Below are 72,089 nucleotides of genomic sequence, written 5' to 3'. Positions count from 1 at the left end.
TTAAACTTGTCAAGGACATGACCCTGGAGCTCTAAATTTCTCTCAGCTGCCCACATTTTGGCCCTTCTTATTGGCGAGCTCACAAAGACCTCACCCAATGCTGTCCAATCACCAAACGCATCCATTTGGCTGTCCAGCAGTGGGCAGAGTCTGGTGAGGATCTGTCCTGTCTCAAACCTAACAGCAGAATGGCTGTGTGGTCTGTGTGCCAGCCTTCAGAGGGCCTCTACTCCCACAAGTGCCATATGGGCAGCCCAATCCTGTTCCATTAGCACAGGAGAGATGGGGATGAGGGCCCTGGCCTTCACAGCCTTCGTGCAGCACTGCCACAGGGCATGCCCTGCCCAACGCCAGCTGTCAGTACCAGGCGTATGGACATCCAGGCCTTGTCTGACCCAGCAGTGCTGAAAAAGTTTGAAAAAACAATATCATCATATTGAGAATACAGTGGCACGCCAATGGAACCAATGGCTTACTCTGAACTTGAAGACCCGAAAATGTATTCTCCTAAGTTGGCACAGACATGATATGCATTTCAAATCACCAGGATGCTCTGAAAGTTTTGAAGAAAAAGTACAAAAAAAAAGAAGAATCTTACTGTCACAAATGTACTGAAATGCACCCCACTGGAGGGATGGAAGCAACCCTGCACCTGGCCTGAAGGAAAGATAGAGCGAGAAAGCAGAAGCAGAAAGAAAGAGGGGAGAAAGTTCAGATGTTCTGTGGCTCGCAGGGGAATGTCAGTATGTGTTTCAGGCTATACCTGCCACAGGACCTGGGGCCTTTTTTTAATTAATCATCACACAGCTATGAATTATTAATCCATTATCACCATGCATACATACGATTACTCATTTGTCTCCTCTGCTTTTTTTTTTAGCGCACTTAAGTTTCCATTTCTTTTAATGAGGCCCAATTCTGTAGAGAAATAAAAGTAGATTAACCCAAGTGCACACTTAAATGAAATGTGCTACAGCCAGTGGCAATCTGCACCATCTACTTCAGGGAATTATGTACCCAGCAGGCTCCAGTCAAGTTTTTCCCAGTCAAATGTCGCACATACAATATTACCTAGAATATCCTCCAGGTTCAAGCGACTCGCTGATTTTGATATCAAAGTCGAAGATGCTGTAATAGCATTGATATTGAATGTAAGAAAGACATTTTTAGGTTTTTAACATGTTTTAAAAAATTTATCTCTTGACAGTAATTCCAGCATGGTTGATATACTGGTTGATATAACCTTCGTTCGGAAAAGTTTCTCTATGCATGCTGAATAATACTGTACTTGGAAAACGTTGCCTTGTGGGTGATGTGCTACACACTGATCAGAAATCATCAGGCTCTCAATTAGGAGAGATTTGGCTGCTCAGAACGGCCATGAGGACGCCTCGGCCTAGAGCGGCCCAGAGCGGCCCCGAGGACGCCTCGGCTCAGGAGGAGACAGAGGATCTGAGAGAGAGCAACACCTGTCAGGTAAGCCTTCGCAGTTGACAGCACACGAAGCATGCAAAGCCGTCAGCTCTGACGGCTAATCTCCGGCGCCCCGTCCTGCCGGGCACGGCCAGACTCCATAAGGAGACACAGGGGGCCAGAACACAACAAATTTCCCTTTCCTGCCTGAGACAGCACCGGCACCCACGACTTCCTCTTCAAATAGAGATGGTGGGGGGTTGAAAAAGGAGGAAGAGCGTGAGCGAGCGAGCGAAAGACATGCTCTAAATACATTTCATTATCATCATTATAATTATATCAGTGATTGTGTGTTTTGGGTAATGCGCTGCAGCACCTCTCCCCGGGGGTTCACCCAGCTGAATGATTAAAGCACATGCAATGAACCATCCGTCACTGCGTCCCTGTAGGACTCGGGCAGGATGTGTTCAAAGAGCTCTGCTGAGTAGAAGTGCTGGAAATGAAACAGTAAATCTACAACGCCAGAACTAATAGCAAGGATCTCAAAAATGTTCCGAAAGATTCAAAAGTTAGATTGTCGCTGTTATGTTGTGTAATTATTTGCATAAGGAGCATTCGTTGTAAATCCTGTTCATGCTGGGGAAAAAAAAAACCTAGGATAAGACCAATAATAATCAAAATCATGGATCTCGTATGCTATTATACAGAATATTTATTTTTTCAAAAATAGTCTTATACATATAAGATATTAGAACGAGTGTGGGCAAATCCAAAGCACCTCAGTCAATTACCCAGGTACAAATAGGATATGAATAGCGAAGAGCGCTTCGACTAAGGTTTGTAACACATAATCCGATAAGCCATGCGGTCCTGTAGGACTAGGCCTGCTCAGACACAGGAAGAGAATCTAAGAGACAAGGATTGATGAATGTTTAATCCGACAATCCGCACATGTCTAGGAGAGATCATCCTGAGTCAAACCCCACAAACACGCTGCAGCAGGTCTCTGAAATATTCATACCATACACGCTTCATTAAGATTATAATACACCAAGGTCTCTATTTACTTATTTATCTGATTATTGAAACAAATGACAGAAATGGGGGAGATTAAAATATTTGTGTCACCGCTACGTATTTGTCTCGCAGATTTGTAACAATTTGTTTCATTACTACAGAAACCCCGGGATTGCTAAATACTTTTGACAACACAGCCCCTTCTACTGAGTGAAGCAGTGCAGTGGCTGTGACTGGATGCAGAGAGGTTTAATGAAAGTCGGTTCTTCTATGGACTGTCCTGAGCAGACGATCCTTGCTTTTGCACAAATGTGAGCTCCTCTCATCTCATCTCATTATCTCTAGCCGCTTTATCCTGTTCTACAGGGTCACAGGCAAGCCGGAGCCCATCCCAGCTGACTACGGGCGAAAGGCGGCGTACACCCTGGACAAGTCGCCAGGTCATCACAGGGCTGACACATAGACACAGACAACCATTCACACTCACATTCACACCTACGGTCAATTTAGAGTCACCAGTTAACCTAACCTGCATGTCTTTGGACTGTGGAGGAAACCGGAGCACCCGGAGGAAGCCCACGCGGACACGGGGCTCAAACCCGGACCTTCTTGCTGTGAGGCGACAGCGCTAACCACTACACCACCGTGCCGCCCCAATGTGAGCTCAAGAGTATCCGATATCAATTAGCAGCATCTACATTCTTTCCGAATCCCAGCCCTTCAGTTCTCTGTTTTAGTGTTTCCCTGCTCTAACACACTCATTTTAACCTGAAGTTCTTGATCAGAAGTTAAACGTATCTGGCGACCACTAGTGATACAGCAATGCACCATGGGATAAATTGGGTTCTTGAAAATTGTGTGTTGTGTTCATCAGGGATACACAGCACATAGGGTGAAGCAGAACACATTTACAAAAAGAAAAGGGAGTCGGGTTCTTAATTACATTACATTAAAGCTAGCCGGCCTTTCGATTTCATAAAATCTGTGAAATTTAGTTCCCTCTGAAATTTGATCATTGTGATGTATGTTTATTTCTGTAATATCTCACAAAATATCAGGCTGTTCTGTGGCTGGGAAGTTATTTAATTTGAGGGGATTCCTGAGCAAATAATGTGCATGAAATTGCGCAGTCAAGCAGACAGAGGAAGTCCGTGTGTGTGTGTGTGTGTGTGTGTGTGTATACACGCGCGCAGGTTTACCTTTGAGCGTGCACTGACAGTTCCATCATTCTGTCGCTAAACGAACAGCTGATCACACCGAGGTGCTCGCTGAGCGCCGATATTTATTAGTTTGGTCCTGCGTTTCCTTTCCTTCGTATATAACATAACGTCTTTTCTTCTCACGTTCTTTCCGTTACTGTAGTCGGTCTTTCACATTTCATTCGCACACTCACGTCCTCCATTTTTCTCTCTTGTTTCAAATTTGTATCCCACAATGCCTTGTGTGAACAGGGAAAGCCCACCACTACGTGATGCATGATGTAGTATCTTGAATTGGGTCATGGTGAAGCAGGAAAAAATAGCAGAGAATTTAGGGCCACGTGGAGATAAATTCATTAATTGTTCTATTAAAAAAAAACTAATAAAATTGGATGTCTGTGATTCGAATTCAGTAGCTTTTGGTCCACTAAACAAAAACAATTGGGTGTTGGGGAAAATTCATTTTACGACCTACACTTGAAAAATATGAAAGGCAGTCTAGCTTTAATGCTATTTAGCAGACGCTCTTATATAGAGTGACGTAAAACATGTCTAGAGCAGCCTGGGTTGCAGTTGGGGATTAGGTGCTTTGTTCAAGGGCACTTCAGCCATTCCTGCTGGTCCAGGGACTCAAACGAACAACCTTTCAGTCCCAAAGCTTCTTCTCTAACCATTATGCCATGGCTTCCCTCTGATTAAGCCTGACATATAAATAAAAAGCTTGTCAGCTTGTCTAGGAACCCTATGAATTTCACTTTCATTAAGAAAAAGTTCCCAGAACTCCTTTAGAAAGCTGGGACCTTTCTATTTAAGAGTTCCTCATGCATTCTTTGGATGGTCCAAGGTCCTATCATTCTAAGGACGTTTTTTTCTCAGCACTCTAAAGAGAACTTTTCACTATAGAGGAACAAAGTTGGGCGGCACGGTGGTGTAGTGGTTAGCGCTGTCGCCTCACAGCAAGAAGGTCCGGGTTCGAGCCCCGTGGCCGGCGAGGGCCTTTCTGTGCGGAGTTTGCATGTTCTCCCCATGTCCGCGTGGGTTTCCTCCGGATGCTCCGGTTTCCCCCACAGTCCAAAGACATGCAGGTTAGGTTAACTGGTGACTCTAAATTGACCGTAGGTGTGAATGTGAGTGTGAATGGTTGTCTGTGTCTATGTGTCAGCCCTGTGATGACCTGGCGACTTGTCCAGGGTGTACCCCGCCTTTCGCCCGTAGTCAGCTGGGATAGGCTCCAGCTTGTCTGCGACCCTGTAGAACAGGATAAAGCGGCTACAGATAATGAGATGAGATGAGGAACAAAGTTCAATATAAATCTCTATGGTCTCTCTTGCAGAAAAGGTTCCAAAAAGACCCCCCCCCCCCCTTGTTTTTTTTTGTCTCAAAGGGTTTTCATATGTTCTTCGGATGCTTAATGTTCCTATTTTTTAAAAGAAGGTTTCCTTGAAAGTCGTAGATGTTGTATTAGGATAGTTCTTTGGTAATGGAATTACATTTACAGCAAAATGTGGTAACTTAGTTGCAGTGCTCAAGATTTCATCTCATCTCATTATCTGTAGCCGCTTTATCCTTCTACAGGGTCGCAGGCAAGCTGGAGTCTATCCCAGCTGACTACGGGCGAAAGGCGGGGTACACCCTGGACAAGTCGCCAGGTCATCACAGGGCTGACACATAGACACAGACAACCATTCACACTCACATTCACACCTACGGTCAATTTAGAGTCACCAGTTAACCTAACCTGCATGTCTTTGGACTGTGGGGGAAACCGGAGCACCCGGAGAAAACCCACGCGGACACGGGGAGAACATGCAAACTCCGTGCAGAAAGGCTCTCGCCGGCCACGGGGCTCGAACCTGGACCTTCTTGCTGTGAGGCGACAGTGCTAACCACTACACCACCATGCCACCCAGTGCTCAAGATAATGGTATTAAATAAAATTTCATACTGTATGGGGTATCGTTTGACCCTAAAAAAAAAAAAAGCATAGAAAAAAATGGCTATATTTAACTCTGAACGCAAAATCTTTTATGAAAAAAGAAAAGTCAGTAACGGAATCCTGTCAGAAAAAAATGAACTTTCATTTCTTAAAATTCAAACCAATATTTCTCTGACGCGACATTGCTATAATTGGGGTGATGATTTTTAAATATGGTTTTCAGTCCATTTCACCTTGGATTCCATATTTTAGCAATCTCACTGAGCTGACAAGTTAAGGCAATCTTAATAATTTCATAATTTTGGCCTTTCTGCTGAAGAATTACCCCTATAAAACCCTATGACCGACGGGTTTTTCTTTCAAAAAAGATTCCAAGAAGATCCCTTTTAGAAAGACTGGACTATTTACTAGTTAAAGAACGTATGATGAACCCTTTATTATCACTAGGGTTTCTGTTTCGGACAAAGGTTCCAAAAAGAACCCCTTTAGAAAGCAAGGCATTGTGATAAAACGCCAAATCAAAATGGCGGGTGGAGCCAAACATACCATAAAGACGATAACAAGCTGGGTCATTGATGCAGGTTTTTAAAATATTCCAGAAAAGCATATATTTGATTGTAAAGATTGTGTGTCAGAAATACAATATGTAGCGCATGGGGAACTGGAAAAAGGGTTCCAGTTTAAAAATGTGCAGGACAGATAATTTATAAATCATGCTGCTTTTCAAACTGTCACAGGTGTGACACCCTGAAATCCCTCTGCCAAGCCTCCTGATAGGCATCATATGCTTTCAACAATGAATGATCTCTCAAGCTGTCTCTCTGACGTGAGATAAATGATGTCATGGGTCCAATAAATTAAATCCCACACGTGACAAATATTCACATCAAACTGATCTTTACACCAGTGCTTTTTTACTTTAGAAATGATGGGCCCTACAACTGTGTGGTATAAACAATTTTTGTTGCTGTTGTTATTTTTGTGGGTTTTTTTTTCTTTTTAAATAAATACTGGACCCAAAAATCAAATGCAGACAATAACGTCAAAAGTAATCAATCACCAAAAACATGTTAGGTGTCAGAAATTTTCCTCATTAGTTTGGCACTAGAACTATGAAGCTCTTGTGGCTAACATAAATCATTATATACCTCAAAATGTGTTTAAAATGTCCAGGCTATCAAACAGACTTGCTTATGTGGTGTCTAACACTGTATGTCTCTCATCATGGACTCTGAATTATTTGGTGACTCTACCAAGTATCACATTCAGGTATGGTGTGGCTTAGTCCCCCTCCCCTTTGCTGCTATAAAAAGCTACACTCGTCTGGGAAGGCTTTCCACTAGATTTTGGAGTGTGGCTGTGGGAAGTTTCCCATTAGTGAGGTCAGGCACTGATGATGGGCGAGGAGGCCTGGTACTACATAGACCTCAGGTTCGAGTTTCAGGTTTGAAGCTCAAGTTCTTCCATGCCAACCTTGGCAAACCATGTCTTCATGGAGCTTGCTTTGTGCACAAGGGCATTGTCATGCTGAAACCCTTTAATTTGGACCCTTTAAGTCCAGTGAAGGGAAATTGTCATGGTACAGCATACAGTTTGGTTAAGGCCCACATATGAGTGTGACAGTGAGGTGTCCATAAACCTTTGTATAGATAGTTTTCACTGACGTCACGGCATTCCGGGGAACGCCCTCCAGCCGCCATCTTGTGGGGCAAACAAAACGGGTCATCGCCATTACCGGCTACGTTATCTCGGACGAATTTATGAAGTTATATAGTCAGTTTTCTAAAATAAAGATCAATGCCGGCAAAATCAAGCAAACGGCAATTACTTAATTAATAATTACAGTAATTATCAATCACTTGGCACACTCGTGTACTGTTTTTTCTCATCCTTATACTTCCTGTTTCATGGACTGTAATGGATTTGTTTATTTAGTAATTTTAATACAGAATTTACTTTGAAATTGTAATCAGACACTCCAATGCCCCCCCTAAAAAAAAAATCGGATCTGCGCGATTCAGCCGTGAAAAAGGGCATCCGCCAAAAGGCGCGCTGTTTGCATCCCAAACACAAATTAAATCATACAGAATAGACCTAAAATGTTTTTCAAAAATGACCCTTGCGTGAGTGAAATGACAAGTTTCAAATAGAAACGTGACAACCGAGCGATATTAAGTGTACATTACAATGTAAACGTACACTCAGCGGTTCCAGTTAGGCATTCTCCAGAGATTGTTCACATGATGTTTTGGTTTCCAAAAACAAACTTAAACACAATTGATTGTTTATTTAAACAACTTACCACTTATAAAATGATCAGAGCAGACTTTGCTGTGTTTGGAAGGCTGATAATCCTTGTGGTTGATTCTCGCAAGTCATAGATTTCTCCTTTGTATGCTGAGTTTCTTTGTTTGCTCGCCTTCGTGCTCCCATACAGTGGGAATTCCATAAAAGCTCCGCTTGACGTCATCATTTGACCTATTACGACAGCCGTGAATACAACAGGTGTGCACCATTGCTAGCTTTAAATAGCCTGCTTGGGTTCTTTTGAAGACTTTGTACTCGCGCGTTACAATGTGTGCTCAGTCACCCGTACGGTAAGCTTGACCCGCAAGATGGCCGCCACTAGGGAATCCCTGACTCTGTGACGTCATGTGAAAACTATCTATATAGTGTAGTTCCATTTTGATTTTTCAGCTGATATTTTATGAAACTTTGTATGTACAACAATTATTACGTGGCCAAACGATTTTATCTTTTGAGCTGAATGTGTACTTTAACCTGCAGCTTTATGATTTTAAACCAATATAAACTTTCATTACTTGCTAGAAAGTGAGCTTAAATATAAAGACGCAAACAAAGCATGTTGATGCGATACTTTTGGTACAGGGAATGATTAGCAAAATTTATTATGGTTTACCATGGTTTTAGTGTGATACGTTATGGTAACTATGGCACTACTGTTATTTTACTGCAGTACAACATGATAACCATGACTGTGCCAAGGTTTTAATATGATACTTCATGATAACCATTACACTACAATAGACCTGCGATACTACCTTAGTTTTACAGTGGTATAAAACACCATGGTTTTTCTATGGTACTTCATGGTAACATAACACTATACTATACTATATTATATCCCTCATCAAAAAAGATTCCCATGTAGGGATTTGCCCAGGAGGCTCATGTGACATAAAATAGTTCCACCACTGATTAAGCAATGGATCTCATGATGTCAAAAAAAAAATGGATATGGTGGGAGTCAGTCTTGGTATATCCTGGATATACTTTGAACTGATGTCACAATTTCAAGCTGCAAGGCCAACTTGAGTCACAACTGTGGCTCCGTCAGCATTTCTGTTTGTGTAGATCTACGTATCATGATCATACCTAACGAGGCAGGTGATAGCATGGTATATTGCACATGCACAGGTCAAAGGTCGCTACGACGTAAACAACAAACATGGCCTCCTCCAGTGAGTTCATGCCGAGATTCAATCTTAACACTTTTATAAATCTAATATACCATGCATTGAGAGACACTAGTAATTATGGATTCTCTTTGGTGGCTGGCATAGTACTATTTTCTGAGGGGCACATGTACTCTTAGTGCATGTTATATTTGATTACTATACTATACTACATCCTCATGCTGGTTCACTAGGTCACAGACTAAGAATACAACCAGTCTAAACACCCTGTAGTACTAGTACAGTACTTTATGGTAACCATGGCACTACTACGTTTCTTATGTTTGGTGTGTTATTGCCTGACCATGACATTACTATAATACTTTATGGTAACCGTGCCAAGACACTACCATGGTTTAATTGTGATACTTCTTGGTAATCATGACACTTCTTTCATTTTACTTAATGTAATCATAACACTACCATGGAACACTACTACCCTTTCGAGGTCACCACAGCAGATCAATGTATGATCCGTATATTTGATTTGGCATACGTTTTTACACCGGATGCCCTTCCTGACGCAATCCTCCCCAATCTATCCAGGCTTGGGACCGGCACTAAGTATACACTGGCTTGTGTAACCCCAGTGGCTGGGTATTTTACCTAATCTGCATGTATTTGAACTGTGGAACGAAACCCATGCAGACATGGGGAACACATGCAAACTCCACACATAAAGGCCCGTGTCGGTTGTGAGGGTCGAACCCGGAACCTTCTTGCTGTGAGGTGACAGTGCTAACCACTACACCATGACACTAGCGTTGTAGTTTATGCATACTACATTACTTCATGGTAACCATGTCACTACCATAGAGTTGTATTTCATGGTAATCGTAATGGTTTTACTATGTGTATGCCTGGGTGACGGGGGAAGTGCGAGTTGAGACAGGAAGTGCGAGCCAGTATCTCACTGGGCTGCGACAGCCTGCGACTAGTTGGAGACACAACTTCTTCTTCTTTTGGCTGCTCCCGATTAGGGGTTGCCACAGCGGATCTTTCGTCTCCATTGCTCCCTGTCTTCCGCATCCTCCTCTACCACACCTGCCACTTTCATGTCCTCTCTCACCACATCCATGTATCTCCTCTTTGGCCTTCCTCATTTTTGTTTGCCTCAACATTCTCCTTCCCACATTCTCTGCATCTCTTCTCAGGATGTGCCCATACCATCTCAGTCTCATCTCTCTTAGCTTAATTCCCAAGCTCTCCACATGTGCTGTCCCTCTGATGTGCTCATTCCTTATCCTGTCCAACCTCCCATCACAAACCTTAACATCCTCAACTCTACATACTGTATCTCCATATGCTTTGGGAGTGTTCTAATGTTCACCCATTTTGGTGCAAAATCCTAGGAATATTAGAAGAATGGTTGGGTTTCCCATTGCCTGCTGGACCCAGACTTTGCTTACTTGAAGACAAGTCAGTGGTACCAAGTATAACAAAACATGCATTCACTGTTGTAAAACTCTCCTGTATTACGGAGGCAAGAATTATTCTACGTAATTGGAAGTGTGTTAGAACTTTAGATTTAAAAGACTGGGTCAATGGAGTAATTGAAGCAGCTTCTTATGAGAGTATGCTGGAAAGGCTGAATGATGATAAACGAATGATTTCGGACGATTTCTGGGTACGCATGAAAAGGATATAAGATGCATCTAATGACAGCTGTTGTATTCCCATGTATTATTACTGTTATTTTCTTAAACATATTTTCTGTTGGAGATGTCAAGGTGGCGTATAGGGAAACTATGTATAATAGGACATTGTGATGTACTGTGTGGACCTTTTTGTGTGTGTTTAAGGTTTGAACAATAAAAAGTTGAATTACAAAAAAAAACATCCTCAACTCTGCCACCTCCAACTTTGCCTCCTGTCTCTTCGTTAAGGGTACGGGCTCCAGTCCATACATCACACCCATCACAGCCACTGAGGGTGCATAAGCGTACTCTTGGTACGGGTCCCAAGCCCGGATAAACAGAGGCTCCAACTTGGGAAATTGCAAAGAGGGAGATTCTCCCTCTCTGCAAGTAGCTCAGAGGGAGACAAGTTTGAGCGCCGTAGACGCGAAGGCGAGTTTTATACACACACACACACACACACACACATATATATTAGTGCTGTCAAGTGATTAAAATATTTAATCGCAATTAATGTCGCGACTGTCATAGTTAACTCGCGATTAATCGCAATTTAATCGCACATTTTTGTCATATGAAAAAACATTGTAATTCTCTTATCAGCATAAAAACGTGAATGGGCTTGCTTTGTATTGCAAAGCATAACACGTCTTGACACAGCCACTGCAAAGTGAAACCTAAGCCGAACACCGGGGCTAGCAAAAGAACCATGAGTGAAGTGATCTACTGCTTGAGTTAGTCTACAACTCAGAGAGACAGGTTACACAGTGACGGTAGGCTTGACATGCTTGATTATAATATAAAGTACACTATTATATTAACTTTAAGTTGTTCGTTGATAAATATTGCATTGAATCTGATCTTTACTGTTTCAGCTCACTTAACACATTTTGTACTTTTACACTTTCTGCCTGTTGATGCGTCGCGCTGTCCAATCAGAGCAACCAAATTTGCATATTACAGGAAGGATTTCTGGGATAGCATTGAGTTTACAGTTCAGAGGGATCTGGCTTCTTTAGACGCTGTCTTCTTAAAACTGAATAAATATTTAAAAAGAGCCAAATGAGCCAGTCTTTTGAACGGCTCTTTTCAAAGAACGGATCACAAAGATGCGGATCCCATCAAAGAGCCATAAATCCCATCTCTACTAGTGCGCCCTGCCCGCGCTGGTTCTTTGGGAGGAGGACAGAGGACTCTGGCTGTGCGGGGCATTACAGTGTAGCTGCTATCGTTTGTCTCTGTTGCAAGTTCCTGGCAGTTTCAAAAGCTTATGAAAAACCTACATCATGTCACAGAGCGTTAATCTCGCGATAACAAAATTATCGCCGTTAAAATTGAGTCAAGTTAACGCGACATTTTTGACAGCACTAATATATATATATATATATATATATATATATATATATATATATATATATGGGTGGCATGGTGGTGTAGTGGTTAGCGCTGTCGCCTCACAGCAAGAAGGTCCTGGGTTCGAGCCCCATGGCCGGCGAGGGCCTTTCTGTGTGGAGTTTGCATGTTCTCCCCGTGTCCGCGTGGGTTTCCTCCGGGTGCTCCGGTTTCCCCCACAGTCCAAAGACATGCAGGTTAGGTTAACTGGTGACTCTAAATTGACCGTAGGTGTGAATGTGAGTGTGAATGGTTGTCTGTGTCTATGTGTCAGCCCTGTGATGACCTGGCGACTTGTCCAGGGTGTACCCCGCCTTTCGCCCGTAGTCAGCTGGGATAGGCTCCAGCTTGCCTGTGACCCTGTAGAACAGGATAAAGCGGCTAGAGATAATGAGATGAGATGAGATGAGATGAGATGAGATGAGATGTTGTGTCGCAGCCCAGTGAGATATGTTTTCCTGAAGGACAGACCCAAACCAAAATGTTCTAAACTGTGTAGAAATTTTATCTTGATAGGTTTTAAATAAATATTGACAATGAATCGTAAATGTGTCAAAAGAACTCTTTTACTCATGTTAATAAAGTCGGTTAATTATTATTTGGCACAACATACTGGATGTGTGAACAAGAGTGATTAGAGTAAACATGGCAACCAGGACTGGAAGGCGCTCAAGAGGTCCCGCCTCTTCCGGTATCGCTACTTCCTGGAGACGGAAGTGTTTATTTTCAGATGGAAAATGGCGTCTTCTGAGCCGAGCCGTGTTGTGGATGTGGGTGAGGCCGTGTCTGTGGAGAAACAGGGGCCGGATGTTGATTTCTGGGCCGGATTCGGGCCCATAGTGAAGCGAGAGCCGGTGGTGAAGCTCCTGAGTCCGGTGAGCGGGTTGGAGGCTTTGACGTGGTCGGAGGATCATCGGCTCGCCGTGTCCACTGTGAGCAGTGTGTCCCTCATGGAGCTGCTGTGCGAGCAGCACACACACAGCCAGGGTTTAGTGCTTCACCGCACTCACATCCCTCTACCGGAGTCCGTGTGTGAACTCAAGGCATGTACACACACACACACACACACCAAGCTGCAACAATAACATGGACAATGTGAAGTGAATCAGATCTAAAGATTAAACTGTGAAGGAAAAAACAATACATCATGCAATCATCTTTTTGCTTTGAAGAGCACTTGCAAAAACTCATATGCAAATTGTTCAGGAGACCACAGTTTGCTCATTTCTCACTTCATCATCAAGTGATGGCAGGAAAATGTCCTACTAACCAGAGGTGGACAAAGTACCCAACTTTATTACTTAAAGTGCATATCCTGGACCAATTTCAGTTTTTTTTTTATATATGAAAGTATGTCCCTTTTACACACTCATCCAGAAGCGTAATTTTGCACAAGGCCATCTGTCTACAGCAGAAAAAAATATAATGACAAAACACGTCTGGAAAAATCCCAAGGGAGTCTGGAGCCAGATTCGTGACGTCACCTGCGGAAGCGCCAGCAGGCTGCGCGAGCTTTGCACGGTTTCAGTGCACAGCCTGTGTAGACCAAGCGCTCCCGTTTCTCTCTCATTGTCCGGTCTTTTGGGAAACGATGAGTACTAATCCCATCAAGATTGGTGTTGCTACACCCTCCTACGATACATCTGTTAACCATTTTAATAATTACATGATAACGTTGAAGAAATTTGCAGAAAACCACCAGGTCGTTTTCTCAAACAAACCAGCGCTGATGTAGGATTCAGAAGGAGGCGTCCCGCACGCGACGTCACGAAAATCAACATTTGCCGGGAAATCCAAATGCCGAGTTTTTTCAGAGGTGGATGAATTTGCCTCAAATTCAGTTGAAATCAAGCCATTTTTCTGGTATTGTGCAAGGTAAAAAAAAATGCGCAAAATGTGACAGATATTTGACCAGAGTTTAACATTGATCTTGCTCCTGAATTTATCTGTGATGTGCCCTTTAAAGTGCATGTTCTGGACCAATTTCAGGTTTGTTTTTTTTTATATATATGAGAGTATGTCCCTTTACACACTCATCCAGAAGGGTAATTTTGCACAAGGCCATCTGTCTAAAGCAGAAAAAAATAAATTAACAAAACACGTCTGGAAAAATCCCAAGGGAGTCTGGAGCCAGATTCGTGACGTTACCTGCACGGTTTCAGTGCACAGCCTGTGTAGACCAAGCGCTCCCGTTTCTCTCTCATCGTCCGGTCTTTTGGGAAACGATGAGTACTAATCCCATCAAGATTGGTGTTGCTACTGTACACCCTCCTACGATACATCTGTTAACCATTTTAATAATTACGCGATAACGTTGAAGAAATTTGCAGAAAACCACCAGGTCGTTTTCTCATAAACAAACCAGCGCTGACGTAGGATTCAGAAGGAGGCGTCCCGCACGCGACGTCACGAAAATCAATGTTTGCCGGGAAATCCAAATGCCAAGTTTTTTCAGAGGTGGACCAATTCACCTCAAATGGCTTGATTTCAATTGAATTTTTCTGGTATTGCGCAAGGTAAAAAAAATTGTGCAAAATGTGACAGATATTTGACCAAAGTTTAACATTGATCTTCCTCCTGAATTTACCCGTGATGTGCCCTTTAAAGTGCATGTTCTGGACCAATTTCAGGTTGTTTTTTTTTATATGAAAGAATGTCCCTTTACACACTCATCCAGAAGGGTAATTTTGCACAAGGCCATCTGTCTACAGCAGAAAAAAATATGATGACAAAACACGTCTGGAAAAATCCCAAGGGAGTCTGGAGCCAGATTCGTGACGTCACCTGCGGAAGCGCCAGCAGGCTGCGCGAGCTTTGCACGGTTTCAGTGCACAGCCTGTGTAGACCAAGCGCTCCCATTTCTCTCTCATTGTCCGGTCTTTTGGGAAACGATGAGTACTAATCCCATCAAGATTGGTGTTGCTACACCCTCCTATGATACATCTGTTAACCATTTTAATAATTACATGATAACGTTGAAGAAATTTGCAGAAAACCACCAGGTCGTTTTCTCAAACAAACCAGCGCTGACGTAGGATTCAGAAGGAGGCGTCCCGCACGCGACGTCACGAAAATCAGTGTTTGCCGGGAAATCCAAATGCCGAGTTTTTTCAAAGGTGGATGAATTTGCCTCAAATTCAGTTGAAATCAAGCCATTTTTCTGGTATTGCGCAAGGTAAAAAAAAAATGCGCAAAATGTGACAGATATTTCACCAAAGTTTAACATTGATCTTGCTCCTGAATTTACCCGTGATGTGCCCTTTAAAGTGCATGTTCTGGACCAATTTCAGGGTTTTTTTTATATATGAAAGTATGTCCCTTTACTGTACACACTCATCCAGAAGGGTAATTTTGCACAAGGCCATCTGTCTAAAGCAGAAAATAATAAATTAACAAAACACGTCTGGAAAAATCCCAAGGGAGTCTGGAGCCAAATTTGTGACGTTACCTGCACGGTTTCAGTGCACAGCCTGTGTAGACCAAGCGCTCCCGTTTCTCTCTCATCGTCCGGCCTTTTGGAAAACGATGAGTACTAATCCCATCAAGATTGGTGTTGCTACACCCTCCTACGATACATCTGTTAACCATTTTAATAGTTACATGATAACGTTGAAGAAATTTGTAGAAAACCACCAGGTCGTTTTCTCAAACAAACCAGCGCTGACGTAGGATTCAGAAGGAGGCGTCCCGCACGCGAAGTCACGAAAATCAGTGTTTGCCAGGAAATCCAAATGCCGAGTTTTTTCAGAGGCGGACCAATTCACCTCAAATGGCTTGATTTCAACTGAATTTTTCTGGTATTGCGCAAGGTAAAAAAATTGCACAGAATGCAAAATGTGACAGATATTTAACCAAAGTTTAACATGAAATAGGAGAATTACATTGATCTTGCTCCTGAATTTACCCGTGATATGCACTTTAAGTCAAAGTACAGATCCCACTGGTCAAATGTTACGCCAATACAAATGAAAGTTGTCCAGTCAAATTTTTACTTAAGTCAAAGTACTGAAGTACTTGCTTTTAAAAATACTTAAAGCTCGTAGGCAACGGTTTTAATTTTATGCACATTTGAAACTTTATGTTAAAAAACCCTCTGGAATTTTCTTCTGGTCCCAAGAAGTATTGTTAGTAAGTAATAATTAAAACAAGTTAGCGCGGATCGCGGCGAATTTCTGTTCTGTTTTCGTGACCACTTGGCGCGTGACGTCATTTAAGCCAAACAAACCGCTTGAGTTGAGTCCACTTCCGTTTACTTACATTGCCGTTCGGCTTGAGTGCAGACGTGCGTTCAGGAATTTCCAAAGAAAACCCCCCATGCCTTATTGTTGTGCAGTGAACTGTAACAACGGGACCAGTTCAGGCAGAAGTTTTTACCTTTTACCGAGAGAGGAGAAGAGGCGGAGCGAACGGGTTGGCTTTTCCCGAAAGAGGAGAAGAGCCGGAGCGAGCGGGTTGGCTTTTTCCGAAAGAGGAGAAGAGGCGGAGCGAGAGGGTTGTGCGCGTGAAGCCAAAGGGTTGGCTTTTTCCGGAAGAGGAGACGAAGCGGAGAGTGTGGATTGTGCGCGTGAAACAAAATCAAGCAGTCCAATAAGAAACGGAGCAGCAACGCTCAAGAAAAAAGAAGATTGGAGGTAAACATTTTTACTTTTGCTTGCAATTGACAAGTCAAGAATCCTGAGGGATCCTGTACAATCTTTGTGGAAATGAGACAAAGGGATATTTCCTCGCTTGGAGTCGGCTATAAATAGTATAATGCCGCGGATGGCAGGCTAATGTGGCTTACCGGCGCACTGTCCAGTAATCGTTCCCTATATCCACTAGGGAGGGCGGTTTAATTATTCTTCAAAAGGGCTCTTATTTAGTATTACGACGAAAGTAGGAATTTATCATAACTACCAGGATAAATCGTTTGGGCGCGAGTCTTGTTGAGGTCCGGGGTCACCGCGATCAGAGTCGGCTGAGTCGCTGTCCGATTCCGAGGCCGCACGGTCAAACCAGTGAGCCACATTCTTCGCAACGGCCAGAGGTTCATACATATACGGTTTCACCTCTCGATATTCAATTTGGAGAGTTCCTACTTCAAAATCGCTATCAGACATTTTACACAACCTCTCACGACCAAAGTCCGTACACGTGTGCTCGGTTCGCAAGTGTAAACAGGACTGCTCCCGGTCTGTTTGGCTTAAATGACGCCACAACGACGGCCCCCTGGCGGTGAAAGTGCGCATAAGTGAGATGTAAACAAACCTTCCGAAATTGGGCAAAACAGTATATTTTAACCGTTTTATTCAATTTTAGGGTGCAAATTAGACACCAGGAAGATTGAGTTCGCTTTTTGGGTCGTTCTTCTAGACAAAGTTGATATTCTACGTTTCACCTCCGACCATTGCCTATGACCTTTTTAAGTATTAAGAGTACATTTTCTGTCAATGCTTACAATACCTAATTGCCTCTGAAGCAACCTAATGGGTTTACTGACGAGCTTGTAGAACCTGTAGAGTTGAAGCTCCACCTGACATGCTAGCAAGCTCTTTTCAAACTCGAAATCATATTGGGTAGCTAACGTTACGCGAAAAGAAATGTCTACATTCTATTTATTTGGCAAGATTATGCTAAAACAAATTTCTGAAACGGCTTCAGAAAAGTTAAAGTTGTTCATGTTAGCGTGTAAAAATGGAGTTACGCTAATAGTGTCCAAGTTAACTAGCTATGTGTTAACGTTAGCCGTGGACAAGGCTACGGCAACTTGGCGGGCAAATCCATAGAAAGTCATTCGACTAACCAGACTGCATAGCTATTGCAACGTTATCGCTAGCTCTAAAAGCACAGACAGCTTCATTGCAAGCTTTCTCTTGGAATAAAACGTTTACAGACCTCAATCTTGTTTGAATGGTGAGTTATTGTAGGCCGTGATGTGCTCCGTTTTAGGCGAGCGTTTAAAATGAAACAAATCTTTCATCCTTTCAGAAAACTGAAACATGGCTTCTAGGTATGGCCATGGGTGTGTGCATTCTCCAGAAGAACCGCCTCCTTCCATCAACTGATCGTGTTCAAATAAAGCTGCTGAGAAATCATTGAACTTGATTTTATACCGTCTATGGACGTGACGTGACCCTAGTGATTTACTGATTGGCTGTCTCAGTCACTACGTTTACATGCACATAGAGAGAATCGAATTTCTGCCGTTGCTCGACTGAAATCGAAGTTCAAAATGCCATGTATACACCTTAATTCGGCTGAAATTGAACCGAACTTGATTTCTCGGAATCGAGCTACATGACTTAGTTTATGCGATTTCTGCCGAGCTACTTTGTGCATGTATACCCTATCGAGCTAGTTGTCGAGCTACTTCCGGGAATGACGAGACCACAAGCGGGAAACACAACAGCCTCGGTCGGCATGACAACAGTAGTAGCGAGCAGCAGAAGAGGTCAGGAGGAACAAACGAAGAAGAGAAAATGGCGATGTAGAGCTCTCTGAAGTGTGGGTGGAGCACAGAGGACGGCAGGACAAAGCTTCTGGTACTAATAGGCTTTTTATTGTCAGACTTTTCAGTTTAACAGCCTACTTTTATTCTTGAGAGAAAAACAAACGCGCGCGCGCTGTGTTCTAGTCCCGGGATGAGCTGTCCCCTCTGCTCTCCCTCTGCCTCCTTAAATAGGGCGCGGTTACTGGGAAGACACACAAACACAGGTTAATTACCGTCAGGTGTAGTTATTCTGACACTCACCTTCCCTGGCTCCGCCCTCCTGTCACAGACCGGCGCTTGACCACGCCCCCACTGCCACAGGCAAGTAGAAACGTGCACTTCTGGAGCAATGAGGAGACAGAGTTCATGCTCATTCAGCTTAAGGAGTTGAATATATTAAAATTCATGGACGGGAGAAAAACGCGCAATGGAGAACACGGAACTGATAACTTTGTTTACACTCTTGAATAGCTCTTCTTCATGACGACAACCGGAAGTGTACCAACACGATCGGGCGTGTTGCGCCACCTGTGGCTCGGGTGCACAATGCACCTCACACAATAGCCCGATTTCAGTTGTGTGCATGTAGGATTGGATTTCTCTGGCACCCTGCTGGGACCTTCAGCTCGATTACTGACAGCAGCTCGATTTGGATGTGCATGTAAACGTAGTCATAGTCACCAGCAAAAAAAAAAACAATCACGTTTTAGAAAAGAAAAGAAAAAAACATCCACTTTCAGATTTGCTTCATGGTAACGAGTAACAAGGACCTTGATGGAAATGTAGTGGCGTGAAAAGTACAATATTTGTTTTTCAAATGTAGTGAAGTTAGTCATAAGTTTCCAACAAAAATAATACTCAAAGTACAGGTACTCAAAATGCATATTAAGTACAGTACTCAAGTAAGTGTACTTTGTTACTGTCCACCTCTGCTACTAACTAATCATAAATGGAAGCTGATTTATCAAATATCTCCTGTCTCTCTTGTCTAGTTCATTAAAATCAACTTTTGATTTTGATTGACTTCATTATTAAAATGACATTTGTATAAAAACAATACAATGATATCATAGCACAATAAAGTGCAAACACTTATTTCCATCGTGGTCCAAAAGGAGTTATGTGATCAACATGGGAGCAAAAGTTAAAGGATACAATAACAAGTAAATGTTTTAATACTGAATAAAAGCTGAAGACTCCTGAGAACAATAACTAGAGCGGCGGCTACAGTTATCGACACCTTAACGATCTTTTGGCCAGTGCAAAAGTAGAAAAGACTTTCAATACGTAAATTGTGCATGAATAATTACTCACTTCCGCTGGAAAAAAATGAGCTGATTCCTGATTATTTATAGCGTATCAGATCACGTGACACCTTTGTCCACAGTTATCGACACCCAGATGATTTGATTTTTTTTTTATAATAGGTATGTGGTATTAAGCTAACAAAACAGTTTTTTATTTAAAATTTGTTTTACATAGACTTTTATATTTAGTAAAAAATATATCTTAAATATAGAAGCTATTTCTTCTTTTTTTTCCACGGTCCAGTTTCCATCAAACCCTGCGCTCTGATTGGCTGGCGAGCAGGTCCATATCCTACGGTACGGACCCCAGTTACGGACCTCTGGCGACTCGCTCGTTCACAACAGCAGCAAACATGCAGGGATGTGATTTTTCCGCGAATTCGCGGAATTCCGCTTTTTTCACCTCAAAACTTGAAAAAAAAATGCTTCCGATTTTTCCCTCAAATCCACATTCGTATCCTATTCGTTCCGACTTTGTTTGAAAGATGGCAGCCTCGGATTTGCATCTTTACGCCTCGATCACGGAGGCTGCCATCTTTCAATTCTTTGTTTGAAGCGAGCGCATTCATTGGTTGTTACAGAGCGATGGGCCAATCATGTACCTCGTTTCATCTCATTGATGTAATTACGTCATTTACGCAATTCCGTCATTGAGATGAAACGAGGTACGTGATTGGCCCATCGCTCTGTAACAACCAATGAACGCGCTTGTTAGATAGCTGTAAGATGGCAGCCTCCGTGATCGAGCGTAAAGATGCAAAGCGAGTGCGAGTGAGAGTGAGAGTGCGAGTGAGAGTGCGCGAGAGAGAGAGCGTGTGCGCGCGCGAGTGAGAGAGAGCGCACGAGAGAGCGCGAGCGAGAGAGTGTGTGCGCGTGCGAGTGAGAGAGAGAGTGAGCGAGAGTGTGTGTGTGTCAGAGTTGCATGTTGACCATTAAATTGGCTTGAATTTGTTAATCATGACAAGTTTTTTCTTGTGTGTTTGCTTGCCATTTTAGTACAATTTTTAAGTCAGAAAACCCCAAAACCCAGGAGCTTCGGGGGGCTTTCCCCCTTGTCCCCCCACCAGGGTGCTGCCCTGGACCAGCTGGGGGCCTGCGGCCCCCAGACCCCCGGCTAAAATTTTCAGATAATTTCACCAGCCCCAAATCACATCCCTGAACATGGTAGCAATTTTTGTCAACGTTTATTTTCGCATTTCTCAGGAGAATAGCATTAATTTTACATCATGGATAGCCATAACGACAGTGTTCACAGCGAAAGCGAGTTTTACTCCCCTGAGGAAGAAGAAATAAAAGAAAACATTTCAGGAGAAAGCTAAAAACCTCTAACTTGCTAACGCCGAGCAAAAACATGGCTGAATCCTGAATGACTCAATTTTGTATAAATAGGGGACTACATAGGCGGCAAAATGTAGTTTTTTTTCCTGCCATGGAAGTGCACTTGTATACTGAGGAGGAAGCCATTTGCATTACAGCCGTGAATGAGGATTCAAAATGGTGGCTCGGCTCGGTTTTCCCTTTCGGGCGCTCTCGTTTTCTGTTAGAATTTGGTAAAGAAAAAAATAAATATATTATTTACCAGCTTAAGGTCGGTCCATATGGTGAAATACCGTGACCTCGGCCTTGAATGCCCAGAGGGCCTCGCTCAGTACTTTCAAGACCTTGGTCACGGTATTTCACGATACGGACCTCCCAGCTGGTAAATGGCATACATTGATAGAAATGTAGAAGATATTTCGTTGTTTATGTAAATGAGGAAGTAATTTGAATGTCTGTAAACAAATGAACTGATAATGTTTAACCTGTGTCAGAAAATCTTTTTGTTCCATTTTCTACCCGCTTTCTAAGTATTTTCGTAGATCACATTTTGTTCATCATTCGTTCTTGTTTGTATTAATTTCAAGTTTTGTAGTTTACCAATATGTCAACAGGCAATTGACATTATAACCACATGAAACTCCAGGTCAAGGGTTGATTTTTATTTATTTATTTATTTATTTATTTATTTTTTAAATTGAGATTTTAAATTTACATTTAAAAATATAAAATGTCTACTGATTGTAATATGTGGTAGATATTTACAACAAACTGCAAAAAAAAGTTTCTGAATGGAATAGAAAAATCTGAATATTTTAAGCATGTAATTTTTTTTTATATGCTCGGAATTTAATTCTGGTCTAATTCTATTTATTGCAATCGGAGTCCAAATACTCTATAAACATTCCATTCTGTTATGAATAAGAAAAAATTATAAATCACAGCACTTTTTTTATTTTTTTTAAAGTACTTCATCTACTTCAACAATGTTACACAAAGATCGATCCATCACAGTTGTAATTCCACAGCGTGTCGATAATGGTGGACGCCGGTGAAAGTGATCACTATTATCGACACCTCACGTGACTTCTCAAACGTGCGTTTAGATACAAAATGGCGACTGTCAAATGAAAGAGTAAGAAACAAAGTAGGTTTCGACAAGATCATGAAATATCGGTAAATTTGATCAGTAAAAACATGTCCGTGATCTTTCCACCATGCTTACCTGCGATGATAACATCTGGGTTTTCCTCAAATTGCTGATCGTGCTAAAAAAAATTCCATCTCGGGTAACGAGCTGTATCATCAGACGACAAGATCAAAGCGTGAGGCGGGTCTTCCGGCTGATTAATTGACCAATAATAGCTGTTGTAACCAAAATTCGCCTTTGCAAATTTGTTTATTGGTAAATCTGAAAAGGTGTCTAATTATGGACTGTCAATAATTGTAGCCGCCGGTCTATTGATTAAAAATTCTTTAACCTGAGACTTAAACTGGGGTTTGTACCTACCTGAGGTTCTGTAATATGACGAGGTAGGCTATTCCATAACAAGATACTGGTGTAACAAAACTTCACATGTCTAACTGGTACCATATTGCAATTTAAATGTGCAGACAAGTAGGCCTACATTGTGTACCATATGTAAAACAAGTACATCGGCAATTCCCAGGACGGCCTTGTGTGCAAAAATAAGTCTAATTGCTTACAGATGGCCAACCCACTTTATAAGAAAGTGATAAGTCGCCATTCTGTCATGTGTCATAAATTGCAGCACATTGCCAGATAATGAATTGAAAAGTTTCAGTGTTGAGTGACCTCGTCATAAATAATGAGATTTTTCTCGACAGTTTTAACGCTGCCATAGTGAATACGATGCTGAAACAATGTATTTGCACAATCCTCACTGCATAACATATAATTAACGTATTTTGTTATCAGGTGGGCCCGGAGAACAAAGTGCAATCAGTGAAACGAAAGTTTGAAAACTCTGATGAGCCTTCAGTGAAGCAGGTTTTTCTGCTGGATAGAATTATGAATCCTCAAGCCGGGGCTCCGCGTGGCATAAAGTACACCAGCTGGTCGCCGCTCGGCTGCGACATGAACGGGCGGTGCGTTCTGGCTTGCCTTACGCTAGACTGCCGCTTGACCGTTCACAGCAGCCACAAGCACCTGCAATGGACTCAGCTCCTGGACCTCACTGAGCTTTATGGTGACATGCTAAAATCGAGAAACTACTCAAGTAGCAATGCTTCTGAACCCTCGCCGGGAGACCTGGCGGATTTTGAGGAGTTTCAGAGAAGGTATCGGATGCAGATGCCTGTGCGGATGGAATGGTCCAGCTTGTGCAACACGCATCAGATCCAGAGCAACAACGAGTGCAAGGATGTGGGGACCGTCCTCCTGGCCGTGCTTATGGAAAACGGGGACTTGGTGGTATGGCAGTTCCGCCTGCCCATAGAAGGAAAGGAATCCGTTGTCTCTTGCAACACGATCAAATCGGACGTGTCGTCACCAAGCGTGTTAGCCTGGTGGGAGTACGAGCATGGTGGACGCAAGATGAGCGGCCTGATCGTGGGCAGCATGTTGGGACCTGTTAAAATATTGCCTGTGAATTTGAAGGCCGTGAAAGGATACTTTACCCTCAGACAGCCGGTGGTGCTGTGGCAAGACACGGATAACATCCCAGTGAGCAACATCAAGTGCATCACACTCTTCCACCCTCAGCAGAAGTGTAACTGTAGTTTGGTTGTCGCAGCACGAGGCCCATATATCTTCTGGTGCTTGTTGCTCATCTCCAAAGCAGGTCTAAACGTGCACAACTCTCACGTTACTGGCCTTCACTCGGCACCAATTACGTCCTTAAGTGCCACGCACAGAAGAAGCTCAGTCTTCACCTGCTCTCTGGATGGCACGGTCAAAAAGTTGACACCGGTCTTTACCGACACGGCTATCGTTTTCAAGCAACAGGAGATGGAGCTTCCTGAAGGTGTTCGTGGCTGCCGCATCCACGGGATCGCCACCAGCCCAAACGGCGCCTACCTCACTCTGGCCACCACGGAAGGCATGATCAATGGGCTGCACCCAGTTATCCGCACCAACCTGGTGCAGTTCGTCACGCTCATGACGCCAGATGAAGCAGGAGCAGAGCTTCTTGAATCACAAACACAAAGCCTTTACAAGCAGGCTGACCTGCTGGATCTGGTGCGATGGCGTGTCATGCATGACAAACAGATTCCTCAATTCCTCCAAGACGAGCTCGATGAGAAGACGCCCACATCAAACTCGACATACCTTTGGAGACTCAAGCTCTTCCTGTTGCGTGTCCTCCACCGGTCCTTGCAGAAGTTGCCGGTGGAGGTGCGTTGGAGGCCCACCCATGAGGACGGCAAAGCTTTTCTGCCAGACGAGGTGGAGAGCGACACGGTGGACAGGAGCAGGACTGACGACGCCCCTGAGACGAACGAATCCAAAGCGAAGAAAGCTGAAGGCGAGCCAGACGAGGAGCGAATGAGCGAAATCACAGCATGGATCGAGGAGGTGGAATCGCACCTGACGCGTGAGCACATGAAGAGGGTGCTAGGAGAGGTCTATATGCACACGCTCATCACAGAGAACACGTGCATCCCCACTAAAGGGATCTGTGACTTCCTGTCGAACGATCCTACCAATGAAGATCGAGCTGCCAAGGCGAGTCGTCACACTGCGGCAAACCTGTTCACACACAGTTCCAGACTTCTCATAGCATTTCTGATCAAACACACTGAAGCCAACTGATCCTTCATATTAAATACACTGCTGTCCAGAATTATTGGCACCCCTTGTGAAAATGAGCAAAATTAATATAGATCAATAGGCACGATGGAGGTTAAAGGATTTAAGAAGTCACAAATTTATGAGGGGGGGAACTCAGAAGTTCTGAGATTAAAAAGTCACAAACTTGGAACCAATAAAGACTTTTGGGGAGGGGTTGTCAAGGAACCAGATTTTTGTGTGTGTTATAGCTGTTTTTATGAATGTATAATTATTGTGCGAGAGCAGTTTCCTGTTACTTTCAGTGCGTGGATTCTTCTCATCTGCCCGAATCTCTGCTACTTTGAAACAGCTGAGCTGAGAGTGACATTAAAATACTTTACATTACAGGCATTTAGCAGACGCTCTTATCCAGAGCAACGTACAAGAAGTGCAGCCTTGCGTGCCTTGACAATCCTGAGAGCTCTGCTGGCAGGATCAAATGCTCCTGGTAGGGCCACCCAAGCCAGACAGGTTGAAGGTGAGAGGCCAGCCAAAGAGTAGTCCAATACCCCATGGCTGAGAAATACTGGGTTGGTGCCCAGCAGGGCATAGCCATATCTTATGGGTAGGAGGAACCCTTTAATCTTGGTTGATATCCCTCCTAAAGATGGTCTGTCAATAAAAACACCGGTTGGTGGTAACCTTAAAACACACCTCCGTTATGAGTGAAATGTCTATTACAAGTAATGTAAATAACAGCGTGAATGGGGCTGGAACCAATGGTGAAGGTCCCTCGCCCAGTAGGTGTCTCTTACCCCTCTTCCACCAAATCAGTTCCAGGGCTGGTTCGGAGCCGGTGCTGGTTCACAACTCGTTCAACTTGCGAGCCAGCTGAGAACCAGTTTGCTTTTCCATAGCTCGCGGTGCTAAGGGAAGCCACATCATTACGTCGCTGTATACGTCAGTTACGTCGTTGTATACGTCATTACGTCATTGTATACGTCAGTTACGTCGCTACGTTTGCATAAACCTTGGCACGAATAGCGAAGCAAAAACAACACGGAAGAAGCAGCAGCAGCAACAACAACAATAATAATAATGGATGACTTCGCATTTGTACAGCTGCTGCTTCTCGTCACTTAAAAATGGCGATCTTTCGCGGTCTTGTTATTGTTGTTGGTCTTAACAACTCCGCCCCCCCCCCGCTGACGTAAGCGGTTCTTTCCTCTGGCCCAGCAGAGAGTTGGTGCTAGCCTGGAACCGGTTTTTCTGGCCCCAGAGCCAGTTCTTTGTCAGTGGAAACAGAAAACCCGGTTCCAAACTAAGCACTGGCCCCGAACCAGCCCTGGAACTGCTTTGGTGGAAAAGGGGCATCACTGACCCGCAGGGTGGGCCCGACCGTCATCAAGCGACTACAATGAGGGGGAAAAAATTAAAAATAATAATAATGACAGGGTTTCAAAACCTGACATTTACATGAAAGCTGTGCCTAACATATACATTTGCCATTAATCTATATTTAATAATGAATACAATATAATGTGGATTAAAAATATTAAAACATAGCAATTTGTATTGTATTAAAACATAGTGATTTGTCGCTTGACAATTGAAACTTTTTAAGAAAATTATAATAACTTTTGACACATTTTTAGTTATATACATAAACAATAGTTTGAGTAAAATGATTTAACACACTCTGTGTCCGAAATCACTCACTCATTCACTACTCGCTATATAGGGAATTACGAAATAGAGGACTATATAGTAAGCTCATTCATAAAATGAAAAAAAAAAAGCTTTCGGACACTACTCCGCCGCGCCGTTATTTACGTCATTACTGTCGCACATTACTGTGGGTTTCAAAGTAATAAATACCTGCATGTATTTTTGTGATAAATCCATATTATACTGCGCGTATTTCCCACATTCATCAATACAAAGTACCTGCATCTTTCGGTTCTTTCTTCTTTGCTGCTGCCTTTTATTAAATCAAATTTGAGGCTTGTGATTTGATTTCTTTCAACGCGACCGTAATGCATGATGGGGTATATTGCTTGGTTAGTGACCATCGATTGTACACTTCTTTTCGTCATGCATTGTGGGATATTTTGAGTGCACTATTATAGGGTGTAATTATCCTCATTATACATTCGGATAGCACTACAAAATGGCAAACTCACTATCTAGTCCACTATACAGTGAGTACAGAGGGATTTCGGACACAGGGACTTGGTTTCTAGCTACAGAATCCAGACTGTTTCTGGATAACAAAGTTCTCGTACCAAATGAACAAGTGACAGAATAACACCAAGTGTAATATTCTGTTCAAGTCCCTACGTTCAGCAAACAGCCAAGGAAAAACGACTCGACCGTATGAATGAGCTGGTAAAGTACAACTAAAAGGAGAAAAATAAAATCCCAACAGCTGACACAGAGTCATCGTGACCAGGCAAGATGGCACACCGTCTGGGTTGGTCAAGACAGCCAAGACTGCTCCGTGATTACACAGTGGGCAGGGGAGAGATGAGAGTTCTAGGAAATTCAGTCTTTCCTCCTTGATCGTGCAATATAAAAGAATAAAACACCAAGAGATTTTCTCCTACATTTCCCAGAATGTATTGCAGGCAGAAAGCAGGGAGGTATGATGGGTTTTTCTTTCCCCTTGTAAAGTTGTGACTTCTTAATTTTGGAATTTCTGATGTTTTAATTTCGGAATATGAGGGGTTTTTTTGTTTTTTTTTTCCTTGTAGGTTTATGGCTTTATCATGGAGAATGTCCACGTTTCTTCTCGTAAATCTATAACTTTAATCTTGAAAATCTCTGAGCTTTTTTTCTTGGAATAGTTAACAATTATTCCACGAAATTGAGTCGTACACGAGCTGATAGCCCACAAGGCGTGAAGCACAGAGTTGGCTATAGCCATGTACGACGAGACTGAATGGAATAACTGTTTTATTCTATCCATATTCACTGGATTTTGAGAAATGGAGCATTTTTTTTTATATTTTTTTTGCGCAAATTAGATAAATAAAAACTTGATGATAAATGTCCAAAATAATTTCTGCTTAGAATGTAAACAAATTGGTGAAATCACAGGAGCAACTTGTGAAAAATGCGATAATAATTCTTGAAAAAAATATGTTCTTACCATCAAAAAAAAAAAAAAATTTTGTATTTTTGAGGTTCTTTTTCTTCTTTAGGATTTTTTGGCGATTGGCAAACCAACTTAAAGGTGCATTACCGCCATCGACCGGGCTGGAGCGTGAAACAGGAGATATTTGGGGGGGGTGACGACGACTATATTCTTTGTTATTTCTATTTCTTTGAAATACTTTAACAATTTCTGATGTTTTGTTTTTTTGAGTAAAGTTTTTATTTCGTCCTCAGTTGCTTCAGCAACATGCCCTGCCATTTTGTTTTCCTCTACTCACAGTATTCTTGGGTTTCACGTGACGTCACATCCGCCTCATTAGTTATTCAGAACTTTAGCTGGTGGTCTACCAAAGCTCAGTTGACAAAGCGTTTGTACGGAGAAGGTGCATTGCTCGCATGAAAAATGCCTTACGCTTGCGTTGTTTTAGGTTGTTTGAATCGATCAAACCGTGAAACTGATAAGTTTCTTCAGGGTTCCCCGTGAACTAATAAAAAAAAAGGGCGAAGGAACCCAGGATTTCACAAAAAGACGTGAAGAAAGGTGGCTTTTGAACCTCTCAGTGAAATCGAAGGGAGCCGAGTCGAAGCATGCTCGAGTTTGCAGTGATCACTTGGTGAAAGGTTTGTATTTCCCTCTCAGCTCTGTCCTTAGTGTTTTCCAAGTACTTTTCTTGCTACGTGTCGTTATTTTACGGTACTTGTTTGTCACAAAGCGCTAAAGTCCCCAGCTGTTTCTTTGTTTCCTCCTCACAAAGTCCATATGCATGAAGGTCGCGACAAAATTCTTCCCCAGCCGTACAGTTACAATGCGCCGTGATCACTTCTCCGTCTTGTTTAACTAAGATCCAGGTCTTTAAAGGGGTTTCTGATGATCTTTGTGAATGATTTACCTGAGAGATAAGAGCCAACACAAGTGAGAATCAAGCAAACTGTTGTTTGTTTACACTTCAATTTGCAGCGCTTCGTTGTAAAAATGCGAACGAAAAGCTTAAAAAAACCCACACAGGCAAAAACAATACAGGATTCATTCAGCAGCGACTTGATACCGAGGTCCTTTACACAGCCACGTAGAAAAAAAAAAGTTGTAAGCCTCCATACTCTTCCACGCTTTCATCTGTTTTGCAGTGTAGAAGGACGTCTGCATCACCAGATAGTTCGAGATGTCGGGGAACTCGACTGAAGGGTGGTTTTTGAGATTGTATGACAAATCCTTCTTTCCCAGACTGTCGGGGTCGATTCCATTGCACATAGCAATCTTCTGAATATATCTAAAGCCAGCAGTGGGTTCTAGATTACGAGCGTACTCTAAGTTATCGCTAGTTGTTTGCACTATATCAGTCGTTTTGGTTTGCTTGACCGCCAGCCGTTTTACCAGAAGTGAAATCGCTAAGAAAAGTCATGTGACTGAAACCCAAGAATGTGAGCTGATATCCTAGTAGTAGTTGGCTAATCAGAGCACGCAACTGCTCATATCCAGTGAATGTGGATAAAAATAATACTGATCATTTATCAGTACACTTAGAGTTTAGTACGGATCACCAGTTATGTTTTTTAAAGGATAGCTCGCGTTTGAATGCTAATCCTAACTAAAGTGGATTCAGGCTGCTGAACTCGCCCCTTACAGAATGATCTTCTTTACTTTCAGATCATAAAGTATCTTATTTGGTGTAGTTCATTATGCATTGTTTACATTTGGGGTGTACAGTGTCTTGCAAAAGTATTCATCCCCCTGGGTGTTTTGTCGCATTACAATCTGGAATTAAAATGGATTTTTGGAGGGTTAGCACCATTTTGATTTTCACAACATGCCTACCACTTTAAAGGTGCCCATTTTTTTTGGACACAGCAATAATTAAGATGAAAAAAAAACAGAAATCTGGAGTGGGCATAGGTATTCACCCCCTTTCATATGAAACCCCTAAATAAGAGCTGGTCCAACCAGTTCACTTCATAAGTCACATAGTTAGTTGATTAAGATCCACCTGTGTGCAGTCAAAAGCTACGTTCACACTGCAGGCTGAAGTGACTCAAATCCGATCTTTTCGCCCATATGTGACCTGTATCCGATCTTTTATTGACAATATGAACGACACAGATCCGATTTTTTCAAATCCGACCCAGGCCGTTTGGATATGTGGTCCTAATTCCGATTCCTATCCGCTCTTTTCATATGCGACTTCAGTCTGAACCGCCAGATCGCATTCATCCGACTTACACGTCATCAACAAGCCACAAACGTCACTATTCTGCGCTGAAGTAGGCCTCTCAAAAAAAGTTACAACAACATGGCGCATAATCACGGGCGCAGATAGAGGGTGGGACTCGTCCCACCCAGATTTAAATTCACCTCGTTCGGTCCCCCCCCCCACACACACACTTATAGGGAGGAAAAAACGTCTATGCTGTCTTTCTTTGCATAAGGCAAACCTCACGGAAAAATCAAAAGACTAATTACCATTCGGTTTATTGAGGTGCACAGCAGTGTATACATAGTTGCAACAACTCACATAAAACAAAGACTGATATTCGGTTGGTTGAGCTGCGCAGACTGCACAGGTTGCGAGCTCGAGCTTGGTTGCTATGGTTACTAACAACAAGTTTGACAGGCATATCGGGGTTGGTTTGCTGGCAGCTTTGTCCCCCCCAGTTTTTTGTCCCTCCCAGTTCAAAAAACGTATCTGCGCCCCTGCGCATGACATCAATGCGAGGGACGCTTCGGGCTGTGAAGGTTCTGAATCTTCTCAATGGAAGGACGCAAAGGTTAGGGAGCTGATTTCCATTTGGGGGGATACAGCTATTCAAGCTAGATTGGAGGAGTCATACCGCAACCGGGCGGTTTTACTTCCGTAAACACTGGCCATGCTCACTGCGTGTGACGTCGTCGTATCCTGCAATGCGCGGAACACTTTTAGGTCGCTTTTCGTTCATACTGAGGATCACATACAAGTCGCATATATTTGTTAATGTGAACGACCTCACAAAAAAATCGGATTTCACAAAAAAATCGGAATTGAGCATTAAGCCTTGCAGTGTGAACGTAGCGAAAGTGTCACATGATGTCTGTATAAATCAACCTGTTCTAGAAGGACCCTGACTTTGCAACACTACTAAGCAAGCAACATGAGAACCAAGGAGCCTCCAAACAGGTCAGAGACAAAGTTGTGGAGAAGTATAGATCAGGGTTGGGTTATAAAAAAATATCCCAGGGAGCTCCATTAAATCCATTATAGCAAAATGGAAAGAATATGGCACCACTACAAACCTGACAAGAGAAGGCCGCCCACCAAAATTCACAGACCGGGCAAGGAGGGCATTAATCAGAGATGCAACTAATGCCGCTTTTCCACTACCAACGCGGCTCAGTTGGGCTGAGTCGAGCTGAGCGGGGCTGTTGGAGTTGCCTTTCGACTACAACCGTGCTGAACCGTGCTGGCTGGAAGTGGGTGGACACATTGGGTGGAGTTAGCGAAAGTGGGTGGACGTCACGTGATGTCGTTAGGTGGCGCAAACAGTGACATCAGTGATCTTTTAAGCGGTAGTCTCACGACCCGGAGAGTAAACAATAAACATGGAGGACATGGAGTCGTTAGTGTTGCTGGTCTTGGTGCTGTGGCTTGTTGTCACCGACAACGCCAACAGATACTGGCAAGAGCGTATAGATGAGGCGAGGCGCATAAGGCTTCAGAAATTCTCGTAATTCGTAATTCTTCTTCTTCCGGGTTTACGGTGTTTACAGATCCCAGCGTGCTCGCGGGGCGTGTGTGGGCGTGTGAGGACACTCCTCCTCACCAATCAGTGCACAGGGGAGTGTCTGCTCACGCCCCTAGCCCCACTCGGCTCGGTTTGGCTCGCTTCAGCCCCACTCCAAAACCGTGCGAGTTTTGGGCGCTAAGCAGGGCTGAAGCGAGCCGAGTCATGCTGCTCTGAGGTAGTCGAAACACGAGCCGTGTCGGGCTGAAGCGAGCTGAAAAAGGGTAGTGGAAAAGGGCCAAAAGACACAAACGATAACACTGAAGGAGCTGCAAAGATCCACAGTGGAGATGGGAGTATCTGTCCATAGGACCACTTTAAGCCATACACTCCACAGAGTGGGGATTTATGGAAGAGTGGCCAGAAGGAAAAAAAAAACACATTTGGAGTTTGCCCAACAGCATATGGCAGACTCCCCAAACACTTGGAAGAAGATTCTTTGGTCAAATGAGACAAAAATTGAACTTTTTGGCCATCATAGGAAATACCATGTGTGGTGCAAACCCAACACCCTGAGAACACCGTCCCTACAATGAAGCATGGTGGTGGCATCATGATGCTGTGGGGATGTTTTTCATCTGCAGGGACAGGAAAGCTGGTCAGGACTGAAGGAAAGATGGATGGCATGAAATACAGGGTAATTCTGGAGGAAAACCTGTTTGAGTCAGCCAGAGGTTTGAGACTGGGACGAAAGTTCACAGTCTAGCAGGACAATGACCCTAAACATACTGCTAAAGCAGCTACACTGGAGTGGTTTAAAGGGAAACATTTAATAAATGTCTTGAAATGGCCTAGTCAAAGCCCAGACAGACTTCAATCTAATTGAGAATCTGTGGCATAACTTGAAGATTGCTGTTCACCAAACACAACCCATCTAACTTGGAGTTGGAGCAGTTTTGCCTTGAGGAATGGACAAAAACCCCAGTGGCTAGATGTGCTAAGCTAATAGAGACCTACCCCAAGAGACTTGCAGCTGGAATTGTAGCAAAAGGTGGCTCTGGAAAGTATTGACTTTGGGGGGGGGATACTTATGCACACTCCAGATTTCTGTTTTTTTTATTTTTATTTTCATCTTAATTATTGTTTGTGTCACCAAAAAAACGTGCACCTTTTAAAGTGGTAGGCATGTTGTGTAAATCAAATGGTGCTAACCCTCCAAAAATCCATTTTAATTCCAGATTGTAATGCAACAAAACAGGACAAACACCAAGGGGGATGAATACTTTTGCAAGGCACGGTTATATAATTAAAAATATTTTGATGAATAGTGTTACATTCAACTCGGAAAGAACGAGTGTTGATAGTGCTACATTAAGTCGAGATTTCTCCTTGCAGTGTGTCCACTTCATAAACTAGCACACAGTCGGCATACTCGGGTGTCGGAAATCTAAATTAAAATATAGATCCTCTGATGTCACCGTGTACATCAGACTCATAATGTCTTATTCTCCAACACAGTGTTTGTACTTAAGTCATTAGCATCATCGTTTATGAATCTAGCAAGCTTAATCCTTTCACATATTAGTATAAAGGTTCATCTCGAATATTGCCACGGCATTAGATTTGTACAAAAAGGGCGGGTAAGATTAAATAAATAAAGATTGATTGGACCCTATTATGATATGATGTGGGTTTTGTTTAAGGGCAGCTACGTATCTCCGATGTTTGCTCAAAAAGTAATAAAGTCGAATGCAGAGAAACATAGGAGGAGGGAGGATAGGAAAGGTCAGATCTCTAGCGAATGAATAGAAAGTATTAAAAGATTGATCGTCTATCATGTCTTGCATTCTCCACAGGTTCTGATTGGACACGTAATGAAGAAAATGAACAAGCAGACGTTTCCCGAGTACTGCAGTCTGTGTAAAGAGGTTCTGCCCTTTACTGACCGCAAGCAGGCTGTGTGCAATAGCGGACACATATGGCTCAGGTAAGACTGCGTGCTATGACACACGCGTTTGCGTAGACAAGCGACTGCGTCGTGAAGATCATCGTTCACGTACTTGCCTGTGCACGCCACGTGTTCCTGGAGGATTCCACTACAGGGCACAGCACAGAGCTCGGACCGTGTAGGAAGTCCGGATTTGCATGATGTAAACAATAAGCATGTTGACACTTGAGCAGGTTAGTATTTGGTTATCCTGCTTCTACACTGCCCCCCACTGTTCATGTGTGTATTGCATCTCGTGAATGCATAGCGTTCATTTTTGAGGACGTGCGCAATCTACGTACCAAACGCGCGAGGCAGCAGTCATGCACACACAAGCAAATACTGTACATCTTCACTCTTGCACGTCCTCGTTATAGTCATATCTGAACTAAGTTTTTCCAAAATTAGTTTGCAGGAATTTAACATGTTCCTTGGGAACGTGTTATGTCAACAATTTTGGCACATGCTGAAAATACTGTTAGTTTTAAAAAAAAAAGTCATTATTAATGAATTGTTTTTGGTTAGAACCAGGCTTGTAGTACTCAAATCCGACTCGTGACTTGACTTGGACTTAAGCACTGATGACTCGGATTCGTGCATTAAAGGAACAGTCCACCGTACTTCCATAATGAAATATGCTCTTATCTGAATTGAGACGAGCTGCTCCGTACCTCTCCGAGCTTTGCGCGACCTCCCAGTCAGTCAGACGCAGTCAGACGCGCTGTCACTCCTGTTAGCAATGTAGCTAGGCTCAGTATGGCCAATGGTATTTTTTGGGGCTGTAGTTAGATGCGACCAAACTCTTCCGCGTTTTTCCTGTTTACATAGGTTTATATGACCAGTGATACGAAACAAGTTCAGTTACACAAATTGAAACGTAGCAATTTTCTATGCTATAGAAAGTCCGCACTATAATGACAGGCGTACTAACACTTTCTGCGCGCTTCGGCAGCGCATTGATACCTTCACCTCTCGGAGCTCAGATATCAATGCGCTGCCGAAGCGCGCAGAAGGTGTTAGTACGCCTGTCATTATAGTGCGGACTTTCCATAGCATAGAAAATCACTACGTTTCAATTTGTGTAACTGAACTTGTTTCATATCACTGGTCATATAAACCTATGTAAACAGGAAAAACGCGGAAGAGTTTGGTCGCATCTAACTACAGCCCCAAAAAATACCATTGGCCATGCTGAGCCTAGCTACATTGCTAACAGGAGTGACAGCGCGTCTGACTGACTGGGAGGTCGCGCAAAGCTCGGAGAGGTACGGAGCAGCTCGTCTCAATTCAGATAAGAGCATATTTCATTATGGAAGTACGGTGGACTGTTCCTTTAACTGCATTCGGACTTGTAAATTGGAGGCGAGGACTCTGATTTTTTTTTCTTTCTTTTTTTGTAACATGCTATAATAATATTTATATTTACATAATTTTTTAGACTAATTTTGTGCAAGAGAATGCACATTCACCTGTTCATACATCATGTTCAGGAAGACACTAACGTCAATGGTGCTAAAATGCCTGGACAGGACGCCCCTAGGATTGTCCGCTTTGCTTATACGGACTTCTCGTGCAGTGGGAAAAAATGCACTGCTGTGTGTTCCATATGTAGAAGAACTATCGAGGGGACGACCTCGAACTTCAATCGTCATTTGGCAAGACTCCACCCAGAGAAGGAAGTGACACGCTATGTTCATTGCTCTGTAGATAGTGGGCAGAGCTTGTTTGCTGAGCGATGAACTAGCTAGTGTTAATCCCCTCATGTTATTTGCCCTGTTGATAGTGGGCGGGGCTTGCTGAGCGATGAACAAGCTTTTTATCTGTTGCCTGTTCACTAAAACGGGGCAGTCGAGCAGTAATGTTAGTCCGACACAGTAGCAGAGACGCTTTCACATAAACGCAGCAACAGCCACCGTCAAATGGTGCAGATGGAGTCTTGTTCTCGGACTCGACTCAGTCTTTTTAATGACTTGGACTTGAACACTGGGGACTCGAGGTTTAGTGACTCAACTACAACACTGGTTAGAACTTTTATATTATTTGAGATGAAGTTTAAAAAAAAAAAAATACACATTACACACAGCAACTCGGTCATTTTACGAAGGGTGCCAATAATTCTCAAGCACATTCTATATGAAATGAATTTTAAATGCACCTGCTTTGTGATTTTTTTTATTTTTTTTTAAATAGTTACAGTTAATGCAATTATTATAGTAAGCCAGTGTAATCATACAAACTGTAGTGAAGGATAAAACGCGTTCAACGAAATCAATCACGTAAGGGTCATGCTGTTACAGGAAACCAGTCAACGACAGGATGGTATGATGTGGGTCAACGTGAAACTGAGTAACTGTTCCCACTGATGCCATGTACACACGTAGCCGGGTATTTTTAAAACCGAACATTTTCCCCCCCTCCGTTTATAAAAATGTTTTATCCACACCACCTCGTCTTCGAAAAAAATCCCTTCCACACATAACCGAACATCTGCGTTTTCAATCACATTCATAAACATTCCAAACCTGTAGATGGCATTATTTCCCCAAATCCTACCCCCTAATCACATCGCCTGTGCTCTTAGAGCAGTAGTTGGGCTTCTAAAATTAAACATGTAAATAGCACCTGCACAATAATTAACGCTTTCAAGGCACTACACCGATCCATTACTCTTTAGCTAGCCGCACACTACGCCGATTTTCAGCGTACCGAGCCAACTGAAGTCGCGAGTCAGGCGTAAAGACTAGTTTTCGATGGTACCGACTCATCTCACAGCCGATTCGAAAAACTAATCGGGAGCCAGACTGATCGGCGAGAGTCGCTAGCAATAGCCAATCATATCTTTCGCATATAACACGTGACATCATTAAACACAATTTCTAGCGCGAGAAATACGTGTTGGTAGCACCTAATGCAGGTATATACTGTAATTCCATAGACTGAAGCTTTATCCATAGACACAGTGGGCTGGAAAGCCACTCTGCTCAAGTTGTGTGGCTGAATTCCAAATCGCTTTAACTCCCCTATATAAGTGCACTATTTAAGGTTGGAAATAATAGCTCATGCAGCCTAGATAGTGCGCTACATATTCCGTGTTGTGTCATTTGTAATTCAGCCTGTAGCATCTTCAAGTGTTGGATTTAACAGTAACTATATCCAATAGCCAATCACAAAGCTATTAAGTTGTCACGTGTCGCTTCAATCGCGACTGCACTCGTCAACAGTCGGGGGATATGTGCGTGCCCTGTCGGGAGTCGGCTCTGAAATGGGTCGGTTCGGTACCGCGTGGATCGCCGTAGTGTGCGGCTAGCTTAAGTCCATGCTTAATCTGGCTTCTGCAGTAAACAAAGGTTGCACGTTTGACGTCAGGGCAGATTTGTTGTCATTTTTTTGGCGCAGATTGTGACATTCTAAAACGCAAACCTCCGGTTATCTCTGTCTACACGAAAAGGCATACACGGAGTTTTCAAAAATCTTCACTTTGCCCGGAGTTTTTTTAAATATTCGTTTTTGATGTGTTTTCATGTGGATGACAGGCCAAAACGTAGAAAAATATCTTCGATTTAGCAGATACCCGGCTACGTGTGGACGGGGTCTGAATTTCATTAGTTAACAATAACAGGATGTATCGTAGTTTTTTGTTTCTTTTATGCCACATTTGTCAACAGGTTTTTTTTTTAATTTATTTAGTAAAGAATTATGTCTTGTACTTTTTTTATTGATTTATTGTAACATTTATTGAATGTCCACGAAATGATTAGTTCCTGTTTATCGTTTACTTTATAGCAGCTATAAACGTTAGACTGTTAAAGGTGGTCACAAATATTGAGAGACAGCGTTGGTGTGTGTGTGTGGTAAAACGACGTGCTTTCTCCACATCCCCTCACTTGTAGAACGAAGTTGAGGTAAGAGTGCAGGTTCAGCTGTGGGAAAGTTGGATCCCCTGAAGCAGTACAATTGAAGGTTAAAGGTTTTGCTCAAGACCCCAAGAATGGAACATGGGATTTGAACTCTTAACCTTCTGGTCACTGGTACCAAACCACTAAGGAATTACTACATAGCGTTTGGAGCAGGAGATGGATGTATTGATCATTTACATTTGTTGGTGTGGCGAGATCTCACCGGGAGGGCAATGTGTACAGTAAAGATTTAAAAAATAAAAAATAAAAAAGGGGCAGGGGGGATAGTCTGTCTTCCTGCCCCCAACATGTGGTTCATTAGTCTCTCCCAGAACAGGGGTATTGTTGCTCTCCAGCCAAGGGCGATTGGCTTCAGTATTGCCTTGATGTTGCAGAGGTGAACAAATCAGTAACCCAGCCGCCTGGGACAAGCAGATTTCCTGTTTCCTGTCTGGGATATTCTTTTAGTTTATTCATGTTCATACAAGCATGTTCAATAATAAACCAAACCCTGCTACCTACTGACTTTAAAAAAAAAAAATCTAATTTGGCATGTAGTTATGTTTTTAAATGTAATGTGATGTCTTGCTAAACGTTGGGCGACAACTTGCTAACTTTTTGTCACGGTGTGCGTGATCATGCATCACATGCGTTTGTTCCGCTTCGCCTGTGTTAAAAGTAGACGGCCTTTCGATTTCATAAAACCAGTGAAATTTAGTTCCCTCTGAAATTTGGTCATTGTGATGTATGCTTTTCTGTGGCGAGAGGATTAAAGCAAATAATGTGCATGAAATCACTAGCTTCGCGGAGTCAAGCAGACAGGAAGTCTGCGTGCGTATGCACAGGTTTACCTTTCGGTGGCGTCGGCGTCGTCTTTTGGGTTTTACGGCAGCTGGCATCCAGTTGTATTACCTTGACTGTGCACTGACCGTTCCATCATTCTGTCGCTAAACGAACAGCTGATCACACCGAGGTGCTCACTGAGCGCCGATATTTATTAGTTTGGTCCTGCGTTTCCTTTCCTTCGTATATAACATAACGTCTTTGCTTCTCGCTTTCCGTTACTGTAGTCGGTCTTTCATGTTTCATTCGGGTCCTCCTTTTTCTTTTCTCCTGTTTCAGATTTGTATCCCACAATGCCTTGCGCAAACGGGGAAAGCCCACCACGTGATGCATGACGTAGTATCTTGAATTGTGTCATGGTGAAGCAAGAAATAATGGCGGAGAATTTAGGGCCACATGGCCCTAAATTCATTAATTGTTCTCTGTGTCAGTGTCGTGAAAATAGATGAATCATGTAAGAATCATTTTGTGAAATAAATGAATAATGGTGAACAAATCGCATGAAAGGGAATGAATTATATGGGGGGGAAAATCATGTAAGAATCCCATATAAAAATGAATGAATCATGTGAAGGTAAATGAATCGCGGGTGAAAGTCGTGTGTGAAAAATGAATCGTATGTAAGAATCACGGTGAAGCAAGAAATAATAGCAGAGAATTTAGGACCACATGGCCCTAAATTCATTAATTGTTCTCTTAAAAAAATAATAAACTTGGAAGTCTGTGATTCGAATTCAGTAGCTTTCGGTCCACTAAACAAAAATAATTGGGCGTCAGGGAAAATTCTTTTTTTATGACCTACACTTGAAAAATCTGAAAGGCAGTCTAGCTTTAAAATCTCATGGAAATATAGATTGTGTGGGAATAAAAATCACACATGGAAATAAATAAATCTTGTAAGAATTACATGTGAAAATAACTATACATGTACTACTACTATATAAATAAGTCCACTATGTGAAAATAAATGAGTCGTGTAAGTAAGGAATCATTTTATAGAGGGGAAAACGACTCGTGTGAACAAATCACTTGAAAGTAAGCGAATCATGTGTAAAAATCATATGTAAGAATAAATGACTGACTCGTGAAAATAAATGAATCATAAGGATCACATTAATAACATCACATATCAACTGAATCGTGTCAATGACTTGAAAATAGATGAATCATGTAAGAATCATTTGAGAAATAAATGAATGATGTGAACAAATCGCGTGAAAGGGAATGAATCGTCGGGGGGGGGAATCGTGTAAGACTCCCGTATAAAAATGAATGAATCATGTGAAGGTAAATGAATCGTGGGTGAAAGTCACGTGTGAAAAGTGAATCGTATGTAAGAATCACGGTGAAGCAAGAAATAATAGCAGAGAATTTAGGGCCACATGGCCCTAAATTCATTAATTGTTCTCTTAAAAAAAAAAATAAACTTGGAAGTCTGTGATTCGAATTCAGTAGCTTTCAGTCCACTAAACAAAAATAACTGGGTGTCAGGGAAAATTCTTTTTATGACCTACATTTGAAAAATCTGAAAGGCAGTCTAGCTTTAATGCTAGCTAACTAGCTCGTCATATATTCTTTCATTATTTTACTTATCCAGTTTTAACCCAGTGAGTCAGATCATAGCACTACATGTAAGTGTATCCAGCATAACACCAGGCTAAAACTTAAGTATTTTCTCAAGCCCCTGTGTGTCTTCCCTCTTTACTTTAGGTGTGTGCGGTCATATCAGGTCTGTCAGAGTGTGACGTACCGCCGCTGTCTGCTGCAGGACAGCATCGCTTCAGTGCCACAGCCTGAGGGTAAGACCTGGTGCTCGATTGGAGTTCTGCCCAGCGGCTTTTCTTGGCGCACAGACATGCATACGCACGCACACAACCTTTAATATCCTATAGGAGAAGAGTTGGGTGATATGATGGTAGATCAATAGTGCAGTATATTAATTAGGGCTGGATCAGTACCATTTTTATTTTATTTTTTTTCCATATAGAGTATGATGGTAAGCAAAGCAGACTACAAACTGAAAATGTTGTGTTTTTCTACACCATGTTCCTACAAGTAAGCTGATAAACACCTTAAACATAAAACGACCGCTTCAGGAAGTTTACTGTAGTGATTTTAAACTCATGCAATTCATAAGGCTTTAATGATATTTTAATATTAAACAGTCCCACTGAATTCAGCTTTCATTTAGTATCCTTGGACTGATGCATCATGTGACCAAGTTGGTTCAGAAATGTGGGTAGGCCTACCATTAATTTGTGAATGATGCTGACATAAAGAAGGATTGTTTTAAAAAGATCAGAGTCATGGCTGGCGGAAAATGTATGCACGCCAAATCCAGTGCAATATTTTTTAATATTTCATGCTCGTTTCACTCTGGTTTCGAGCTGCAAACATCAGCAGTGTCCTGAGTCCTTTATAAACATGCTGTCAAGAAAGCAAGCGTTTCAGGTACGGCCGTTGTCAGGACGACGGAGATGACAACGGACAGTTTCATAATCTCATTCAAGAGTCGAAGGTGAAAGACAGGATGTCGGACAGCAAGAAAGAAAGCGGCGCTCACGGTGTTGTGTGTTTTACAGGTGAAATGTATGATGTGAGCGAAGCCGGCGTATAGCAGAGGCTCGCCGCTACATTCAGGACTATTTTGCAGGCTGTCACCTCCTTCACTGCGTATGTTTGCAGTGGGAAAACTCGGAGAAATCAGAACTTGTTATAAAATTAAAGGAGAACTGAAGGCAAACTTTTTTTTTATCAAAATTCTATTTATCTCATTTTATTAAATATAGAAATGATCGCTATTTTGTCGCTGCTATAGCAAGTTATGAGTGTTTGAAATATGCTCTGTAATATATTAGTCCATATGTCAAAGCAATGGCCATAAACGAGATTCGTCGAGACCTGTGCGAGACATCGTAGGACGGAAGTAAAACGTACAGCGGAAATCAAAGCGACCGACATCTGCCAACGTTGTCAAAAGACGCGTGCGCCCTCTTTCGAATGCTGATGTAATCAAGCCGGAAGTTTTGTTTGTTTTGATAGCAATCAGGAAAGTTAGAAAAAAGTCGGCAGTAATCGTCATTTGAACTCGTTTTTGTGCAATATTTCGTTTGGAAAACAGTTCTCAAAATGGCGGCGCTGACACTTCTTCACGTTTCGAAGTCTCGCACAAGTCTCGTGAAGATCGCGCAGATAAGCGACGCCTGCCGTGGACCGAACGAAATAAATTCAACACGGCTAAAAACCGAATAGGCCGATAAGTATAATATTTAATTGCAATTAGTTGCAATACGAGTCACGATATAAGGTTACTAAAACCGAAAACGTAATTAAATAACACGTTAATTAAGAAATAAAGCAAGTTTAAAAATGGCTTCAGTTCCCCTTTAATTGTCCCTTTTTTTATCTGCATAATATTTGCTTTCTGTGTGAAAGTCCTTATGACAAAAAGACAAGTTCAAAAAAATATATTGATATGTGCGAATTAATCACACAGAAAAAAAAGGCCTTTCCAGGCAAATCACCTTGAGAACCTTTGAAAACATTTATACATAATTTTAAAATGATTTTTTACACACCAGTTTTATCCTTTCTTTGATTATGATCAATTTGTAATTATTTGCATTTCAATTCAGTTCCATTTTTTTTAATATGGAGCTTATGTCGCAAATCAGCTTTACAGAAATATATAAGTTTTAAATGTATGGATTTATAATTCAGGGATCCCAGACGTCTGCTATTTAGCGGAATTCCGCTATTTTCTAGCGAAAGTGTGGTTTTTTTTTTTGGTTTTTTTTTTAAATCTCTTGTATATCCATTAAAAATATGTTTAAGTAAAATGACCAGCAGAATATGTTCTGATTTGGTTTGCTTGTTTAGCGATGTTTTCGTCAGCTTCGTTTGTTCTCGTTGACATTCGGGAACACTCGGAAGTTAAATTGATGTAAATACCATGAGCAGTGTTGCCAGATTGCGCGGTTCTCCGCCCAGTTGGGGGGTTTCAAGTGCATTTTGGCGGGTTTTGAACATATTTTGGGCTGGAAAACGTCAGGAGTATCTGGCAACACTGACCGCGAGACTGTACGCGATAGAACAAGAAAACAATATGGCTGCGCCCATTTGCTAGAAAACATGTTTTAACTCCGTTCGTGCTTTTGTTTCTAATGCGTTGAACTTAATTCAGAGCCCTGCAGGAACATCAGAAAAGCAGAAGGAAAGATCAGAGAAACAAAAGCAGAGAAAACTGGAGGAAAGACAGAATGCACCCCAGAAAAGAGCATTAAATTCCTTTGCAGTGAAACCTTTCAAAAAGAGAGGTTTAAATCAAATATCTCCAGTATTTGCTGTACATATGTGTATATCTAATATTACTGGATCATTAATTTCTGCTCATATTCATGATTTTTGAAAAATGAATGTGGCTTATATTAGACTAGTTTTGACATTAACTTGAAACAAAAAAATAAACAAATGAGATGCACTATGGATACTATTGTTATAACAATCAGTGGGATATTTAGGCAAGTATATTCTTCAAAGCTACATTTTCGTCTAATTTTTATAATTTTTTTTTTTTTTTTTTTGCCACGTCATTGATTACAAAATATGGCATCAAATAGATACACATTATGGTTAAATTCTGTTGCTTTTCTATGTTAAATCTATGTAAAAAATGTGTTCTATAGCATCTTTAAATGTTAAAATCTCAACAGCTTCAGGCAGCCCCCTTGACCCCTGCTGATAGTTTCTCATCTCATTATCTCTAGCCGCTTTATCCTTCTACAGGGTCGCAGGCAAGCTGGAGCCTATCCCAGCTGACTACGGGCGAAAGGCGGGGTACACCCTGGACAAGTCGCCAGGTCATCACAGGGCTGACACATAGACACAGACAACCATTCACACTCACATTCACACCTACGGTCAATTTAGAGTCACCAGTTAACCTAACCTGCATGTCTTTGGACTGTGGGGGAAACCGGAGCACCCGGAGGAAACCCACGCGGACACGGGGAGAACATGCAAACTCCGCACAGAAAGGCCCTTGCCAGCCATGGGGCTCGAACCCGGACCTTCTTGCTGTGAGGCGACAGCGCTAACCACTAGCCTACACCACCGTGCCGCCTGGTGATAGTTTCTTACATTCCTCTATTTTTTTTTAAATTACTGCTGGGATCCCTGATAATTGTATCCCAAACGAGCAAGCCTGTGGCGATGGTGGCAAGGAAAAACTCCCTGAGACGACATGAGGAAGAAACCTTGAGAGGAACCAGACTCGAGTTGTGGGTTGTTGTTGTTTTTGTTTGTTTGCTTTTTTTAAATCCTCATCTGGGAGACAAGACAGCATGATTATAAATAACTTGCGTCTATATGGTCAAAAAGTTTTAGCATAAGTTAATTTTTTTGAAGTCATCAGCTGTTTACTGATGGAGACCTGAGTGTAAAACTGTTCATGGTAACTGCAGTCCTAAAGTTATCTTGGAAATTGTTGTCCTCAGTCGTCGTAGCAAGTGTTTGTATTAATTGTCCAAAGCCATCTTCTAAGTGTATAATTAATTATAATGATTGTCGTTGGAGCATCACACCATTAGTTCATTGCACATTGCAGTAAACACTAACTAGGTGGAGAAAAAAATGTCGACAGACAATGCTTTGAAATCTGAACAATCCTGAAATTGCACGTGACCCCTGTGTAGCCGTATCCATGGTAGGTGGCGCCACCTAGTGAACAACTCTTGCTGGAATATGTCTTCAGAGTCTTCTGGGTGAATTTCAGTGAAAACATTCTAGCAGTTTACGAATAGTAGTGTTTGGTCTGACGAGTCACCCAAAAGTTTCAAACGCCCATAAAATGTTAAATATGACCGATGGCGCCACCATCTTGATAACTTTTTCTACATACCAACCTAGGGAACATTCCATACGAGTTTGATCAAAATCTGATCACTCCTGTAGGAGGAGGAGTGATTTTCATGAACTTGTACATGTTAGCCTCATCCATGGCAGGTGATACCACCTGGTGAACAACTCTTGTTGGAATATATCTTTAGAGTCTTCTGGGTGAATTTCTGTGAAAAAGTCCCAGCAGTCTAATTTATTTATATAAATAAGTTATTTATAATCACGCTATCAGTTATCACCCAGATGAGGATGGGTTCTCTTTTGAGGCCGGTTCCTCTCAAGGTTTCTTCCTCATGTCGTCTCGGGGAGTTTTTCCTTGCCACCGTCTTGCTCATTTAGGGATAAAATTAGTTCATGTTTAAAGCCTTTAATTTTCTGTAAAGCTGCTTTGCGACAGTCTGTTGTTAAAAGCGCTATAGAAATAAACTTGACATTGGTTCTAACGCAAAGCTAAAGTAGCAAACTTTATACATTTCATAGTCCGGTTTACCAAAACTTTTTTTTTTTTTAAGTTAACTCCTCAAATAAATACAGACGACATCAATACCTCAATAAAGACTCTCCTTTCAGTTTACCCTGTGTATAATCCTGCGTGGTAAAAGGAGCACTAACGCACCCACACAAACGCACCCATGGTGACATCAGCTCCCATTAAACATGCATTAACTAATGAAACCCCACCTCTCATACCTGCGGTGTGACATTAGCTAATCACGTCGTCTCAACCCCGCTCGGCGAAACACAATCACGGAAAACGGCGACTCGATTGTCGGGTTGTGTTTGCATCATGTTCATCGCCTCTCTTGGATTTCCATTTCCTCTTTACCTCTTTACAGATCCAGACTGGGTGAAGAAGATCTTACAGGGGCCGTGTACGTTCTGTGACTCGCCGCTGCTTTGACGCACTCGACGTAGAAACACCGCAAGTCCCAAAGCTGCTGATACACACCTTACAATCTGTCCAGCGCTGTTTATTTAGGTGTTTTTTTTTCTTTTATAAATCTAATAATCCATGGCTAATATATGATATGTAATGTATGAGCATTCTGAATGAACTGTGTAATTTTTCCGTCTTTTCTAAAGCACTGGTTTGTTTTGTCTAGAGTTTGGGATTGTTTTTGTTCTGTGGTGCCGAGGTCAGTTGTGTGTACGAATGGAAAAGGCGGGAAAACCTCCCCCAACTAAGACACCAACTTTTTTTTTTTTTTTTTCCTCCCCCCATTTTTCCTCTTCTATCTGCTGAACACTTCCTGTTTGATCCCTATGCTGCTACGTACAATTCCTCTTTACCACAACTTTTTCTTTCGGCTTCGTCGTATGGTTTCGCTTCTTAATTGGCTTTCGGAAACATCTCCATCGGCAGCGTCCTCGGTCTTCACACGAGAACTTTACACAGGCTGGATGAGGAGAGATTAAAGCCCGCGAGAGACAGATATGCAGCGAGAGACAGAGGCAAAAGTGTTTTAAGAGTGCGTTTCGGCGCTTCCCAAGGGATGCGCGTCTAATGAGATACCAGAGTAATGAGGCACGGGTTCCAGCCACAGATGTGATTCTCATTTTAATTAAGAAGAGGCGGGGTTAGAGTGCATATTGTTAAATATAGTTAACCCTCTTTCTTTTTATGGGCCGTGGGGAAATAAATACAGAAGCCGTACAGTTTGACACAGGATCCGACTGTACGTTCTTCCCCATGTTCCTACCTCAGGATCAGAGCCGGGAGATGATGTTTCGAAAATGGTGTTTCGGTTCAGTCTCGTTCACTCTTATCCTCTATATCGGATCCCGATCCCCCAGAACGCCCTGCTCCGTCTCTGAGGTCGTTGGAGTGTATCACTTGAAATAAGAAGCGCTTAGATTTTATAAAAGGATGCTGATATAAAAAGCCCTGCTGTTTGTTGCTCATGGTTCACCAGTCCTCCAAAAAAATGCCGGTTTTTAAGTACAACGAGAATGCAGTTGTGATCAAAGAAGGGCGAGAACCCAAAAGGAGAACTCGCTACAGCATCAAATGTGTCTGTTATGCGTCACTGTAAATTTGTCCACCAACACAGCATCCCATGTAATCCTGAGGCAGATAATTGTTTTAGTATAAATACACAGGTGATTTATTAAAAATATATATATATTTCAAACTACAAAAGCGGCATGCAAATGTAACTAGAATGCATTTCCGGAGAAAATGCGAAAGTGTGCTTGCTCAGGCGCGCCGCCATGGCGACCCGGCAAGAGAAGCGACCACACGCCCACACAAGTTTTGTGTCAACACGCAAAAGTTTGGCCAAGACACAAGGCAGATTCTCATACGCAGATGACAGGCCAGCAAGGGTCTTTACAGGGACATCCCAGAGCATCACTAACCTGAAGATTTAGATGCAATTCTAAATCCGTAAAGAAATATGACCCAAAAAATGTTTTTGCTCATTGTGGCACCCCCTAGTGGCCAAATGACACCAAATTTGATGAGGGTACATGAACTGGTGCCGAAAGTCATGTCAACAAATATGGTCTTGAAACATCGAAGTGTTTCTGAGATATGAGCCAAAATACGTTTCTGCTAAGTGACGCCCCCTAGTGGCCAAATGACACCATATTTGATGAGAGTAGTTTGGATGGTGTCCAAAGTCATGCCACTAAATATGGTCCTGGTACGTCAAAGCGTTTCCGTGATATGAGCTCACTTCCTGGTTGGTGGCTTCGCCATCAATTGTGATTGGCTGCCACGGGCGAACGCTTTGACCTATGAGAGCGAAACGAATATCATTCATCAGGCATGGACTGGAGATTGTGTGCCAAGTTTCGTGACGATTGGACAAAACATGCGGCCAGGGTCACTACCTTCACTTTGGAAAAAATTAAAAATGGCAGAAAATCTAATGAGGCGGAAAATGACGTCATAGGGTGCGTTGGAATCGTCTAGCTCCAAGGATTCCAACAGTACCAGACTTATGAAAATCGGACATGCGGGTCAAAAATTACGTGCATGAACGCATGTAAGAATTTGATCAGTTGATGGCGCTAGAGCATGAGACGTACCCACATGAAACTTGATGAAACCAATCAGGGTCCATTCCTCTATCAGTGTACCAAGTCTCATGACTTTACACCTTACGGTTTGGCCTCCCGAAGGAAAGATCTGTTTTTTGCGTTGCGTGCCCATTCATTTCAATGGGGAAATTATGGGAGAACGACAAGGTGTATCGAAAAGCTGTATACAAGCATACATCTGCACTACAGGCTGGACAAGTGAGAAGTGGAACGGCGTCTCTAACTCGAATGCCGCGGGAGGAGTAGCGGCTCAAAAAAGTCGGTGGAAAAGAATAAAAAGAAGCTTTAATAATAATAAAAAACGCGTCGGAAAACAACAGTGTGCTCGCTTTGCCAGCACACTAATAACACTGCGGCGCAGACTTGTCACTTATCTACGCCGAGTCACATAAAATACTTTTGTTTTGAAATCGATAAACTAAATCACAATCCCACCTTACCTTTTAAATAGCTTTAGACCAAACTTCAGCGCGTCTTTAGTGCTTTTAGGAACAGCGTTTTCTTTCATCATTTGTAATTGTTCCTCACTTACAGTGATGAAGCAATCGGCCGCCATTTTGCCAAGTCGCTCGAGGTGATTATCGAGAAATAGTTTGAATTTCTCAACCAATCAACGCATGATTTTCTATAATCACCTCCGTATTTATACTAATTTGCGTTAAAACCTCCTTGAAAAGTGACTAATAATGGAAGTAAATGTTTATGTACGTTTAAATATACTTTTATAGATTGAACGTGCTCTGTAGCTATACAAGTTGTACTTTTCGCCCTTTGGGGGATAGTCTCTAGAGTTTACGCAAAATTGTGCGTAAAACAAAAAACATCCAGCGAGCAGCCGTTCTGCAGGTGGAAACGTCCTGTTGATGAAGGAACAGCCAGGCTTGAGTTTGAGCCCTTGAAAGGAAGTCTGTGCTAACCCAAATAAACCACTCTATACAACCATGGTGAGCAGAAAAGCATCTCAGAACACAAGATGTCGTACTTTGATGCAAATGAGCTGACTTTTCTCATCAACAAGGCGTTTCTGCTCACAGAACTGCCGCTCGGGTCTTTCGTTTTTAGTTAATTAAGAAATGTTTTTAAAGAGAAATTGCAAAATACAGGTGGATTGTTTTGCAGTCGCTCTGTCATAGTCGCACATACGCTACGCAGCCGATTGGTAGAAATTACACAAAAAAAATGTTCAGTCTTGAATGAGGTGGAACAAGCCTAAATGACTGTCACGCTCAACTTTTTTTTTTTTTTTCCTTGTTTGTTATGAACGCTGTTTTTCTCAGGAGGCGCTCGTCCTTTTGGTGTGGGCGAGGGCGTGTGCCATGCTGATAGGTGGAGACCCATTGTGCCGAAAAGGTTAGCAGTGTTTTGGCAGAGCCTCCTCCGTCTTTAATATAATGAGATGTCAGAAAGCATTTGTACAATAATTACAGCCCCCTCCTCCTCCTCCCTTTCTTTCTTTGTACGCACACACTCAACCCTTCAAAACACAGGCTTTGTTTCTGCAACATACGATATTCAGAGCCTCTTCTTTAAACGGTCACTTGGATCCAGGACTTTTGTTGCAGCATGTCGTAATGAGTCGCTGTATTTTAATTCAGATGTTCATACATGTGTAAATCTGCTTTTTTTTTTTTTTTGAACCAGTATAATAGGTTCGTTATGAAACCTCTCATGCACAGTATTTTGATTAAACGTCTTAAATGAGTGAGTGAGTGGGCGTGCCACTGCTGTAAGTAAGCTACTGTAGAAATTAGGCTCCAGTGCTGTTGTTTTTATCTTTCTGCTGCTTATACACTGTACGTGCTCTAATTCCTTAATGGGCACCATTTATCTTAAATTAAAATGATGCCGTCTGTGTATATCTATATTAATAACCATTTTTGCTGCCATAAAGTGTGTATATATTATGTGATCTCAAATAAAGGCAATTTTGTAAAATTTTGAATTGTACAAAATGATTTCATTTATTATTTACAAAATAGTTTTATATTAATACATGATTGAGGTTTTTTTATATTAACTACTGATATTTTTAAACGAGCATAGCTGTAATTTTGTTTTCAGGTATGAAAGTCTGCAGGACAATGGTTTTTATGCTTTATAGTTTCTCAGTAACATGACTTAAGTCTTATTAACTTCAATAGAAAGAGGAAAAAGGATGTTTAAAGCAGCTATAAGGAAGGGGAAAGGGATAACAGGAATTATTCTATCCACGTTCACTGGATATGAGCAGTCGTACACGCTGATTGGCTACTACTATCATATCAGATCATATATCATGAGTAGAGAAAAACAAAATGGCGGAGCGTGTTGCGGAACCAACCGAGGACGAAATAAAAACTACTCGAAGAAAAAACGCCCAAAAATACCAAAAAAAAAAAAGCAACAAAATATGGAATGAAAGTATTTGATGGTAAGAATGTATCTTTTTTTTCAATAATAGTATTTTTTTTATTATTATTATTATAGCTTTTTTCACAAATTCTTGGTCATTTCGCCGGTTTGTTTACATTCTAAGCAGAAATGATTTTGTCGGATGTATTGTATCAAGTTTTTATTTATTAAATTTGTAAAAAAAAATAAAAATGCTCTAGAATAAAGTTATTCCACTCAACTCGGTGCGCCGCATCAGCTATCCGCTCATGTACAACTCGATTTCGTGGAATAACTGTTAACTAGTGGACATAAATCTAAATCATTTGGCAAATTGATGTGGGCTGTGGTATCCGAAGAATAAAACACTTCAAGGTGTGCTCATCTCATCTCATTATCTCTAGCCGCTTTATCCTGTTCTACAGGGTCGCAGGCAAGCTGGAGCCTATCCCAGCTGACTACGGGCGAAAGGCGGGGTACACCCTGGACAAGTCGCCAGGTCATCACAGGGCTGACACATAGACACAGACAACCATTCACACTCACATTCACACCTACGCTCAATTTAGATTCACCAGTTAACCTAACCTGCATGTCTTTGGACTGTGGGGGAAACCGGAGCACCCGGAGGAAACCCACGTGGACACGGGGAGAACATGCAAACTCCGCACAGAAAGGCCCTCGCCGGCCACGGGGCTCGAACCCGGACCTTCTTGCTGTGAGGCGACAGCGCTAACCACTACACCACCGTGCCGCCCTCAAGGTGTGCTGTTGTAGAAAAACAATCAACTTTGTGACTGTGCTACGATGGGCCACGTGACATCACATCGTCATTCACGATTTTCCTGTTTTATTCCTTGCGTAGTTCCATAATTACCACTGAAGATCAAATCATGGAAATTCTAACAAATATAGCGCTAACCATCTATCAGTGTTCCCTATGAAGCCACACCTCCAAAAACTCCCTGATTTGACGGACAGGCCGAGATGCCTCCTTGTCTGATTTGGTTGTAATTTCCTGGTCTCCATCATTTTATTTTCTCTCCTGTCTGGGGCCTGAGAGTGATATTCTTTTTCTCTGAACGAGTATTTTTTTTTTTTTTTTTTTTTTTAAAGATATTTTTTTGGGCTTCCCGCACCTTTATTGGACAGGACAGTGCAGAGACAGGAAACGAGCGGGAGAGAGACGGGAAGGGATCGGGAAACGACCCCGGGCCGGAACCGAACCCGGGCCGCCCGCATCCACGGCACGGCGCCCCCCCTGAACGAGTATTTTATTAATGGTATCAAATGAAAGGAGGCGTTCAAGATATCACAAAAAAATTATGATGTTATGAAAAAAATCACTGACTGCACCTTGAAATTTTAAGTCAGTTTGATTATTCAATACTGTTCTCTTTAAAATCACAAAGTGTTTTGCAGTGTAGTCATTATTCCAGTATGGGAAAAGAAAGATTGGGTCTGTGGGTGAAAAGTTTGTGATGTGGCTCACGTTATTTTCTATCTACTCTTAAACGATTCAGGAGATTCATTATACCAGGCTTATAATATACGCAGCCCTCGTTTGTAGCACAGATTCTCAAATCAGGCTGTTAACATGGTACTTTAACAGCTACATGGTCCTGCTGGGATGCTGCCAGTGACCCATGACTGGGTGTGTGTGTGTGTAAGGGGGAGGAGATGTCAATAAGCACACTGCTTGTTTGACACTGTTAAACTGCTCAAGTGGAACTAATGTGAACTCGCACAAAGGGAACGTACAGGCCTTTTACTGCTATATTAATTAAACCTCTACTCAACACCAGAGCCACAGCCACAGAGAAGTGTCAGGGGAGTGGGTGGGTGGGGTGGAGGGAAGGTGTTTGTATATATTATGTACATAGGTCATGCTAATACTTCAACTTGAAAAGTAAGAAGACACATCACATGTTTAGGGCCCAGGATGACGTTAATCTGGTTTGCATTTATCAACCACCGTAGAAAAGGTATTTTTTCTGAACAGTTCAGGTCCTGGCAATAGAAAAGGGTGAGGAGCTCAGACATCTGGCGGGATCTCGGAGTAGAGCCGCTGCTCCTTCATGTCGAAAGGGGTCAGCTGAGGTGGTTCGGACATCTGATTAGGATGCCTCCTGGGCGCCTTCCTTTGGAGGTTTTCCAGGCACGTCCAACTGGGAGGAGACCTCAGGGTAGACCCAGAACATGCTGGAGAGATTATATATCTTATCTAGCCTGGGAACCAAAGACCATCATAAAAATGGTACCCACTACCATCTGGCAAGGCACGCTGCAATACAGATGTGCATGGGGAGTTAAACTCTCGTGGTTGCCAGAGGACTAGCCCCCCATTGTAACCCTAGCTATGTAATAGGCGAGAGGCCGAGGGCTACGGAAACGGAGATCGGCGCCGCCCGATGCGCCGCCATCAGAGTTGGGCCTGGTTAGTACTTGAGTGGGAGACTGCCTAGGAATACCAGGTACTGGGTGTGGGAAGGACTTTAACTTAACTTTTTAATCTGGCCTGGGATCCCTCAAGAGGAACTGGAAAGCATTGCTGGGGACGCTTGGAATACCCTGCTGCCACCGCGACCTGACTTCGGATAAGCGGAAGAAAATGGATGGATGGATGGATGGATGGAGTTCAGGTCCTTACCTTAAAATCCTCTTTGAAAGAACCATTAAGAGTTCCCCTAGAGGGACTAGGCAAATAACCCATGGGGAAGCCATGGCCTGAAGGTTAGAGAAGCAGCTTTGGGACCAAAAGGTTGCTGGTTTGACCCTGGACCAGCAGGAATGACTGAAGTGCCCTTGAGCAAGGCTCCTAACCCCTACCTGCTCACCAGGCTGCCCACTGCTGTATGCGTGCCGTGGGCATGTCGGGGTCCTGTTGTACGTCGCTCTGGATAAGAGCGTCTGCTAAATGCTTGTAATGTAATGTAACCCTGTGTTTGAGTGTGTTATCAGTCGAACAGTTCTTCAAATCAGAAGCACTCAGCTTTTCAACCATGTAACATTTGTTAAAGGCACAGTCAGTGATTTTTGAGGAAATTCCCTAAAGCAACACTTTATGGCCAAAAGTATGTGGCTGTTCCCCAAACTGTTGCCACAAAGTTAGAAGCACACAATTGTCTCCAATGTCTTTGTATGCTGGAGCATTTCAATTTCCCTTCACTGGAACTCACAGGCCCAAACCTGTCCCAGCATGACAATGCTCCTGTGCACAAAGCAAGCTCCATGAAGACATGGGTTCCCAAGTTTGGACTGGAAGAACCCTATTGAACACCTTTGGGATGAACTAGAACACTGACCTCAGTGCCTGACCTCACCAATGCTCTTGTTGCTGAATGATCATAAATCCCCACAGCCACGTTTCAAAATCTAGTGGAAAGCCTTCCCAGAAGAGTGGAGCTCATTATCATAGAAAATGGGGACTAAATATGGAATGGGATGGTCAAATAGCAGATGAGAGTGATGGTCAGGCATTCACAAACATATGTCAAGTCAAGTTTATTTGTACAGCGCTTTTAACAATAAACATTGTCGCAAAGCAGCTTTACAGAATTTGAACGACTTAAAATATGAGCAAATTTTATCCCTAATCTATCCCCAATGAGCAAGCCTGTGGCGACGGCGGCAAGGAAAAACTCCCTCAGACGACATGAGGAAGAAATCTCGAGAGGAACCAGACTCAAAAGGGAACCCATCCTCATTTGGGCAACAACATGACTATAACATTAACAGTCCTAACATAAAGTCAGCTTCGTTGATCCTATAAACCCCCCACCGACGGACACCTGAGCGCAAAACCGTTTACGACAACCGTAGTCCCAAAGTCAGCAAGTCAACTGCAGTCCCCAGCCACAAAAGCACCACTGCAGGAGTCCAGAGTATCCTCTAGGTGCGACCCCCAACTGTCCACATGGGGCCGCCCTCCACAGGAGCGATGCGATGAGACTCCAACCAGACACGGGGCACCAGGATGAATGTGGCTGAACTAAAATGCATACCTAGTGTAGGTTAAAACACTTGAACACTAGTGTAACAAGAAAGGTGTGTGAAATTGACCGGAAAACAGAGACGCTTCCTTGTTCTAACTGGTTCGATGTTGGTTTTTCACATCTTTTGTGTTTTTTTCCTTGTATTTACAGAGCCTGAGTGAGGGGCAGGAGGACTAGTGTGTTTCCTGCAAGCAGATGTTTTATTAGGAGGAGTTGTTGGAAATCTCATCATCTCATCTCATTATCTCTAGCCGCTTTATCCTGTTCTACAGGGTCGCAGGCAAGCTGGAGCCTATCCCAGCTGACTACGGGCGAAAGGCAGGGTACACCCTGGACAAGTCGTCAGGTCATCACAGGGCTGACACATAGACACAGACAACCATTCACACTCACATTCACACCTACGGTCAATTTAGAGTCACCAGTTAACCTAACCTGCATGTCTTTGGACTGTGGGGGAAACCGGAGCACCCGGAGGAAACCCACGGGGAGAACATGCAAACTCCGCACAGAAAGGTCCTCGCCGGCCACGGGGCTCGAACCTGGACCTTCTTGCTGTGAGGCGACAGCGCTAACCACTACACCACCATGCCGCCGTTGTTGGAAATATTATAATAAAAAGTTTAAAACATCACTGACCGCACCTTTAAACCAGAACCTCAGTAGGGCACTGTATTTTATTTGACTCTATTTTCTACAGTATCAGTGCAAATTACTTGGGGTATGTTTGGATGTGTGTGTGTGTACGTGCTTGTTTTTATGTGCATGGTATTATTTCAGAGCTTGAAGAATTTATAATGAGTATTTTTGTGTTTTATATAAAAAATAATAATACCGGAAATAACTACTACGCAAAGCTATTAGAATGAATATTTATGAGTCTGGTTATGAAATATTCATAAAGTTGGTTTAAAAAAACAAGGAGAGAAAATTGGGGGGGGGGGGGGGGGGGGGGGTGTAGATATGAGTGAGAAGTCACCGAGATGGAGGGCAGGAGGGAGGGAGGGATTGGGCTACTGTCTCGACTTTGTCATGAGGGTTTCTGACAAAAATCGAATCAAATATCTGACATCTATTAAGAAAAGCACCTGCAGTGTCCTCCTACCAGCGGCCCCTTTTTAACTTTCCCTCCCTCCTCGCCTGTGGTGATGTTTCTCACATTCACCTGATCCCTCTCTCTCTTTCTCACCCTCATCTCCGCTTTTGTTTTTGACTTCCTTCTCTGTTCCATCTACCCAAATAAGGAAATTAATGAGGGATAGATTCTTTACCGACTGCCCCCGCAATGTTTACCACTGATGAAATTATAATGCGGCCTCTGCTGTATTATTTATAAGCCAATTAGAGGAAGTGTTACTTGATTTGATGGGGAGCAGACACACAAAGTACATTTAACTAATACAGCGCAAAAGAGTAGCGCCGGGAAAGAGATACGGAGCGAGGGAAGGGGAGGGGAGAGGAGGGAGACAGGGAGAGGAAGACGAGGACAGCCGAGCCTGCCGAGTGAGTCCTCGGCGTGCTCTAGGATTACGTGCCTAATTGCCCTGCTTTATCTGTCTGTCACAGAGAGCCATGCATATTTCAGTGCTCCCAAACACTTTGATTGTTTGCACTCGTGTTGCGGCTGTAACAAGTAGAGCAGTGGCCAAAGTGGAGTGTAGTTAAAGACTGACAGAGAGCGAGGGAGAGGTGGGAGAGGGAGGAGGCCACAGGGAGTGAGGGGACGCACAACTTGGATGCACTGAAATATGATTAGAATGGAAAGAGATGAGAGAAGTTGTGGGGGATTAATGAGTGCAAAACTCTTAGTCTACGCCTCCAATTACAGCAACAGGCGCAAGAACGACTCCTTTGAGACTGGACTTGTGAAAATACAAAAGGAAATCAGGCTAGAGGAAAAAACAAAATATATCCAGGACAAAAATTTGAACAAGGTTGACAATGAGACGTTTAGATTAAACAACAAGACAAAATATCCTTCGACGAACAATATAAGGTGTCGTCGAGATGTAACCGAAAACATACATAATTCAAATTGAACTGATGATACAGTCAAAAAGTCAAAGTCCCTCCCGTGCCAGGACCTGGTCTTCCCAGGCAGTCTCCCGTCCCAGTACTAACCAGGCCATTAAGGCACATTGGGTGGCGCCAATCTCCGCTTCTATAGCCCTCGATCTGTGGTTGGTTGAAGAGAGCAACTGGACTTGCTTGAAGATTCTTGAAAACATTTCGCCTCTCATCCTAAAGGCTTCCTCAGTTCTGTCTGACTAATAGGGAGTATCCAGTATCTGTCCTCTCATGGATCATCATAGAATCCGAATCAGAATGCTGATGGCTGCATTGTAGGTGGCTGATAAAAGATGTCATAGACACCCACCTCTGTTCAGTGATGGTCGTTCCAGGTTGACAAAAATGAACGATCCTCTCTGGCTAAAATGTCTGCCAGTTTTCTGGAAGTTCTCTCATACCCCCGCACCAGTCGAAGGGATCTCATCCCAAAGTGCATAGAAACATATCTGTGAAGAATCTCAGTCATCCAGGTACATAGTAATCTGTGGTTAGTTGAAGAGAGCAACTGGACTTGCTTGAAAACGTTTCGCTTCTCATCCTAAAGGCTTCCTCAGTTCTGTCTGACTAATAGGGAGTATCCAGTATCTATCCTCTCATGGATCATCATAGAATCCGAATGCTGATGGCTGCATTGTAGGCCATCGATCTTTTGCCTATACAGCTAGTGGGGGCCTAGTCCTCTGGTAACCCCAAGAGTTTGACTCCCCATCACATCTATATTGCAGCATGTCTTGCCAGACTACAGTAGGTACCATTTTTATGATGGTCTTTGGCATGGCCTGACTGTGAGTAGAACTCACGATCTCCTGATCAAGAGGTGGACACGCAAACCACTAGGCCAACTTGTGGTGATGATACAATATGTTCAACAAATATACTGTAGATAGTTGGGGTTTTTTGTTTGTTTGTTTGTTTTTAAATCTCGCCAAAGGTTAAAAAGACCATTTCGAGTTGCGAGTGGTCAGATATAAAGCTTGCAGGACAAATAAACACCATGTTGCAGTGTGTGTCCAGCAGCCTTAGTAACCCCCTGCTCAGGATTGAGGTGGGTTGGCTAATAATTTTTTTTATATTTTGGGAAATAGAACCAACTGTGTTGGAAGATACCGCGAGTTGGCCTAGTGGTTCGTGTGTCCGCCTCTCGATCAGGAGATCGTGAGTTCTACTCATGATCGGGTCATACCAAAGACCATCATAAAAATGGTACCTACTGCCATCTGGCAAGGCACGCCACAATACAGATGTGAGTGGGGAGCCAAACTCTCGCGGTTACCAGAGAACTAGCCTCCCACTGTAACCCTAGCTGTATAAGCAAGAGGTCAAGGGCTGTAGAAGCAGAGCTCGGCGCCGCCCAATGTGTCTTAAGGGCCTGGTTAAGCCTCGGTTACAACCGGCCGTACATGCTCCTACGGCCGGTCTACGTGCAAAAAATGCAAGAAACGCACGGAGGGCCCGCGTGAAATGCATGGAGGGCGCGCGTGTGACGTGCTGATTTTCGAGCTGTAGACTGGCCGCAGACCGGCCGCAGAGGTTCTTTGTCATGTCAAACAAACTCTACGGGCGCTTACGTTTTTTTCAGGTTGCAAGACAAACTTACGGCCAACGTCCGTCTTTCTCCATGAACAAAAAAAAACGCAGAGATTTGGGAAACGCCAAAAATCGCACGGCCAAAAAATCGTACGTCCGGTTGTGACCTAGGCTTTAGGGAGACTGCCTGGGAAGACCAGGGCATGGTGTGGGAAGGGCTTTAGATGTTGGAAGATATGACCGGCAAACACAAATAACTGCACAAGCAGGATTTTTTAAAAAACAACAACAACAACAACAATCCAGTTAGCATGTCTAGACGAGACCAGAATTCACAGACAAAAACTAAACCCTTGTCTAGTTCATGCCATGCAACATCTGAATTTGTGTTTAATACAGATGCAAATATTTAGAGCATGAAATAGATACAGACATTTATAGTGTCATTGTTTTACACCTATAATAGATTGCACTTTTGGTCCTTAAAGGAGAACCGAAGTCATTTTTAAACTTGCTTTATTTCTTAATTAACGTGTTATTCAATTACGTTTTTGGTTTTAGTAACTTTATATCGTGACTCGTTTCGGCAACTAATTGCAATTAAATATTATACTTATCGGCCTGTTCGGTTTTTAGCCATGTTGAATTTAGTTCATTTGGTCCACGGCAAGCGTCGCTTATCCACACGATCTTCACGAGACTTGTGCGAGACTTCGAAACGTGAAGTGTCAGCCAGGTGTCAGTGCTGCCATTTTGAAAACTGTTTTCCAAACGAAGTATTGCACAAAAACGAGTTTAAATGACGATTACTGCCTACTTTTTTCAAACTTTCCTGATTGCTATCAAAACAAACAAAACTTCCGGTTTGATTACGTCAGCATCCGAAAGAGGGTGCGCACGTCTTTGGACAACATTGGCAGATGACGGTCACTTTGATTTCCGCTGTACGTTTTACTTCCGTCCTACGATGTCTCACACAGGTCTCAACGAATCTTGTTTACGGCCATTGCTTTGACATATAGGTTGATTTATTACATAGCATATTTCAAACACTCATAACTTGCTATAGCAGTGACAAAATAGCGATCAAAAATGCATTCCGATATTTAATAAAATGAGATAAACAGAATTTTGATAATAAAAAAAAATTGCCTTCAGTTCTCCTTTAAGGCCTAATTATGTCCAAAGGGATTTCAACATGCACTACATTTACTTTCCAGGTAAAACCCAGAGAATAAATATCCAATCATTCTCGCTTTGGCAAAAGGTGCCAGCCCAGTGACACATATTGCACACTAAAATGCAAATTTGACAACCCTGCTTTCTAAAAGTGTGTGACATGATTCATTTCAAACCTTTCAAATATTTATGACCCTTTTTTTTTCTGTTTATTGTATTGCATACTGTTTCAGCATGAATAGCGCTGGACAGGAGACAATACCTGGACCCATCCTTCATCCTCCATCCTCCATGCTCCCCACGATCTGCTTTTGAAAGCCGATCAGACACTTATGCAAAGGAGGGAAATTGGAGCAAAGGCATCTTCAATTATCTGATGAGGCAAGTTTATCGGACCGGGTTTCTCTTTCCTTTTTTCTGCTCCAGGATCAAATAGCGGCTCTTTACATAACAAAAGAGCTTCCTGCCTGACCCGCTTCACTGAGCCTACCTTCAGATGCGGCTAGTCTCTTCCTAAGACAAGGTTGACGGGTTTTTTGTTACTGAAAAAGACGAACCTGAATTAAAGACATAACCTATCACGCTGAAATCGCAGTTGTTACGCTTCGAATACGTCAACATTCAATGACATCGATTTCTTGTGTCTGAAAAATCTATGTGCTGCCTCACCACCTGTTTTATTTATTCATCGCTTTTAAAGCTTGTGTAACAGGATAGCTGTTAATTAATATAACTGTCAGGTAAAAGGCTGCTGTCGGAGCATCACCGATCCATCAGTAACATTAGCTCGGGCCTTCCGCTCATGCTAGGCTGCAAACCCTATGCCTGCTGCTCAATTAAACTAATGCTATGTTAATGAGGTCTCCAGCTATTAGCTCCTACTTCGGGCCCTGTTAATGGCATAATTGGGCCAATCGGAAGGGCAGCACTCGACTCGCTTTCTCTCATCTGTAAATATGCTCCGGTTTTTGCAGGGTTACTTCGCAAGTCAGCAGCAAAGAAGCTGAGGATCGTCTGACCCAGAGGTGGGAGTCCTTGACCCGATTCCAAACTGTAATTTAACACAACTTGTTTCTAGCACAAAGGATCATATAAACTCATAAACACACAACAAAATACACAGGGGAAAAACTGAACAAGGTGCTAAAGATGGACCTTTTTTTTAAATATGACTACACATGAAGTCTAACCACAGTGGTGCCTGAAGGTTTGTGAACTCTTTAGAATTTTCTATATTTCTGCATAAATATGACCTAAAACATCATCAGATTTTCATACAAGTCCTAAAAGTAGATAAAGAGAACCCAGTTAAACAAATGAGACAAACATATTATACTTGGTCATTTATTTATTGAGGAAAATGATCCAATATTACATATCTGTGAGTGGCAAAAGTATGTGAACCTCTAGGATTAGAGTCAGGTGTTTTCAATCAATGGGATGACAATCAGGTGTGAGTGGGCACCCTGTTTTATTTAAAGAACAGGGATCTATCAAAGTCTGATCTTCACAACACGTTTGTGGAAGTGTATCGTGGCACAAACAAAGGAGATTTCTGAGGACCTCAGAAAAAGCATTGTTGCTCATCAGGCTGGAAAAGGTTACAAAACCGTCTCTAAAGAGTTTGGACTCCACTAATCCACAGTCAGACCGATTGTGTACAAATGGAGGAAATTCAGGACCATTGTTACCCTCCCCAGGAGTGGTCGACCAACAAAGATCACTCCAAGAGCAAGGCGTGTAATAGTCGGCAAGGTCACAAAGGACCCCAGGGTAACTTCTAAGCAACTGAAGGCCTCTCTCACATTGGCTAATGTTCATGAGTCCACCATCAGGAGAACACTGAACAACAATGGTGTGCATGGCAGGGTTGCAAGGAGAAAGCCACTGCTCTCCAAAAAGAACATTGCTGCTTGTCTGCAGTTTGCTAAAGATCACATGGACAAGCTAGAAGGCTATTGGAAAAATGTTTTGTGGACGGATGAGACCAAAATAGAAATTTTTGGTTTAAATGAGAAGCATTATGTTTGGAGAAAGGAAAACACTGCATTCCAGCATAAGAACCTTATCCCATCTGTGAAACATGGTGGTGGTAGTATCATGGTTTGGGCCTGTTTTGCCGCATCTGGGCCAGGACAGGTTGCCATCATTGATGGAACAATGAATTCTGAATTATACCAGCGAATTCTAAAGGAAGATGTCAGGACATCTGTCCATAAACTGAATCTCAAGAGAAGGTGGGTCATGCAGCAAGACAACGACCCTCAGCACACAAGTCATTCTATCAAAGAATGGTTAAAGAAGAATAAAGTTAATGTTTTGGAATGGCCAAGTCAAAGTCCTGACCTTAATCCAATCGAAATGTTGTGTAAGGACCTGAAGTGAGCAGTTCATGTGAGGAAACCCACCAACATCCCAGAGTTGAAGCTGTTCTGTACGGAGGAACGGGCTAAAATTCCTCCAAGCCGGTGTGCAGGACTGATCAACAGTTACCGCAAACGTTTAGTTGCAGTTATTGCTGCACAAGGGGGTCACACCAGATACTGAAAGTAAAGGTTCACATACATTTGCCGCTCACAGGTAGGTAATATTGGATCATTTTCCTCAGTAAATAAATGACCAAGTATAATATTTTTGTCTCATTTGTTTAACTGGGTTCTTTTTATCTACTTTTAGGACTTGTGTGAAAATCTGATGATGTGTTTGGTCATATTTATGCAGAAATATAGAAAATTCTAAAAGGTTCACAAACTTTCAAGCACCACTGTATGCAGAAAAGTTGTCCAGATGGTGGCGCCACCTGTCATATTTAAAGGGGAACTAAAGGCAAATTTTTTCATCTCATCTCATTATCTCGAGCCGCTTTATCCTGTTCTACAGGGTCGCAGGCAAGCTGGAGCCTATCCCAGCTGACTACGGGCGAAAGGCAGGGTACACCCTGGACAAGTCGCCAGGTCATCACAGAGCTGACACATAGACACAGACAACCATTCACACTCACATTCACACCTACGCTCAATTTAGAGTCACCAGTTAACCTAACCTGCATGTCTTTGGACTGTGGGGGAAACCGGAGCACCCGGAGGAAACCCACGCGGACACGGGGAGAACATGCAAACTCCGCACAGAAAGGCCCTCGCCGGCCACGGGGCTCGAACCCGGACCTTCTTGCTGTGAGGCGACAGCGCTAACCACTACACCACCGTGCCGCCCTAGGCCGATAAATATAATATTTAACTGCAATTAGTTGCCAATACGAATCACGATATAAGGTTACCAAAACCAAAAACGTAATTGAATAACACGTTAATTAAGAAATAAAGCAAGTTTAAAAATGACTTCAGTTCTCCTTTAACATTTTATGGGCGTTTGAAAATTTTGGATGACTCATCACATTAAACACTAATGTTCATTATCTGCTGGGACGTTTTCACTGAAACTCACCCAGAAGACTCTAAAGACATACGAACAAGAATTGTTCACCAGGTGGTGCCGCCTGCCATGGATGCGGCTATACAGGGGTCAGGTGCAATTGAACGAAAATCACTACTCGTCCTACAGGATTGTTTGGCTTTCAGACTCACACAACAACAGTGGCCGGTATGAGCTACAGCCTTATTTAGGCTATTTTTACTTAAAATGATCCTAAGCTTTATAAAACTTTTTCCTGAGTGTCAAGAATTTTGCAAAAAAAGGTCACTCTGGTAGTTCTGCAATATTTCTGAACATCTCAAAAGCGAATCTGAGATCTGAGTTAGTCATAAAATATGAGTTGCGTCATCAAATATAAGAGCCAATCATGTTGCGATATGCAAATGCAGGCCGTACATATTCAGTTTACTGGATAGAAGGAGAGGTACGCTATATGTGTACACTTGTTGCTTCATGGCATTTCCTGTGGCTCTTTTTGTGGAACACTTCAAGAAACGTAATTTATTATTCGATTTAAAGCAAAAATCGAATGGTGGCCTTTAAAGCAAGGTTTAGATGATTTTTAATATTAATATCACCGATTTTTTTTTTTCAGCCAGAACATAATTATTATTCTGTTGAAGATTCCAATCAACTTCAACAGGCCAAATGCTTGGAAAACTCTTTTCATCCTTCTCAGAGCAATGTCTCTAAGGGAATTTTAGTAGTCAAGCTTCTCTAAATCTTCCTGTTTCGACAACACAGGGTCGATAAAAATAAACATCCTTCGTGGCACTCTTCTCTCCTCTACTGGCCACCCAAACATCCTCAGGCAATCTTTAATATAATCCCTGTTTCTTTTGCTTTTAAATGGCTCGGATCCCAGGTGTTGTTTTGACGGGGGGAGGAAAAACTAATGTTAACATATGCTGTGAGTGCCAAGAGCCAAGGCCTGGCATCGACCAGCGCAGTGTGTGATTAGGCTAGTGAAGCTAAGCCAATCCCAGACACCGATCGAAGCCGTGCACCTTCCATATGGACGCGGCCCTGCTCACAGCAGCCACGTCCAGCTGCCTCCATTGATTTTTTCCTCAATTATATAATGGTAGCTCTCTGTCCTGGATTTAAGCTAGATCACACGTATTGGAGAGACGGAGTCTCCAAAATCAACCGTTTTTTTTTTTTTTCTTGGGCTTAATAGGATTTTTATTGGTAATGGTTTAACAGTCTCTCTAGAGGTCTTTCGTTCTCGTCTTGATGTCTGTGCAGGCATGATTCTGTGACAGTATACGGTCCTTAAATTCCATTTGCTGCCGAAGCGGCACGCCAGCCTGTGTTTGTTATCTTTTCCAAAGGCAGCAAAAGAAGCTCTGATAAAATGTACAGCCAGACAAAGAGACCATTCCGAGTCACACTTTGATAGAGCAACACACAATCCTGTGTTGTCTTTTGGATATTGTCTTCAGGTGTTGGTTGTCTGGGTGAGACTTCCCCAGAAATACGAGTGTCTCCCAGGCGATTTGAAGAAGCACTGCAACTGAATATGGGCAGAAGAGGCTGCGTGTATACATGTGACCTTTTCGGGGACTGTAAGCTGAGTACCGGTTCCTAATCAGGACAGGGCCCGATCAGTGGAAAGACATCAGTGAAGCTAGTCTACTATACCTATAACTTCTTTTATTCTATCCATATTCACCGGATATGGGCAATCGTGCACTCTGATTGGCTACTCTACTACTAGGCTATCAGCTCATATACCGCGAGTAGAGTAAAACAAAATGGCGGAGCATGTTGCTGAAACAACCAAGGACGAAATAAAAACTCTGCTCGAAAACTAAACCCTAAAAATACAACAAAAAAAGCAACAAAATATGGAATAAAAGATTTGATGGTAAGAACATACCTTTTTTTCCAAGAATTATTATTATTATAGCATTTGTAGACGTTTTGTATTAAGTTTTTATGTATCGAATTTGCAAACAGATTTCTCTGTTTCTCAAAATCCAGTGAATGTGGATAGAATAAAACCTTGTCAGCTATCAGCTCATGTACAACTCGATTTCATGGAATAACTGTTAAATACACAAATGTCAGCTTGGGTTATAGCAAACGAAACATCCAAGGAAAAGCTAGAGTGAGATGTAATGGGCGGCACGGTGGTGTAGTGGTTAGCGCTGTCGCCTCACAGCAAGAAGGTCTGGGTTCGATCCCCGTGGCCGGCGAGGGCCTTTCTGTGCGGAGTTTGCATGTTCTCCCCGTGTCCGCGTGGGTTTCCTCCGGGTGCTCCGGTTTCCCCCACAGTCCAAAGACATGCAGGTTAGGTTAACTGGTGACTCTAAATTGACCGTAGGTGTGAATGGTTGTCTGTGTCTATGTGTCAGCCCTGTGATGACCTGGCGACTTGTCCAGGGTGTACCCCGCCTTTCGCCCGTAGTCAGCTGGGATAGGCTCCAGCTTGCCTGCGACCCTGTAGAAGGATAAAGCGGCTAGAGATAATGAGATAATGAGATGAGATGTAATGGTCATTTCCTCAAGGGTATCTATGCTGGAAGAAAGAAGGGAAAAAAAAACTGGAACCATTCTAGACTGAACCAGAGTTCATGGACGTGATGGTGTGTAATGGTTTGCAATGGGATTTGGGTGATGTCATAGAGGAAATACCAGAGGTAGATGGGTGGAAAAACTAATTTTTCCATGTTTATTGCTGAACTCCTACGCTAGTATAGCATGCCAGGAGAATGGGAAAAAAACAAACAAACATGGTTTATTTAAATGCAGTCTGTTTGAATGGGACTCGTTCAAACATTTCAAAATAGTAGCACACAAAATCCATCTTCATAGCCAGAGCCATATTCGTGAAATAAATGTTTTTTTGGTTGCCTTTCGTGTTAAATATCTAATCTAAGTGCTGCTATAGCTGATATCCAACACTCAGGATATTGTACAGGTGATGTCTTTGCTTGATAGTTTTGTAGCTAGAGCTATGTATGACTTAACATGAGCTAGCTAGCTAGCTAGCTAGCAAGCTAGCTCACGAACCTACAGTACTGTGCAAAAGTCTTAAGCACCCTGGTTTTTTTCCATACAAACTTTTTGTTATAGATTTCTATTTGATGACTTCTACATACATTATCGAGTCAAAACATGATGAAAACATTTTAGAGTTCCAAACATTTCCAGCACAAAATTAAATGTTACAGAAAAAAAAGTTTGTAAATGTCTGAGCAGTATATTCCTTAAGAGAGCACTTTTCAGATTAAAAAAGAAAACATAATGAAGGCTGCTGGGTTTGGGGGTAAAATGAAGAAGCGAGTGTGACAGTCAAAGTGTCCAGAAGAACTGGCTGGTTCTGTAAGATGCTCAGTAAAACCTACAGCTCATTTCCTTATCAAACTGCACTCACTGGACCGGAGACAACTATTTTTTTTTTCAAGCAAAGGGTCGTCTCATACCAAATATCGACTTTGTTTCATTTATTATGGCTTGCTGCTTACTGTTTATAGTGATTTTTTTTAATGTCGAAACATTTCATTTCATTATTTTTTCAGCCATTTTTGACCCACAGCATTTCTTTACATGCGCCTAAGACATTTGTACAGTACCATATCTACTGAAAGCCCAAAGGATTTTGATTAGCTAGCTACCCTTATCAAAAAGACGTATACTTCAAGTTCATTTTCTTAAGTATACGTAAGTTAAGTTAAAGTATATTTCCTTAAGTATACGTTTGTGTACCAAGTATACCATCACCAACTTCCTTCGTGATGGTTTTTCTTTTCTAACAAACAGTGCTGATAAAGCTAATCTGCTGAACTCGTACTTCCACTCAGTATTTACCGTTGATGATTCAACACCTCCAAGCGGGCCCGGCGCGATGGGCGGGCCTTTGGGGGCCGGGCCCGCCCATTTAGTCACGTGGGCCCGCCCTAGTGTGGGCCCCCCCGCCCTGTCATAGGCTAGGGCCAACAGCTTAACACAATATTTAAAATAAATAAATAAATCGCAGGCTACTACAATTAAATGCTTTTCTTTTTTTTTTTTTTAAAAGGGCATAATATTAAAGAAAAAGTCCTTAATTTAAAATGTGTATACATGACACACTGTTTTCTTAACGTTTCGGCCTGCGCCCATCTCGTCAGCCCTGCGCTGTCATGCACTTGGCGTTTGATTTGCAAACTAAGCACTGGAGGTAAGAAACTGGTTTTGACGTTTCAGTTAACCTACAAAACACATCTGTATTAAAGATTAATGTTGTCATGCTTCACAAAACTAGATTTGAGACATAAAACTTTTAATGCGCATGGTTTCACTTAGAAGGGATTCAGTTACTGCAGTTAGGCTTTGTGCAGGGAGGATGAGTGTGATGTAATCTTCTGTTGCGCACTCTTAATTGTAAATATCAATCTTCATTTGCTGTCAACATTGATCACAATCATCCGTTTGCGCATTCAGTGTTGGGTATTCGGAACGAGTTTACAACATGACTCGTGTGCAAATGGAATACTGCCAATATTCCGTATGAAATGGAATATTCCCTGCAAATGCGCTCAGTGACGGACAATATATAGCAGCAGAACAGGGTGTCTGAAGAGCTCAAAATACACCATTTTATTGTGTTATTTTTTTCAAAAATTTCTTCCAGGGGAGCATGCCCCCGGACCCCCCTAGTAAAATTGGGTTCGCCAGTGCGTGCCCACCCCCAGCCAGTGCAATGCCCAGCTACGAGACCACTTCTGCCGTCGGGTCTGCCTCCAAGTGCTGCTTACCGTCCTACAAATGCACCAGACTTATCTCACATCCAGCTCACCATTACCGATGTCATCAAAGTTCTAGAGTCGCTGAATCCAATAAAAGCATGTGGACCAGAAACATCCCTGGAATGCTCTTAAAGTGCACGGATCAAGCCATCGCTCCATCACTTTGTCAACTGTTCAACTTATCGTTGTCGCTTGGGTCAGTTCCAGCAAGCTGGAAACATGCTAACACAACACCTGTCTTCAAAAGAGATGACCCTTCTCTGGCTGCAAACTACAGACCAATCTCGCTGCTGTGCATTGTCTCGAAAGCACTAGAACGCTGCATCTTTGATCATTGTTACCAACACTTGTCCCCATTTCTGTACCATCTCCAACATGGATTCCTTAAAGGGAAGTCAACAGTAACGCTGCTACTCACAGTCTACCATGACATCGTGGAAAACTTAGCAAGTGGCAGAGAGGTTGACACAGTCCATCTTGATCTATCCAAGGCGTTTGACAAGGTATCGCATCCGTTACTTCTCAGCAAACTTCAGAGTTATGGAGTCTCAGGCTCACTACTGCAGTGGTTTCAGAGTTATCTGTGTAACAGACAGCAGCGTGTTGTCTTAGATGGAACATTCTCTGACTGGTTACCTGTGACATCTGGTGTTCCACAAGGCTCCATACTTGGACCACTACTGTTCCTTGTCTATGCCAATGATATGCCAAACTATCTTCAAGGTGATTCTAAGCTTGCCCTTTTTGCTGATGATTTGAAGCTTTATCGAGTCATAGATTCAAGATCCTGTCAGCAATCTCTCCAAGACGACATCGATTGTGTTCACCGCTGGAGTGTTGACTTCAAAATGACATTCAACATACAGTTAGGTCCATAAATATTTGGACAGAGACAACATTTTTCTAATTTTGGTTCTGTATATAACCACAATGAATTTTGAACTAAACAATTCAGATGCAGATGAAGTTCAGACTTTCAGCTTTAATTCAGTGGGTTGAACAAAATGATTGCATAAAAATGTGAGGAACTAAAGCATTTTTTAAACACAATCCCTTCATTTCAGGGGCTCAAAAGTAATTGGACAAATTAAATAATTGTAAATAAAATGTTCATTTCTAATACTTGGTTGAAAACCCTTTGTTGGCAATGACTGCCTGAAGTCTTGAACTCATGGACATCACCAGACGCTGTGTTTCCTCCTTTTTAATGCTCTGCCAGGCCTTTACTGCAGCGGTTTTCAGTTGCTGTTTGTTTGTGGGCCTTTCTGTCTGAAGTTAATCTTTAACAAGTGAAATGCATGCTCAATTGGGTTGAGATCAGGTGACTGACTTGGCCATTCAAGAATATTCCACTTCTTTGCTTTAATAAACTCCTGGGTTGCTTTGGCTTTATGTTTTGGGTCATTGTCCATCTGTATTATGAAACGCCGACCAATCAGTTTGGCTGCATTTGGCTGGATTTGAGCACACAGTATGTCTCTGAATACCTCAGAATTCATCCGGCTGCTTCTGTCCTGTGTCACATCATCAATAAACACTAGTGACCCAGTGCCACTGGCAGCCATGCATGCCCAAGCCATCACACTGCCTCCGCCGTGTTTTACAGATGATGTGGTATGCTTTGGATCATGAGCTGTACCACACCTTCACCATACTTTTTTCTTTCCATCATTCTGGTAGAGGTTGATTTTGGTTTCATCTGTCCAAAGAATGTTCTTCCAGAACTGTGCTGGCTTTTTTAGATGTTTTTTAGCAAAGTCCAATCTAGCCTTTTTATTCTTGAGGCTTATGAGTGGCTTGCACCGTGCAGTGAACCCTCTGTATTTACTTTCATGCAGTCTTCTCTTTATGGTAGATTTGGATATTGATACGCGTACCTCCTGGAGAGTGTTGTTCACTTGGTTGGCTGTTGTGAAGGGGTTTCTCTTCACCATGGAAATTATTCTGCGATCATTCACCACTGTTGTCTTCTGTGGGCATCCAGGTCTTTTTGCATTGATGAGTTCACCAGTTCTTTCTTTCTTTCTTTCTTTCTTTCTTTCTTTCTTTCTTTCTTTCTTTCTTTCTCAGGATGTACCAAACTGTAGATTTTGCCACTCCTAATATTGTAGCAATTTCTCGGATGGGTTTTTTCTGTTTTCACAGCTTAAGGATGGCTTGTTTCACCTGCATGGAGAGCTCCTTTGACCGCATGTTTTCTTCACAGCAAAATCTTCCAAATGCAAGCACCACACCTCAAATCAACTCCAGGCCTTTTATCTGCTTAATTGAGAATGACATAACGAAGGAATTGCCCGCACCTGCCCATGAAATAGCCTTTGAGTCAATTGTCCAATTACTTTTGGTCCCTTTAAAAACAGGGTGGCACATGTTAAGGAGCTGAAACTCCTAAACCCTTTATCCAATTTTAATGTGGATACCCTCAAATGAAAGCTGAAAGTCTGGACTTTATGTCCATGTCCATTATATAACTATAACCTGAATATGTTTCAGTAAACAGGAAAAAAAACTAAATTTGTGTCAGTGTCCAAATATATATGGACCTAACTGTATCTAAATGTAAAGTCTTGCACATGTCAAAGAAAAGATCTGAAGTCGACACCAACCATTACCATCTTGGTAACCGGGACCTCCAGCAAGCTAACCACATCAAAGATCTGGGAGTCACTGTTGCAAGTGATATGACGTAGGGTAAACATATCGAAGATATGTGTGCCCAGGCCAATAAGACACTCGGCCTCATAAAAAGAATCTGTGGAAGAGACATCACTGACATAAGAACAAGGAAACTTCTATTTTGCTCGTTGGTGAGGCCCAAGCTAGAGTACGCCTCCTGTGTCTGGTCGCCATACACTGCAAAACATCGCAGGCTGATTGAGAATGTACAATGTAGAGCTACCAAGTTCATCTTGAACTATCCTGAGGACAAGACATACACTGAGAGGCTCATCTACCTCGAATTGCAGCCACTGGAACACAGAAGAGAGATGACTGACCTGGTCATGCTGTACAAGATAAGGAATGGGTCTACAGAAACTGAACTTAAACAGTATCTTCTTCCAGTCACATCAATCTACAAGACGTGTAACTTTGACAAGAACAACCTAGTCCAACTTACAGCACGCCATAAGCAGACTTACTATAGGGCTTCATATCTGCCAAGAACTATAGAACTATGGAACAGCCTACCAACTGAGCTGAAAACCACGCCAATGTCCTTAGCGAAATTCAAAAAACTAATTTCTGAACACTATTACCAGAGATTATCATCTTATCAGCCACCTCAGTGACTCATTATATAATGAATTAGTCTAGTATTTTTGATAAGATATTTAATGTTATAACTTTTAGACCATTCCACTTTTGCTATTTCAGTTTTTTTTAACGCAAAACAGTTTTAAAAAGTCTAATGTCCTTGGCGAAATTCAAAAAACTAATTTCTGAATACTATCACGAGATATTATCATCCTATCAGCCACCTAAGTTACTCATTATATAATGAATAAGTCCAGTATTCTTTGATAAAATATTTAATATTATAGTTTTTAGACCATTTCACTACTCTTGCTATTTCATATTGATTTTAACATAACGTAAAATAGTTCTAAGAAGAATTTCCTGTAGTTTTTAATGTTATTACAATAGGGGAAGGTTGTCAACTGGGACGCGAGTCCTGTATCCTCCTCCTGTCACGTTTTTATCATAAATAACCTTGATTCTTTTTCTTGGCTCTATATAACTATATTTAGCTCACTTAATGTCTCTCATCTCATCTCATTATCTCTAGCCGCTTTATCCTGTTCTACAGGGTCGCAGGCAAGCTGGAGCCTATCCCAGCTGACTACGGGCGAAAGGCGGGGTACACCCTGGACAAGTCGCCAGGTCATCACAGGGCTGACACATAGACACAGACAACCATTCACACTCACATTCACACCTACGGTCAATTTAGAGTCACCAGTTAACCTAACCTGCATGTCTTTGGACTGTGGGGGGAACCGGAGCACCCGGAGGAAACCCACGCGGACACGGAGAGAACATGCAAACTCCACACAGAAAGGCCCTCGCCGGCCACAGGGCTCGAACCCAGAACCTTATTGCTGTGAGGCGACAGTGCTAACTACTACACCACCGTGCCGCCCACAAGTAAATTAATCTAATACTTCTTGGGACTAAATTGGCCCACTTTTAGTTTACAAAAAGTATACTTTAAGTCTAAGAGAAGTAAACTCTGAGTATACAACTAGTATTTTTTATGTTGTACTGCAAGTATACCACAAGTAAACTTATCTACTAATAGTTTACTAGTTCTATACTTGTAGTCCACTTTTTAGTTTACAAAAACATACTTCATAGTGTACTGGAAATATACTATGAGTTTACTTGTTTTATACTTCTAGTCCACTTTTTAGTTTACTAAAGTATACTTTGTAGTACACTGGAAATATACCATTGGTTTACTCATTACACACTTCTAGTCCACTTTTTAATTTGTAAAATATACTTTATAGAATATTGGAAATATACGATTAGTTACTGGTTATATACTGTACATCTAGTCCACTTTTTAGTTTTGAAGTATACTGCATTTACCCTTCTAGGTGCACTATTAGTTTTCTAGCCCTAACCCTTACCTCATGCACACTTCCACTAGACAACTTAAGTGTTTCGAGCTGACCACAAACTTCTGGTACATGTAGGTTTAAAAGATGGGATTTAAAACATGCTGCCATATATCACAAAGAAGCCGATATGTGTGAAAAAGAAATATTTTATAGGCTGCTATCAAAAGGATAAGCACAACTACAAGGCAAGTACACTTACACAAATATTTGAATACTTTATTACACTTTGGTTAAGTATATCTTGATCAAAAGTTTAAGTGTAAGCTGAATATACTTAGACTTTTCTATATACTTTTCAGTATAAGCCAAGTATACTTATGTATAACTTTATTAAGTATATCTGATAAGTAAATAAAAAGTAAACTGAAAGCATACGCTCTTATTTTTAGTTTAAAAGAAGTATACTAGACGCACACTTGAATAAATTTCTTTTTTGTAAGGGTAGTCAGGTAATGATACCTTTCTTTATATACTTATAGAGATTATGCATTCCTTAGATATAGAGCTTTATTATTATTATTATTATTATTATTATTATTTGTGTCAGAAATCAGCAATCTGTAAAGCAATTCCTCAAGCAGGTTTCACTAGATGACCTTTATTTGAGTGTTGTGAATATTCTTGACATTTACTCAAGTGAATCATTACTACAGTAGCGGTACTTTGACTCAAGTCAATGTGTTTTGTACTCTTTCCACCACTGCAGCACAGTAACAGTTCTGAGACCCAACACTATCAGATAAA

At 42.3% G+C, this 72,089-nt stretch overlaps 1 protein-coding gene across 2 annotated transcripts; it reads left to right on the top strand.

The window, feature by feature from the left end:
• The first annotated feature begins 12,787 nt into the window (after nt 1-12,787).
• Nucleotides 12,788-49,353, top strand: gtf3c4 (general transcription factor IIIC, polypeptide 4). 2 transcript variants are annotated; one of them, XM_060935443.1, is made up of 5 exons: nt 12,788-13,113; nt 23,103-24,851; nt 33,599-33,729; nt 40,179-40,267; nt 45,203-49,353. In XM_060935443.1, exons 1-5 carry the CDS (start codon nt 12,808-12,810, stop codon nt 45,265-45,267), a joined length of 2,340 nt encoding a protein of 779 aa, XP_060791426.1. In that variant the 5' UTR covers nt 12,788-12,807; the 3' UTR covers nt 45,268-49,353. The 2 variants fall into 2 exon arrangements, 1 of the variants encoding a protein (XP_060791426.1); XR_009655712.1 differs by lacking the exon at nt 45,203-49,353 and having other exon boundaries at nt 33,599-33,923; nt 40,179-40,247.
• Nucleotides 49,354-72,089: the final 22,736 nt, after the last annotated feature.

Source organism: Neoarius graeffei, chromosome 12 (assembly GCF_027579695.1).
Source record: "Neoarius graeffei isolate fNeoGra1 chromosome 12, fNeoGra1.pri, whole genome shotgun sequence".
NCBI classification, from domain to species: Eukaryota; Metazoa; Chordata; class Actinopteri; order Siluriformes; family Ariidae; genus Neoarius; species Neoarius graeffei.
Note: the sequence above shows the minus strand (reverse complement) of the source record. Positions and strands in the feature narration are given on the sequence as shown.

What these genes read in the sequence shown, in the direction of transcription:
- gtf3c4 (XM_060935443.1), top strand. Translation starts at nt 12,808, where the DNA reads ATGGCGTCTTCTGAGCCGAGCCGTGTTGTGGATGTGGGTGAGGCCGTG. An exon ending in AGTCCGTGTGTGAACTCAAG is followed by an intron (nt 13,114 to 23,102) that starts GCATGTACACAC and finishes TTTTGTTATCAG; the next exon opens with GTGGGCCCGGAGAACAAAGT. An exon ending in AGCGGACACATATGGCTCAG is followed by an intron (nt 33,730 to 40,178) that starts GTAAGACTGCGT and finishes TCTTTACTTTAG; the next exon opens with GTGTGTGCGGTCATATCAGG.